Source organism: Miscanthus floridulus, chromosome 8 (genome assembly GCF_019320115.1).
Source record: "Miscanthus floridulus cultivar M001 chromosome 8, ASM1932011v1, whole genome shotgun sequence".
In the NCBI taxonomy this organism is placed as follows: domain Eukaryota; kingdom Viridiplantae; phylum Streptophyta; class Magnoliopsida; order Poales; family Poaceae; genus Miscanthus; species Miscanthus floridulus.
Window position 1 is genome coordinate 230,138,432 of NC_089587.1, and position 68,713 is coordinate 230,207,144.

Here is a 68,713-nt window from a genome sequence, read left to right on the forward strand (position 1 = left end):
CCGAGTTCAGGCGTCGGCGAGGCGGGCGACGACGAGGTACTTGGCCTGGAACTTGGTCTCCCAGTCGGCGAGGACGCCGAGTTCCTTGTCGGTGAGCCCAGAGAGGTCCCCGGAGACGTCGGCCTCGTCCTTGGACATCTTGCCGAGGGCGCGGCTGGCCTCGCGGCCCGCGAAGACGGCGTAGGCGCCGCCGGGGCCGTAGAAGCCGCGGCCAGAGGTGACGTCGTAGACCTTGCCCCGGACGGAGACGTAGATGGGCTTGGAAGGGTCGGTGCCGTCGTACGCCCGCAGCTGCGCCGCCGTCAGCTCCGTCGCCATCGCTGGGTGGGTGCCGTGGATTGTTGGAGGAGGGGATTCGGGTCGCCGGTGGCGCCGCGCTGGGTGGGTGCCGTGGATTGTTGGAGCGACTTGCGACTGAAGCCCACCGGCGGTGTGGTGTGTGACCGTGAGAGGAGTGGGGACGGTCGAGGAGCCGCTGCGTGAAGCGCACGCGACCGAGCGATGGGTGAGTGACGTCACCAGTGCCGTCCTCTTGGAACGGTGAAACGACAAGGGCCACACGGAAGAAGATGTGGTGGGTTTGGTTGGGCCGTCCCGTCCCCTGAACTTGAAGCCTGCAACGAGTGGCATGAGGCCCACAAAGGCCGCAGTGGGCCTCGGGATTGGGTCCACTCGTGAGCGTGGGTGAACGAAGGGCTTGATTGCTTTGTTGTCCTGGAGCTTTGTCTGTGGGCCTGCCACAGGGTAGATGTTGCTCCATCTTAAAAAAATAATCACTTTTTTGAGTAATAATCAAATAATTTAAAAGTTAAACAAATCTACACAAAAATGCTACCATCTGTAATACTAAATAAGTATCCTTATACTCCCTCCATCCAAGAAAACATGCAACTCTAGCACAGTGTCATGTTTTACTACATCAAGTTTGACCAATTATAGATAAAAAACTATAAATATTTATGATATCAAATAAATATCATTAGATTAATTACGAAATGTATTTTCGTAATAAATTAATTTGGAGTCATAACTATAAATACTATTCACTGGAAATTTGGTCAAACGTAAACTACTTTGTCTGGCATGCAACCCATAGCTGCATGTTTCCCTGGACAGAGGGAGTATTAATTATGACAGAGGGAGTGTTAATTATGAAATGCTTTTTTTATGGTAAGCCTAGCTGAGACATAAATGTCGATATTGTTTTCTATAAATTTATTCAAGTTCAAGGAAAGTTGACGTGTTCTAATTCTAAACCTTAATTGTATTGATTTTCGGACGGGGGTAGAAACGCATGCACCTTTGATACAGCCCTCGCCCCTCGGAGGCATCAGCATAGCCTGGCATTCAAACAATCCAGCGCTGCCATTAGCGTACTCCATCTCCGGTTCGCCACTGCCCAGTTCACATGCGGAGCGAGCGCGAGCGCATCCAGGTTCCAGGACCAGTTGCCATTGGCATTGTCATTTGCCAGAAACGCCCAGAGCCGCACCCTGCCCTGGCCGGCGGGCGTCGCGAATTGAAGGGCGTGTGGTACGTGCGGCTGCTTCAAGCCCCCAACGTCGTACGTACGCCCTCACCGACGGGGCGCCCAGCCGGTGCAGTAAAAAACCCTCGGTGCGCGCGGTGAGAAACGTGTGGCCGCAGGCAGGGCCTCGGCGGGATTAGGCATTGTGGCCTTGACGCCTTGTGCCGTTGAGTGGGGGAGTGGGGGCGGGGCAGCAGCAGCAGCAGCAGAAAGGGAGTGGGGCTCGCTCGACGGAGGCGTCGTCGCCCGCGCCCGAGATGGGATGGGATGGGGATGAGACGATGGACGGATGGAATGCTGTGGAGGCTGGGCATTGGCCGCGCGCGATTGGGAGAGGGTAGGCGCCTACGCGGCGGGATGAGGCCATGAGGGGGCTGCCTCTGGCCATTGGTTGCCGCCCCGCGTCGCGCCAACGCCCGTTGCTGTCGGCCCTCTCTCGGTCCCTCGCACACGCGCAAAAGCCCTACAAGTACAAGTCGCCTCTCCGCGCCAGCGCCGCTGCTTATCAGTTATCGTATCACCGGCTCCACGGCTTCACCACCCCGCTGCCTGCGCTCGCCCATTTCTGCGCTACCGGCCGCGGCCGGTTTATTTTATCCTGACGGTCCATGAAACTGACCACTGCCGGCGACAGGCCGCCAGTACACTACTTGTCTCCATTTGGGCCCCATTTGGAATGTAGGAAGTTTGTAGGAAAAATACAGGATTTTGATTCTTATAGGAATTGGCACTGTAGTGCTCTTTGGTTGGGAGGATTGAGCCATAGGAACTTCAGAGGAAAAATTCCTTTGGAAGACATTTCACTGGTGAAACATGAGAAAAAAGCATCCACTCCAATCTCATTTTTTCATTGCACCGTGCCTAGGATCGAGGTAGAGAGAGGATTTGGCTGAAGGAACACATTAATGATACTGATTGGATACAATAGTGTAGTACTAGATCATATGTAATTAGTTAGCTTACCTCAAGAAGCCAGTACGTGTACTGTTGTTTCCTACATTTTTCCTATACTCATCCAAACACTCATTTCAATAAAAATTCCTACGTTTTTCATTCCTCTGTTTTTCATATACATTCCTACCATATTCTTATGTTTTTCCTATTCCTGTATTTCTCAATTCTACGTTCCAAAGGGCCCTTGAAATTTGTCTGAAACTCGATGAACTTTAGCCGAATAACCTCCAGCTCCAGGATGGTTTGAGCATGTTAACTTGTCAAGGGTAGTAGGTAGGTACATGCATACATACAGGATTACACGTCACTGTGCAGTGCTCTCGGGGCTTGCAGAGCAGTTGAGCAAAACACTCTCTGAACAATTTCAGTGGTTTCCTCTGAGACCGGATTTGCATTCTGGACCAGCGGTTTGTGTGGCTCACAATATTCATGCACGTCTCGCGGATTAATGGAAAATCTTCGGAAAGAACGAAAATCTCACCCGCTCATCTTCTAGAGAGTAACCGGAGATTGTAAGAGAGAAAAAGTTCGGGTGGATACTCCTGCGCCAAGATAATTGCATCTCGCTTTTTCAAGAATTCAGAGACACTAATCGTTCGTGGACGGTCTACAAAAACTTAAAAGGAGCCTTCATCGGGAAAGAAACTTTAAAAGCCTATGCTTGTAGCCATAAATAAACAAAGCAAACTGCCCTCTATAAATTGTAAGTCGTTCTATCTTTAGGGACTGTTTGGTTTATAGCCAGAGCCTACCACACAAGCATCGCTGAAGCAAGGCGATGAAAATGGCGACCACAACTGTGACGAGAATCAACTCTGAAAAAGTTTGTGTCTGGCCAATCTATACACAAACCAAACACCAGCCAACTTTATGTGGTAGCCGCATGTGTTGTGTGGCAAACAACGGTGTGGAACCAAACAACCCCTTAGCTTTTATAGGTATATAGCTTTTGATACTCATCTAGAAATGCATTATGTCTAAAAGAACTAGAATGACTTATAATTTGAAAGATACAATACTCCATCCATTCTAAATTATAAGACATTTTTTTGCTTTTTAAGATATATTAATTTTACTATGTTTTTTAATACTCCATCCGTTCCTTAATATAAGTCATATAGTTTTTAGCACCAATATTAACGCACGGCTTGGGGAAGGATGTGAGACCGAGAAAAAAAAGGAAAATCAGGACATCTTCTCTCTCCCTTCCTAAATCTAAGAGATCGGTTGGGGCATGTGCTATGTACGGTGGGAATGTTTCCAAACTAATTGGCGTGGGAGCTGATATGTACCTATATTTTGGAATTTTCTTTAGAAATCTATATGACTTATATTAAGGAACGGAGGGAGTATAGTTTATATCTAAGTACATAGCAAAAGTTATGTATTTAGAAAAGCTAAAACTTTTTATAATTTATTCCTCATTTAAATTAATGAGACATTTTGACTTTTCTAAATATATTATTTTTACATGTATCTAGACATAGTGTATATATCTAGGTGCATAATAAAACTTATATATTTAGAAAAACCAAAACGTTTTATATGTAGGTAATTTTTTAGATGAAATATAGAAAAAAAAATAAGCTGATGACCAGCAGCCGCTGGAGTGTTCAGTCTGCTGCTGCTGTCCCCTCTTCTCATTCTGAACGAACCACTTCAGGTCCAGGAGGAGCAGGAGTACAGAGGGCTACCTGCTATCCTAGCTAGTAGCAGACTAGCAGCTGCCGCGACTACTATATATCCCCATAAAGTCATAAACACCTTATCCTCTCGTTGCCTCTCCACTGCATGCCTCGCTATCTCCTCCTCCTTTCCAAGCTATACAACTCTGCAATGCCCAGGGCACCTTAGCCGTGCTCCTTCCGAGTCCCGATTGCTGGCGATAAGGTTGTTGCAGTGCCCTGCAGACTGCAGTGCAGAGCTTGGTTAGCTTGGGGCGGCGGCAGCAGCCATGGCGCCCAAGGCAGGGAAGGCCAAGCCCAAGGCCAAGGGAGACAAGAAGAAGAAGGAGGAGAAAGGTGTAGCGCTGGTTCTTTCATGTGAAGGAATTGTACTCGGAGTTTCGAAATGGTTTTCTGAAGGGCCCTTTTCTGAAAGAGAGGCAAACACTGTTCCATGTGCTGACAATTGTGAATTGCTGATGGAGGAGACTGTCCAATTTGGAAATAACTTACTGTTTGCTGATTTCGTTGTTTTTTTTCTTTTTCTTTTGTGTGCGTGATATGTAGTTGTATGCTGGTTTAATTAATTTGATTAGTGTGGAAGTGGAACTAAACTAATGGAGGAACTCCCTTGCATGGTGCAGTGCTGCCCACCGTGCTGGACGTCACCGTTGAGACGCCGGACTACACGCATCTCACGCTCAAGGTGAGAACAGCTAGCGCCTTCTTCTTGCATGAATTTTACGGGAAGCGCCGGTCTGCATATATGCTCGTGTGTTCGCTGCTGCGGGCAAAAATACTTTTGCGTTTATGGACTACCACCTGTGATCGCAAACCTGCAATTGTTAAGCTAAGCGCGCATGCATGGAGTTCATGTGCATATATAATATGAACATTCTTCTCGGCAGAAGGAGCACGTGCACAAGGGCACTTGTCCAGTATGTGACTAATAAAAAGATATGTGCAGAGTGTTAGCTTTGTGGTTCAGTGCTTGTCTGAAGAATTGCAAAGTTTCAGTGTGACCGTAATAATGATAACTTAAGCCTATTTTAGAGGAACAAACTCTTGCAAACTTACTTGTTTGTTTGAAACTAACACACATGTTTTTGAAATTAATCTATCTATTACATGTTGATGAATTGAAAAAATATATATCCGATCCCATGCATTGCAAAAAGAAAAAGGCCAGCAAAGCGCAAGGTTAAGGCGTTCTTTGCTGGGTCCATTTTACTGCATTCGTACCGACTGATGAATGCATGCATTGCCGGGTTGCCGTGTGCAGGGCATATCGACGGACAGGATCCTCGACATCCGGAAGCTCCTGGCCGTCCACGTGGACACCTGCCACCTCACCAGCTACTCCCTGTCCCACGAGGTAATAAAAAGCCCCCGGGCCCATCCAGTAGAGCCTCAAAACTCTGCCTCGTGATCCGCACCACTGACAGCCCATCGCAACGCAATGCAGGTCCGTGGGGGCCAGCTCAAGGACACGGTGGAGATCGCCTCCCTCAAGCCCTGCCACCTCAGCATCGTCGAAGGTACGATCCCGGAAATACCCAACTCCCCGAGGACCCAGGTGCAAAATGCGAGCAGTCACTGACCCACCTCCTCGCCGTCGCGCGCAGAGGACTACACGGAGGAGCTCGCCGTCGCGCACGTGCGGCGGCTGCTCGACATCGTCGCCTGCACCACTGCGTTCGGGGCGAAGAAGCCCGAGCAGAAGCCCGCGTCGCCCGATGCGGCCGCGGCCGAGTCCGCCAAAACCGGGTCGCCCGGTAAGACGGCGCCCGGCTGCGGCGAGGAGCCCATGTACCCGCCGCCGAAGCTGGAGCAGTTTTACGATTTATTCACGTTCTCGCACTTCACACCGCCGCTGCATTGTGAGTGCTCGCGCTAGTCGCCACTCTTTTGACTTGATGCGATTTTTGCTTGTTTCGGAGCACGTTTGATTCAGAAATCAGAATTGAGTAGGTTTGATGAGTGGCACACAGGATATTCTCCCCTCCCGTTTCTCTGAAGGGAATGTGATTGGTTGCAGACATTAGGAGGTCGTCTCGGCCATTCGTTGATGACAAGAGAGAAGACGACTTCTTCCAGATCGATGTGCGTTTGCTACAAAGTTTATCAGTGAATTAATTTTTGTATGGTTTGGTGTCATCGGTACAGATGCCCACTTTACTATACTTGTCTGAAACTTAATGTTTATTAACAAAATTCAATGTGTTGGACGTATGTTGCTGTGAGGCCTGATGCGCATTGGTCATACTTAGACTGTTAGACAAGTTGCTTATTCTACCAGCATGTGTTTTGCTAGATCGCTTAGAATTTGGTTGATATGCAGGTGAGAGTTTGTAATGGGAAACCAGTGACGATTGTGGCATCCCAAGAAGGATTCTACCCCGCAGGGAAGCGTGCACTCATCAGCCGCTCCCTCGTTGGACTGTTGCAGCAAACAAGCCGTGCATTTGATGGAGTAAGCATTAGATATTGTATGACCTTGTTGTCTTTGGATGGCTGTTTATTGACAAGAAAATGCATTTGCAATCTGCAGGCCTACAAGGCTCTGATGAAGGCATTTGTCGAGCACAACAAGGTTAGGTTTACTTTTGAGTGCTGAATTTATGTGTAGTTATTGTTCTTATGTTAACAAATGTTTGCATGTATGGTCACTGCTATGATCTTAAACTGAAGTTCACCCTTTTATTGACTCTTCAAATCAGTTTGGAAATCTTCCTTATGGATTCCGATCAAACACATGGGTGGTTCCCCCTGTTGTTGCTGATTCACCATCAGTGTTCCCACCTCTCCCAACTGAAGATGAAGCCTGGGGTGGCAGTGGTGGTGGTCAAGGAAGAGATGGAAAGCACGACCATAGACCATGGGTGAAAGAATTTGCCATCCTTGCTGCAATGCCTTGCAAAACAGCTGAGGAGAGGCAAGTCAGAGACAGAAAGGCTTTCCTACTCCACAGTTTATTTGTGGATGTCGCAGTCCTGAAAGCTGTGGCATCTATTCTGCAACTGATTTCCAACCATACGAGTTTACATGAAACAACAAATGGCACCATTGGTTCTGTTTTGCACACCGAGCAAGTAGGTGATATGAAAATAATGATCACAAAGGACAAAACAGATGCAAGCTCCAAGCTAGATGTTAAATTGGATGGAAGTCAGGCTCCAGGGATGTCTTCTGAAGAGCTTGCTCAGAGAAACTTGTTGAAAGGCATCACTGCTGATGAGAGTGCAATAGTACATGTAAGATTCCCTCCATGCAACTTTTATATTAATACTTTCATTAGCATTTTATGAAGTATTGAAATTGTGCTATCCATTTATACAGGATACAGCCACTCTTGGTGTGGTTATTGTAAAGCATTGTGGGTATACAGCTGTTGTCCAAGTTCCAGTAGATACTGAACTGTCAACTGCTTCTGTAGCACAGCAGGAGATCCACATTGAAGACCAGCCTGAAGGAGGTAGCAATGCTCTTAATGTCAATAGGTTAGTAGTTGGGACTTTGATATAGTGTACAAATATATTCTTATGCTTTATTTCACAATTATTAACCATGATGTTTCTGTACATCTGATTGGTCTCAAGTAATGTTTACATAATTTATGTCTGTATGGTTGACTTTTTGCATACACAGCTGTCTACTCTTAACACATTTCATCTTGCCCTGTTATAAGACCAATGCGATAACCACCTTTCATTGTATCAGCTTAAGGATGCTGCTTCATAAATCATGTGCTCAAGTACCTGGAGTTCAACGGTTGCAGACCAGTGATCCTCAAGACAATGCGACTACTCAAACTTTTGTCCGGAAGATATTGACAGACAGCCTGCAGAAGCTTGAAAGTGAGGCTCTGATAGTAACAAGACCTATCAGATGGGAACTTGGTGCTTGTTGGGTGCAACATCTACAGAACCCAACTTCCGAGAAGACAGAGACTAAGAAAAGTGACGAGACTAAGGATGTCCCTACAGTAAAGGGTCTGGGTAAACAATTTGGTCAGTTAAAGGAGATAAAAAGGAAGACAGATGACAAGGGTGGAAAAAGTACATATGTAAAAGAAAACACTTCACCTAAAACAGATAATGGGCATACAGACAACACTGCCAGCATAAAGGATGATAAGGATGTTGTTCTTCAAAGACTGCTTCCGGAAGCAGCTTTCCAAAGGCTGAAGGAATCAGAAACTGGACTTCATGCTAAGGTTTTTCTCTTGTCATGTCGATTTTGGAGATTTCTTAACTTTTTTAGGGGTGATTAGCCAATTATGTGACACACTACTCCAAGCAATTCCACATCACCTAGACGTCCATATGAAATTCATGTTAGTCTACTTGTGGCCTTGCGGTTACTCATCCGTCACTGCATTTTCTCTATTCATCAATTTTACTGCTAATTCCCTCAGTATTAGTATAATTCATCAGTTCCATGCTGTTATAGCTTAACATGTTGGTAAATTCACCTATTGTAAAGAATTAGCCCATCTGGTGATTTTTGTGTTACTACAAAGACCAGACTTGTAGGGTACCGTAGGTTAGCAAGGTTTACGTCCATCTCCATCATGGTCCTCACATTCTTTATTGTTACATTATGCCTTTTGATTTTATGCTTCTGTGTGCAGTCACTGGATGAACTGATTGAGATGTCACACAAGTATTATGATGATACCGCGCTGCCCAAATTGGTAATATATCTATCTTGCAGCAATCAAAGACTTGTTTTGAGTTACACTGTAATTTATTGTCATCCTTCTGAATCATCAGGTCGCAGACTTTGGCTCACTTGAGCTTTCCCCTGTTGACGGAAGGACATTAACAGATTTTATGCACACTAGGGGCCTCCAGATGAGGTCACTGGGACGAGTGGTACATACTATGATTATGTTCAAGATTTGTTTTCTGAGTCACATAAAAACCCTGTCGATTCATTTGAACAACTAAGATAGTAAGAAACCTCTTATTAATGACACTGAGGTGCTATTATAATTGCCGTGTTTCAGGTTGAGCTTTCTGATAAGCTTCCACATATACAGTCCCTGTGTATACATGAGATGGTAGTTCGAGCATTTAAGCACATAGTTCGGGCTGTTATTGCAGCTGTTGATGATGTAAATGACATGGCAGACTCGGTTGCATCATGTTTAAATATTTTGCTGGGACCATTCCTGGAGGAAAATAATGACGGCGATTGTGGTGAGGATCATAATCTCAGGAAAAGGTGGCTGGAGGTCTTTTTGATAAAGAGATTTGGTTGGAAGTGGAAAGATGAATACTGTCTTGATCTAAGAAAATATGCCATTCTCCGTGGTCTCTGCCATAAGGTAATTTAGTGCTATAATTTTACATTTCATTGAGGTTTAACATTTTTATTGTATTTCTTCAATCTGGAACCATGATTCAGATAACAACTCCAATTTAGGTAGGACTTGAGTTAGTAACAAAAGATTATGACATGGATATGCCACATCCATTCAGAAAGTCGGATATTATCAGTGTTGTTCCTATCTACAAGGTAACCTTTTCATTTCTAAAAGAAATAACTGAATAAGAAATTCTTAGAGAATTCATGGACATCGACCATTGTTTTTTTTGCCTATTTGCAGCATGTTGCATGCTCATCAGCTGATGGCCGCACCCTGCTGGAGTCATCCAAGACTTTCCTGGATAAAGGGAAACTTGAGGATGCTGTTAACTATGGCACAAAGGTATAATTCGTTGTCTTACTATTACATCCATATGTGATGAATTCTTGAACTGGCGCTTCATTCGGTTTCCTTCATTCTAATCTGCACATGATTGTGCAGGCTCTTGCAAAACTTGTTGCTGTTTGTGGTCCTTATCATAGAATGACGGCAGGAGCATACAGCCTTCTTGCAGTAGTGCTTTATCATACTGGTGACTTCAACCAGGTATATTCTTCTTAGGACTTCACCATTAGCTCTCACTAGTAGCATTCACTATTACACAATTTTGTCAATTTTACCTGTTTGCAGATACAATTAGGTGGTCATGAAATTGCATCTATCCTAGACATGTTATTGTGTTTCAAATTGGAATCATATTTTGGTTGAGCTTGTAAGCTGCTTTAGCTTAGTCAATGCTATGATGTTACTTCTCTGAGTTACCTGTAGTACATATGCACTTGTCAGGTGTTTAATTATCTATGCACAAAAGCATTGTTCTATCCTATGCTGTGAAGGCTTCACTTTGTAAATGTTGCTGCTCTTTCAACCAGGCAACCATCTATCAACAGAAGGCTTTAGATATTAATGAGAGGGAACTTGGACTTGACCACCCAGATACAATGAAAAGCTATGGAGATCTTGCTGTTTTTTACTATCGTCTGCAACATACAGAACTGGCATTAAAGTAAGTTCACAGAATAATCTACTTAAGCTGACATGGTAAACTATGGATGACACTCTAGTTTTATGTCTTCCCACTTACCTGTGGAGCCTGTTTCATTTACCATTTTTATGTTTCAACTACTTTATTTATGTTCTGATTGTTATATTTCAGGTATGTCAATCGTGCCCTATATCTTTTGCACCTTACATGTGGCCCTTCTCATCCTAACACCGCTGCAACTTATATCAATGTTGCGATGATGGAAGAAGGGTTGGGCAATGTCCATGTTGCACTCCGTTATCTGCATGAAGCTCTAAAATGTAACCAACGGTTGCTTGGCGCTGATCACATACAGGTAGGCAACCCAACCTCCACCAGTGTTCCTTGTTAGCCCATAGGATCACCGGCTCAGGTGAGTCGACCACTCACCAGTCTTGTCGACCACGGCCGAGCACGACAGATGTTGTCCGACCACACACTATGGTCAGAGGTAGAAGAAGAGGGAGAACAGAGCGTACACATACAGTATAAGCACCAGTGTTGGCCGGAGCCCTGTATAGGAGATGACAAATCTGAACTCTCTTTGTTGAGTTGCAGTGGCAAACTATATATACAACTCTACCCATCTAGTTCTAGTACAGCTGCCCTGCTGCAACAGTGACTAGATAACACAGCAGGGCTGACTCTGGCGCCTGCCTCTGCATGTGGCTACAGTGCGGCAGATGAGCCGTTCGGCGCCTGCCTCTACAGCGGCTACAGTACCACAGCAGAAGGCATTTTCGGCGTCGCCTTCCCTTGCTGTGTGTTCACACAAGAAAATAGTAGATTATCTAACAATTCTTCTCCTAATCCTACTGCTATCCCTTGTACCCCCCATGCCGATCATCTCCTTCAGCTCCGTGAGTCGAAGACGTCCGAGCGGCTTGGTGAGGACGTCCGCGAGTTGCCGACCAGTTTCGACGAACTCGATGACGATCTGCCCTCCATCGACACAGTCCCTGAGGAAGTGAAACTTCACATCGATGTGTTTGCTCCGGTCGTGCAGAACCGGATTCTTCGCGAGGGCGATGGCGGGCTGGTTGTCCACCATCAGTGCTGGTGGGTGAGCTTCCACGCCGGTCAACTCGCCCAGCAGCTGGCGCAGCCACACAACTTGTCACGCCGCTGTGGCCGCCGCTACGTACTCTGCCTCGCACGTAGACAGCACCACCACCTTCTGTTTCAGCGACAACCATGAAATTGGAGCCGACCCGAGGAAGACGAGCACACCAGAGATGCTCCGTCGTCCATCGATGTCCCCCGCCATGTCTACATCGTTGAACACAGTGAGCTGCAGCCTACTCCCACCGGTCTTGGGAAAGATGATCCCCTGATCCACCGTCCCCTTGACGTAGCGCAGTAGCCGCTTCACCGCAGCCCAATGATCCTCTCTGGGATCCTCCATGAAGCGACTGACGTAGTCCATGGTGAACGCAATGTCCGGCCTCGTGTGGACTAGGTAGCGCAGACCGCCGACGTTACTCCGGTAGAGTGTTGCATCCACCTTCGCCGCGATGCTGGCCTTCGTCAGTTTCAGCCGCTCCTCCATCGGAGTCACGCATGGCTTGCACTTAGCCATGCCGCTCCGCTCCAACAGCTTCAAGGCATACGTGCTCTGGCCGAGCGTGAGTGCCTCATTCCCTTGTCTCACCTCGATACCGAGGTAGTAGGAGAGCACGCCGAGATCGCTCATTCGAAAACGAGTCGCCATCTCGCGTTTGAAACTGTCGATGTCCTCCGTACGTACGCCGATGACGATCAAGTCATCCACATACACGCCGACGACGAGCTCCTCCTTCCCCCGTCGTCGCGTGTAGAGCGCGTGCTCGGTTGCGCACCGCTGGAACCCAAGCTCGCCCAGCGTGGCGTCAAGCTTGGCATTCCATGCTCGTGGGGCCTGTCGCAGCCCGTAGAGCGTCTTGCTCAGTCGGAGCACCCTGTGCTCCGCTTCCTTGACCGCGAAACCCGGAGGTTGCTTGACGAAGACCGTCTCCGCCAGCTCGCCGTTGAGGAAGGCCGATTTAACGTCCAAGTGATGGACGCGCCAGTCCTTTGCTGCTGCCAAGGCTAGTAGCAAACGGACAGACTCCATACGCGCTACTGGCGCAAAGACTTTTTCGAAGTCGATGCCCTCGCGCTGAACAAAGCCTCGAGCGACGAGGCGCGCCTTTTGTTTGACAATGGCGCCGAGCTCGTCCCGCTTGACCTTGTACATCCACTTCAGACTGATCGGACGGCATCCTGGAGGTGGATCGACGAGCTCCCATGTCTCGTTTTCCTTTATCCCTTCATCTCCTCCAGCATCGCCCGTCGCCAGTTTCCATCGCGCTCCGTCAGCGCGAACGTGGGTGGTTCCTCTGCACTGACGAGCAGCAGCTCTTGGTTATTGAGCAGTCGACCAGCCTGTCCTGAGAGCCCTGTGCCGTCGACGATGTCATCTAGCCTACGGAACCGCACTTCCTCACCTTCGTAGAAGGCATCCACGAACTCAGTGATGTCACTGGAGGTGAGGCGAACTTGATCGGTATCGATGGAGTTCCCTGTTCCGCCGGAGTGCTCGGCACAGCACCTGGAGTGCTCGGCACAACACCTGGAGTGCTCGGCACCCTGGTTGCAGTGCTCGGCACTACTTCTGGACAGCTCGTCACTACTCCTGCAGTGCTCCGAGTGCTGAGCCTCAGTCTTGGAGTGGTCGGCATCACTACAAGACCTCTTGGCTCTGCTACGGGAGTGCTCGGCACCCGTCCTGGAGTGGTCGCCACCACTGCAGAACCTCCCGGCACCACTCCTAGTGTGCTCGGCATCCCTCCCGAAGTGCTCGGCACCCTCCCAAGAGTGCTCGGCTCTGTTGCTGGAGTGCTCGGCACCCCTCCCGGAGTGCTCGGCACCTCTTCCCCAGCGTCTCCACCACCGTGGATGACCAAGTGCTCGACGACGAAGGTGCTGGTGAAGCCGCCAGCTTCCCCCGTGCTCGGACTGTTCCAGTCCCAAGCCGTCTTCTCGTCGAACACGACGTCGCGCGAGACAAGTACCATGTCTCCGCTTGGGTTGTAGAGCCGGTACGCCTTGGTACCCTCCGCGTAGCCCAGGAACACCATCGATGTGCTCCTGTCCTCCAACTTGGTGAGGACCGGCTTCGTCTTCCTGACGTGGCCGATGCAGCCGAATGTCTGGAGGAAGGACAAGCTCGGCTTGCGTCCATTCCAAGCCTTGAACGGCGTCTTGCTGTTCAGGGCCTTGGTGGGAGCACAGTTGAGGATGAACACCGCCGTGGTCACCGCCTCCCCCCAGAACCTCGCCGGCATGCCTTTGGCCTTCATCATAGATCGGGCCATGCCGACCACCGTCTGGTTCGGTCGCTCTACCACGCCATTCTGTTGTGGCGAGTATGGCGCGGTGTGGTGTCGCACCACACCCTGATCCGCACAGTACGCAGCGAACTCCACCGAAGTGAATTCGCCGCCGCGATCAATCCTCAGCACGCGGAGCTTCTTGCCGCTCTCGGCCTCCGCGCGCATCTTGAACTTCTTGATCGCCACAATCACTTCGTCTTTGCTCGTCAGGAGTTGCAGCCACATGTAGCGACTGCAATCATCCACGAGCAGGAGGAAGTACCGCCGGCCACCGTTTGTGGCTGGCGTGATCGGCCCGTAGAGGTCGCCGTGGACGAGCTCGACAGCGTCCTCCGCGCGATACTTGACCGCCTTTGGGAACGGTAGCCTCCTCTGCTTCCCGGCCAGACAGCTGTCACATAGCTCGCCTCCGTGCTTGATATGGGGTAGCCCTCGGACCGTCTTCTCCAGCCGACCAAGCACGTCAAAGCTGAGATGTCCGAACCGGGCATGCCACAGCCACGGCTCGGTGTGCCTTGCCGCCAGACACACTGGCTGCTCTACCTTTAGGTCGAGTAGGTACAACCGGTTCTGGGACCTCTTCACCTTGGCGAAAAGTTGCTGCTCCCGGTCCCTGATCCTAAGGACTCCGTCCTTGATCAGTACCTCGCTACCGCGCTCATCCAGCTGACCAATGCTGATGATGCTTGAACGCAGCTGCGGGATGTAATATACATCCGTTAGCGCGCGGTGCTCCCCGTTCTGGCACCTGAAGATGATGGCGCCGCGCACTTGGATTGCCACCCTTGAGCTGTCATCAAACTTCACCGTACCGGTAACATCGTCGTCGAGCTCGGAGAAGGCTGCCTTGGAGCCCGTCATGTGGTTGCTGACACCAGAGTCCAAATATCACCGCTGCTCCTGGTCGGCGCCCACACGTCCGAGGTGGACATGGACGCGCGGTTCATCGAGGTTGACAGCCTTCAGGGCCTTCCCAGGTCCTTCCACTGTCGTCACATCTTCCTTCTCGGCCTCAACGTCGTGCAGTGCACAGAACGTCGTCATCAGGATAGTGGCCTCATCATCATCATCAGCTTGCGCCAGGTGAGCCTCAACCTTTTTCTCCTGCTTGCGATTTGGGCACTCCCGTGCCCAATGGCCCGTCTTCCCGCAGCGCCGGCAGGCGTTGGGGTCGACCTGCTTCTTCTTCATGGAGTCCGAAGCCTTGTCGCGGCGCTTGCCATCGTCACCGCGGCTGGAGGAGGCTACCTTCTCGGAGTTCCTCCGAACAGCCCACTCCTCTGTCAGCAGCAGTTTTGCCGCTGTTCTTCGTTGCTGTCGCCTGCTCCAGGCGCTTGTCCATCGCCCGCAGACGGCCTGTCACATCCTCAATGGTGAGGGTGGAGAAGTCCAGCATCGTCTCTATGGAGAGAGCGATCTGGATGTACTTTGTCGGCATGGAGTGGAGCTACTTGGAGACCGCCTCCTCTTCATCGATGGTGACGCCGTGGCTCTTCAGCTTGCTGATGAGCGTCTGCAGACGGAGGGAGAAGTCCTCCACCGTTTCACCATCCTTGAACTTGAGGTTGGCGTACTCCTGCTTTAGAAGCTGGGCCGTCACCTTCTTTGCGCGGTCGGAACCGACGCGCATCGCTGCAATAGCCTCCCACGCCTCCTTAGCAGAGCTCTTCGCCTCCAACGACTCCCTGTACTCCGTCGCCGGTACAGTAGCGAGGATAGCCTCCAACGCTGACATGTCATCTTCCTCATTGTCGGTGCCCTTGTCAACAGCATTCCAGAGTCGTCGGGCTCTGAGCTTGACTTTCATGGTTACAGACCACTCTCCATAGTTGGTGCGAGTCAGCGTCGGCCAACTGGTGCCGCTGACCTCTCGCACCGTGCGAACAACAACCTCCTGTCGTGGTTGGGCAGCCACTGCTGTCGCCCATCTCCGAACCGTTCGTCATCGCCAGCGGTTAGTCCGGCGACGGTGCTTGTACGGCTCTGATACCACTTGTTAGCCCACAGGATCACCGGCTCAGGTGAGTCGACCACTCACCAGTCTTGCCGACCACGGCCGAGCACGATAGACGTCCGACCACACACTATGGTTAGAGGTAGAAAAAGAGGGAGAACAGAGCGTACACACACAGTATAAGCACCAGTGTTGGCCAGAGCCCTGTATAGGAGATGGCAAATCTGAACTCTCTTTGTTGAGTTACAGTGTCAAACTATATATATAACTCTACCAATCTAGTTCTAGTACAGCTGCCCTGCTGCAACAGTGACTAGATAACACAGCAGGGCTGACTCTGGCGTCTGCCCCTGCATGTGGCTACAGTGCGGCAGGTGAGCCGTTCGACGTCTGCCTCTAGAGCGGCTACAGTACCACAGCAAGGGGCCTTTTCGACGTCGCCTTCCCTTGCTGTGTGTTCACACAAGGAAGCAGTAGATTATCTAACATTCTTGACATGATTGTATTATGGTCTCATGCATATACAGCGGCACACTCTACTGCCTGCTCAGTGCTCACATCAGTTGATCTGCACACTTCTAACATTTAGAGTACCTGTCTGTGATTTAAACAAAGGCTAACATCGAAAGGTCATCTTATGTTTTAATGACAGACCGCGGCAAGTTATCATGCTATTGCTATTGCTTTGTCTTTAATGGAAGCATACTCATTGAGTGTCCAACATGAAAAGACTACTCTACGGATACTTCAAGCAAAGCTTGGATCAGAGGATCTTCGGACCCAGGTAAGCAGAAAAGGCTGTCTTGATTATGTGTAATTCCACTTAGCCACCAATTTTCAGTTAAATGATTTACCTTTCTTGTTGCACCAAGGAAATCTAATAACCATATTTTCCACAGGATGCTTCTGCTTGGCTGGAATACTTTGAATCCAAGGCACTAGAGCAGCAGGAAGCAGCACGTAATGGTACTCCAAAGCCTGATGCTTCAATAGCAAGCAGAGGACATCTGAGGTAGATGTTGTAGTTGATTATGTTTGTGAAATATTTTCATTGAAGAAACTAAAAAGACAGGAAGAAGTTTTTATTTGATTTGCTAATGAATAGTTAATCTTCTAAGTGTCAGTATGGATTTTATAGGTGATAGCTTGCTCTAAACGGGTGATTGTTTCCTTTACCCTAATACTGTCAGAAGCAGTGCGTAAAAAAATAAAATATCAAATGGTGTTTTTAAGTAGATCATTTGCTGCTTAAGTGTTGATCTTCATTTTTCTTTCTCAGTGTATCAGATCTTTTGGATTATATCAACCCAGATGATGAGCTCAAGGCTAAGGAAATGCAAAGGAAACAAGCCCGTGCTAAGGTAGGGTCTTTCGTTGAGACTATATCACCTTTATATTTCACCAATAGTCATTCTCATACATGCACATTATGAATCATAGATCAAAGGTCGCATTGGGCAAAACCAATCTGAACTTGTTGATGATGAAGATCGAAGGAGCCCCCCACCTAAAAATGATAATTTATTAACCGAGAATGAAAACTCTGGCGTAAAAGAGAATGGAACCTTTGTTGAGCATGTGAAAATGAAAGATGAAATATCAAGTGACACTGCAATCCACATACCTCAAGATGATTTTACTGAAGAGTACACATCTGATGAGGGGTGGCAAGCTGCTGTTCCAAAGGGACGATCCACTGGGAGCCGCAGAACTGGTGCAGGCATGAGGAGGCCAAATCTGGCAAAAATTAATACTAATTCACTACACAGTGAGAATGGAAGATACAAAGGAAGAGGTACATCCAACTTCTCTTCCCCTCGAGTTTCACCTAGTGAGGCTGCAGTTTCTATTGGTTCTAGTCCTCTTGCAAAGAAATTAGCAAAGAGTTCAAGCTTCAATTCCAAAGCAGGTAGCCCTACTGTCTCATTGAACGGTGGTGAGAATTCTTCCAATCCCAACTCCAAGCCAGCAAGCCCTGCCATTGCTACAGCTGCTGTCAAAGTGATACCATTCACAGCACCAAGTGCCAGTCAAACAGTAAGGAAGTCACTTTCATACAAGGAGGTAGCAATAGCTGCACCAGGGACTCTTGTCAAAGCATCGAGTGATGTACACACAGAAGAAAAAGATACAGGTGTCCGAGGTGCAAGTCCTGAAAGTGCTAAGTCCCCAAAAGAAATCAATGGTCACCCTTCTGGAGAGAAAGATGGGGCAATAGAAGTGTCACCAAAGGCTGGTACTTCTCAAGTAACTAAATCACCTGATGGAGGTAAACCTGAGCAAACTGATGTTTCGATTGGTGTAGATCAACCAGAAACAGGACATAAAAAGACCCCAGATCTAGCAGAGACATCTGTAGCAAAGAACACAGATCTTCCTGCCCCGGTCACATCATCTGCAACACAAACTGAGGCTGGCACCCCAAATGACGAAGCACCAACTGTAACTGAGGCAAATGATTCTTCCTCCAATGACGATGAAAGAGATTCAGGAGAGGATACACCAGAACAGCTGTCTAGTGGAGGTGAAAATGAGAAATCTTCACTATCTGAGAGTGAAAAGAATGATACACCAAGAGAAGGTGCTAAAGAGACATCAAGTAAACTTTCTGCTGCGGCGGCTCCATTCAATCCATCCACCGTACCAGCTTTTTGTTCAATGGCTGTCCCAGGTTTCAGAGAACATGGAGGGCTATTGCCATCACCAGCCAATGTGCCCCCAATGCTGTCCATCCCTCTCCGTAAGCACCCTCACCAATCTGCAACTGCAAGGGTCCCTTATGGTCCACGTCTGGCTGGAGGCTACAATAGATCAGGGCACCGAGGACTTCGTAAGAAGCCTGTGTTGACAAGTGGTGAAGCCCCTACAGAAACAAACACGTCTGCCCCCAGGGTTATGAACCCTAACGCCCCAGAGTTTGTTCCAGGTCAATCTCGGAGTCCTAATGGCCATCCAGCATCTCCAAATGGTCCTTTAGCATCACCAGGTGGTATTCCATCTTCACCACAGGACCTTCTATCATCTCCAGATAGTACTGTAGAGTCACCAGTAACTGCATCCCCACAAGTTTCTGAATGTAGCCAGATTAGTCCTGAAGGAAATGATGCATCTAGTGGAATCAATGTTGAGGGTTGGGGTGTAAAGCAGAACGTGGATGACACGAACCACACAGAAAGTAAAGATGGTGAAGTGGAGCCTGATCAAACCAAAGCTCCTGAAGTTACAGAAGAAGGGGTAGCGGTAAAAGATGCTACTGAAGAGTCCATTGCAGCCGAGCAGCCCAAATCCTGGGCTGACTACAGCGATGGAGAGGCTGAGGTCGTTGAGGTTGCAAGCTAAGGAAAATACAACCTTATCAGATAGCCAACACAGTCTGAAATTTTCTTCTTCTCAATAGATGCTGCCTTTTTTTGGATAGACTTAATTGCCTTCCAGTGGCATTCCATGAACATGGAGTTTTGAAGATTTTCCGGTATGTCCACCATGGTGCCCATGTTTCATGCTGCTTTTTTTGCTGCGAAGAATCTTGAGGAATAAGAGCACCTCAAAGTATCAACAAGAGAGATGCGTCGTTAATGTTTCGTCATTTCCTCATCTTGCCCCGTGATTTTTGTTCCCTTTGTGAATGTACTGTCGACTTAACGTCTTCATAGTTATTTCTTTGTTATAAAATAGACTTTTTGAACCATGTATAAAATATAAGGAAAGTGGTCTTGTATTTCCACACTTGCGGTTAATCCGTCCGAGCTGTATAGCATCGAGATCGAACTAAAGAAAGCTTCCTATTGAATTTCGCTTTTAATACTAGCTAGTGTTGATTTGCTGGTGGCTGCTGGTTCATTTGAATGATTCCTATCATTCCTGTGTTTGTGAGAAAACTGTGAAGAAATTGCATGGGAATACGCTACAATCACTGGATATTCCGCAGGGGAAACTGGCGCAGTTGGAGTAACTGTCTCGCTGAGAGGTGGGCCCATGCATCGTGCGCTGGGAGCCTGGGACTGAGGCCCCGTTTAGATCCAAAAATTTTTGGATTTTGGCTACCGTAGCACTTTCGTTTTTATTTGGCAATTAGTGTCTAATTATGGACTAATTAGGTTCGAAAGGTTCGTCTCGTGATTTTTCACCCAATTGTATAATTAGTTTTTTTTTCGTCTACATTTAGTACTCCATACATGAGCCGCAAGATTCGATGTGATGGGTACTATGCAAAAATTTTTGGCTTTTGGGTGACATCTAAACGGGGCCTCATGAGTCTGAAACTGAAGAGGCTCCCTTCCGCTCACTAAATTCCAAAAAACAGAGCGGCACGAGCGGGAACCAGCCGTCCAGCAAAAATCGCATCCTGATCCCCCGCCACGAAAGCTAGGTCAGGATGGCGGCGGATCCGAGCAGGCGGCGGCCGCAGCACCATCCGGCGGTGCACGACGTCCTGTCGACGCTCACCGACGCCAGCGGCACCCTCGCCGACGTGCAGCGCCGCCTCGACCTTGAGTTCCGCGCCGCCTACCCTGACCATGTCAGTATTCTCGTCACCCTCCTTCGTAACCGCTCCTTTCCTCGCTGACGGGATCCGGCGGCGGCGGTTGCAGGCGAATCCGGCGAAGCTGGTGGCGCGAGTGAAGCGGGTGGTGGAAGAGGCGGCCGCGCTCAAGGAGATGAGCCGCGACCTCCTCACACAGAAGCAGGTAGCCTCTTTCCCCACCTCTAGGTTTTCACTTTTCACCAATCCGCGACTGATCTGCTGCCGATGCTGAGAACAATACTGTTTTTTTTTATAGAATGAATTTGATTGAGTTTGGCTCGACATTTCTGAAATTCTCGATGTTTCGTATTTATTGCCATGTCCGATAAATTTTTTGTGCTGGTATTGTGACCTTTCCGTCTACCCGCAGGAGCTGATCGACCAGATCCGCGTGAGCTTGATGGCGCAGCGCCGCATGACGCAGCGGCTGCTCGCCGCGTCCGGGCTGCCTCCCATGTCCGATGAAGACGAGACCGTCCACAACAGCCTCAACGAGGTGATCCAAGACTGGACTGCTCAAGTCAGTCCCATCACAAGTAGGCAATCCCCTCCCCTTTCGCGATTGGATAATTGATATGGGAATTGGGGATTCATGGTGGACTGGGCTGGGAACCGGTGCTGACTCAATTCGTCATGCTTGCAGGGGAGATCGAGGACCAGGACAAGAAGAAAGATGCCAACCAGATCTTCTTCTCAACGATCATGTAGAGAGAACAGCTTTCATGGGAATATGCCAACCAGACCCTCTTCTCAACGATCATTTTAGAGAGAGAGAGCTGTTTTCATGGGAATGTGGTCCGCGAAGAAGCTGTGCTTCTTGGTTTGCGATGTGTTCGGTGCTGGAAAATTTGTCTGTTAGAGAGAGCAGCTTGTTTGCTAGTCAAGTATGTGTAATGTTGCTAGTTTACTGTTTTATGCCTCTGTAAGGCTAGTATGGAACTGCAAAGTTCTCATTAGAAAATCAAGCATGATTGAGGGTGTCATCGGCCTAAGTAATAAGCTGGATGTGATGGAGTCAGAATGCGCAAAAAGATTGAGCCATTGGGGATCGATATATAATATCTCCTTTCAAAATTATAAGTCTTCATTCATTAAGATGTTACGGGCGTGTTTGGATGGTGCCCGCACTGTGCCACACCGTGCCGCACTTTGGGCAGCCGTTTGCTTCACTGCCGCAGTTGCGGCATGCCGCAGCGGCGCCGTGCTCCAGCAGTTCAATTTGCTGCCCAACCTTGTCAAAAGTGCGGCGGCCAATTTCAACGGATCAACGCCGCACTTTCGGCGCGGACAGGCGCAGCGTACTGAGGCTATCCGCACTCGTCGACCTATATTTCCACCTCTAAAAAGGAATATTCTATCCTAGTCATCGAGATTCTCTACTCTATATCCATTTCTCCCGCACCCGTGTTATCTCTATCCCATACTCTATATCCACTATTCCCTATTTTATTTCCCTCACTCCCCCTTTCTCTCTCTCCCTAACTCTCTTTCTTTCTCTTGCTACAGTGTTTAGCACTGTACGTACTGACCGCTACCTGCAGCGGTGCGCTGTGCGGCCGGAACGCGCGACAGCGTTTGCAGGGCTGCGGTGCGGCTGTCCAGGCGCGCGCGCGCGTTTGCAGACACGTTTACCGCTCTGCGGTGCGGACAGCCTGAGTCGGCGTCCAAACGCGCCCTACATCTTAGTTTGTGTCACAAACAATATACATCAAATGCAGTAATTGTTGTTCAAAGTCTTAACAGAAGAGCACTTGAGATTAAAAAACACGGTCACGTCATGAGTTCCAGTGATTCAAAGCAGAAATAAATATACTTCACAATTGCTCAGGCAAAGCTGGATTAACTTCCCGAGCAAGCAATGGAGGGGCATGCCCATTCTCACTAATCAAACACCACTTTAAGAGTGCTAAATAATTTTCCTTCCGATGAAAAGTCACTCACTTATCGCCATGTTTTTATCAGCTTTGGCATTGCCTTATTCTTGAGCAATCCGTAGCGCTGCCTTATTCTTGAGCAATTCCTGGTTTTGTCCAGTTGCTGAATTGCTGAATCCAACTAGTTAAATGTTTGCAAGTACCTTGTTTGCCGTGCTGAATATCGGGGCAATGTCAACAGGTACCTGGAAACGGAACATAAATAAGGGTGTAAACGCTGCTAACCTGGATGAAAATGAATATAGCAAAATATCTGCACAGCTGAAACTCGGTGCACCATGGGATTCAGGGCACAAATAAACATAAGAGAAGTTTCAGGGGCACCTACCTGCATGTGTTCTATCTTCTCCAATGCCACTCTCAATGGTTGTGTCAAGGTGGCACGGGACTGGAGAAGAGACTGGGCAGAAGGCTTATCACCCTTTGCCTGTATTGTCAGTATCTCCCTGCTCAGGCTTTCTACAGCTTCCTCAACCTTCCACAACACAAACTCTAGTGAGCAGTGGTAAGAGAAAATAAAAAGATAGTTGAATGTATAGAAAATTACCTTTGTAAAGTCAACTGAGAATTTTCCGTCAGAGTGCAAGACAAGAGCCCCTTTTTCATACAACCAGTTAAACTGCAGAGCTTGTCCTTTTCTAAATTCAGAAATAAATTCAGTCATTTGTCATCAGGTGTCCAGGCCAGTGAAAATGATACTTTTGTTTTTATCGTATTCAAGTTACATTTGCTAGTAGGGAAGATACAGCCTTACCCATGAGCTTCTTCCAGTCCAAAGCGGATTGACCGGAAGCAGCCAGCCAGGAAAGAGACATACATAGATTGTGACAGGCTCTTAGGAAGCAATCCCTAACAGAACAGAAGCAAATGATTGCATTAGCAAATACAGGCAAACAACTGACAGGTCATAGGTTTCTATGTTTATTATAGAAAAATGACTTGATTGCATGAGCAGGGTAACACAAGCGTCATATAACCCAAGAATTGATAAAATTACTACCTTCTTGATAAAGAAATTCAGTGCCCAGAGACCAACTATATAAGCTTGCCATATAACCCAAGAATTGATGAAATTACTACCTTCTTAATAAGGAAATTCAGTGCCCAAAGACCAACTATATCAGCTTTTGCCTCCTCCAACGCTGAATGGAATTCTTGAAGTTCCTATGCATTCATGACAAGAACAGGATGAAGCAGCTCAACTCAGTGTAAGAGATACCAAGAAAAAATGTAAACAATAAAAATGTAATTGAGTTTGAGACAGAAGTAAAAGCTTCACATATGTAGAAACTTTAAAGATATTGAATTGCATTACGGTGACTTTTCTGGTTGAAACCATCTAAGAATCAATGTGTCACTCCAAAGAATACACCCTGCAACTTTTTTGGTCATTTGTAGATATTTTGTTTTTACCAAAATTTCCATCTCTACAACTTACTCATTTTTAAATATATGTTACGAGACAAAATCTTGAAATCATGTGCATACAATTAAACATAGATGGCAAAATGGAACGGTTTTGAAGGGAAATGGAAAACTACTGCTGGCGCTGAATTAAAATCGATGATTTTTTGAGTCACTGTTTGAGTATGTACCATTCTAACTGTTGATTTTTTACCACTTGGAAGGGTGATAGAATGAGGTCCAATTCCATGGCAGCATTCATGACAGACTATATGTGTATAATATGGCTCGAAATCAACATATTCCTTCTGTTCCTCTCTGATGCAGGCATCAGCTATAGGCTTTAAGATATGCTTGAACCTGAAAATAACAGAGCCAGAATTGACAAAATTAGCATAAACCCCTTATTTTTCTTGCTGTTACGAATACAAGCTACCTAATTGGCAATTAAACTTAATAAATAAGAACAAAGAAGGGCATACTTGGCTTCTGAAATGTTTTTAAGCATAACCATGGAAGTTCCTCGTTCATTCACAATCCGTTCATCATTGGGCAAATTGAAAGCAATGGTTTGTGGACCTTTCACATCCTGCACCAGCAGTCCTGTTAGAGCATCATGAAGCTATTGACAAGGACATGACAAACATTTACACAGAAAAAAAAATTATCTGCACCACACGTACAAGTTCTTGAATCTCCTCAACCTACCAACTATCACCAGAAGCGCAAATTTTATTGATAACGAAACAGAGGGTAAATAGTAAACAGAAAAATTACAGGCTTCCTGTACATTTCAAGCAGTTGATGATAAATTCTGGGCATGATTCAAGTAATTTCAACATGACAGTAACAGTTAATCAACAATAAAGGGGATGGAACGTGCAAGCTATGAAAATGAAAGTCCATTCACGAAAGCAAAAAATAAAATGGCCAAGAAAACAATATGAATCCCTTTCATGAAATTCTGGTGTTTCATCACTTTTCTTGAATCTCACAATGCATAGAAGAAATGTATTGTCAACTTATCATAATCCAAACAGGAGGAAACGAAAAGGTCGATTTTCTTTGTCTACAAAAACCAAATTTTAGCTGTCAGTGTCAGAATTGTACCATACCCCAGAATTGTAGAGAAGATTGATCACACGAATTGGAGCAGCAGATATACTGTCTGATTTGAAAATATTGTCCATTGGAAGGTTTTTCTCCAAATCCTGAACTCAGATCAAATTTGATGTAAAGCAGAGCTTAATATTTTCTTAAAGAAATTAATGAGATTACCTGGAGTTGATCACCAAAGAGTTTAACTTGAGAAGTTGCTGTGTCATCACGTATTCCAACAAATGCTTCAAAAGTTGCCTGGTGGAATCGTATAAAATACCAGTGAAACCAATTAAAAATTGTATTAAACTCCATGTGTAGTATGCAGAACAAACCTAATTTCAGATCCTTAAAAATGTAGAATCTGACCATTATATATAGAATTATAGATAAAGTTCTAAAGCTGATATTTGCCTGGCAGGGAATAGCTGGTATTGAGCAGATATCAAATTTTAGAGTTAACCCACAGAAGATAAACATAAATTAATATCTCATGACCCAACAATATTTTTCAGACTTGTGGTATATCAAGAGAGAGACCAATCTTAAGTTGTTAAAATGATAAACCTAGCAGGGAACAAGGTTGCAAATAAGCAATGGCTGAAAGCTGAGTTCAGTGCAACAGTGAAATGAACTTAAAGGGTCCTCCAAAGAGGATAAAATTCAAAACTGCGTGTGGCAAGTGACTTAAGAGTCAGACTTGATAAATAAAATTGAGATGCCACAAACATGTGGGGGCAAAGATACTGTAAAAAATACCTTATAACTAAAAAGGCCATCTTCGTATGTTTCATATGGGCCAATTGTGAGATCTAAGTTGGAGTCCTGCATACAAGACAAGAATGCCAAACATAAAGGTAAGTAATGTGGATATTGACATGGGCAATTTTTCACTCTATCGTAGTATGTTTATATAATATAGAGAAACTATAACATTATGAAGTGCTTTTCAAGATAAATCTACTTATAGCATTTACAAATGTTCAATCTTTAAATGCAAGGAGATACTAGTGATCAAGATCTATATAGTTTGACTGTGTGCTAGGCCTGTTCAAACGTCAGGTCAGGCTCGGACTCGGACAAGGAAAAATGGTTGGCTCAAAATCTGACCCGAGCCCTACCCGACACACTGGCAGGTCGGGTCGGGCAATTTCTTGGTTTTTTGCACTTTGGGTAGGGTTTTTGTGGGTTGGGTTGGGATACGGGTCGGAAATCATGGCCCAAGCCTGGCCTGGCACACTGGCGGGTCGGGTCAGGTGGCCCATGAACAGGTCTACTGTGTGCAAACAAAACCGTCACTTATTTGTTAGCTTCAGTAATCTTTCTATAATCTGAGATGAAGCTTATATGGAAATAAGAGATTTTTTTCTCAAACACGCAAGAGAGCTGCTCATCATTATATTAAGAAGGAAAGAAGAATCTAAAAAGACTCAAACAAGTCTGTTAAGGCAATGTTCAAAAAACAACAGAAAAGATGCAAAAAAAAAAAAACACCCTCAACCAGCGACCTAACAACAAAATCATGGCAAAACACTTAAAATAATAAGAGAAATTTCGCAACGACTTTTCAGTATATTAAAGCAATGCATTTCTTTCAGTGTAAAGGCTACCTTTTGTATGGATGTAGTGTAGTGTGGTACTGTGGTTTGGTGTAGTGCTTGTACTTGGTTTTTCTGCTACATTTTTCTGTTCAGTGACTCCTTAAATTGTACCTAAAATGCACTTAACCAGTCTAGCCACACTCCCCTACTATAATGCAAAGGCAGAGCACCTGCCATTTATGCTAAAAAAAAGTCTAGCCACACTTGCTTTCATATATAGTACTCCTCAGGTAAAAGATACTTGACATATTTGATTCTGCATGATCTCCGACTGTGATCAATAATTTCTGAATATATTCTTAGAATCACTCAAATTTAAGACATGACATACATGTTTCTAAACTAAATGTAATAGCTATAGATGTTTGTAGTTTTTAAGGTTTGACCAAGTCTTGTCCAAAACAAAATGTTTTTTCTCTGAAGGGTGTAAGAGATCTTCCAGGGCTCATGAATCATTTAGTCATGCTTAGGCAATAATCACACCATCCAGAACCTGTTGCCTTGTGCGGTGTCCGAATTCCCTTGCAAATATTTAGGTTTACCCCTCTCCCTTAAGAAGCTCACTAAGGGGCAGATCCAGCCTATTATTGATAAGATTGCAGATCAGCTGCCAGGTTGGAAGGCGGACCTCATGACTAGGGCTGGAAGAAAAGTGCAGGTACAGTTTGTGCTCGCTGCTATGCTAGTGTACCTTGTCATGGCCATAGACTTCCCTCCCTGGGCCATCAAAGCTGTGGATAAACTTAGACGGGGTTTCCTATTGAGGGGAAGAAAGGAAGCAAAAGGGGGTCATTGTCTTGTGGCATGGGGCAAGGCGAGCCGTCCACCGGAGCTTGGTGGTTTGGGGATCTCGGACCTGAAATATCTTGGATGGGCACTGCGGATGCGCTGGGTTTGGCTTCAGAAAACGGAACCCCATAGGCCCTGGGCGAACTTTCCTATCCAGATGCCTGGACAGGTCCAAGCCTTCTTCAGATTAGCGGTTGTCTCTGAAGTTGGCAATGGGGCAAACACTCTTTTCTGGGCTGATAAATGGCTGAATGGACAATCAATTGCAGACCTAGCCCCTCATCTTCTTGCTGGAATACCAAAAAGGATAGTAAATAAACGCACAATTGAAGAAGCTCTTACTGATCGTGCTTGGGTTCTGGATATCTGAGGTATCATGACAGTGGAAGTAACGGTGGAGTTCCTCAATCTCTAGGATCTCCTTTATGATTTTCAGCTACAGACGGAGGTTGAAGACGCTCACATTTGGCGTCTTTCTTCTAGTGGTCAGTATTCGGCCAAGTCAGCATATGAGGGTTTTTTCATAGGATCCACTCTTTTTGGCCCATATGAGAGAATCTGGAAATCTGGGCTCCACCCAAGTGTCGTTTCTTCATGTGGCTGGTCGCACACGACAGGTGTTGGACGGCTGATCGGCTTGCAAGGCGTGGGCTGCCACATCCGGCACAGTGCCCCCTCTGTGGTCAAGAGGAGGAAACCGTTAACCATCTGCTGGTTTCTTGTGTCTTTGCTCGGCAATTTTGGTTCTATTTGCTCCAGCACTTTGGGATCCAACAATTCTGTCCACAGCCTTCAGATTTGTCTTTTGATGTGTGGTGGGAAAATTCAAGCAATGCTACTGTTGGGTTAACAAGGAAGGGGTTCAACTCTCTTGTGATCTTAGGAGCTTGGACCTTGTGGAACCACCGAAATAGGTGTGTTTTTGACGGAGCTACTCCCAGCTTGGGTGGTGTTTTGGGTTTTGCTCTAGAAGAGAGTCGGCTTTGGGCTATGGCGGGGGCTCGGGGGCTATCTTTCTTGGCTTCCCAGCCTCCCCCTCCCCCTGTAGCCCAGTAGTCTGGAGGACGTCTAGTCTTGGTCGCCTCTTTGTTTCCACAGGCGCGTTTGTACTTTTATTTTGGAGTGGTGTGGTGTGTGTTGTAACTGGGGTCTCTCCCCCTTTTTTTTTTCTTTTTAATATAATGAAGCGCAGTTCTCCTGCATTTTCGATTAATAATCACTACAGCTCACCATTCAAGATCATGATTGAAGTTATAGAAGGTAGGAGACAGAGTAACAACTAACAAATTTGCCATAGAGCAGAAGAATCAAGGTCAGCGGTGTGTTCTTATATCATATGAACAGAGCTGAGAAGTTATATGAACAGAGAAATGGACTAAAAAAATACAATACTAACCAACTCCATCCAAGCTATATCGGATTCATAGTAATCATTTGAAAGGAAAGCATTTGCTTTGGTTCTCAGCAAATTCTTGAGGCTGCAGCAAGATAAAACAAATGAATCTTCGCAAAAACGAACTATAAATTCAGAAACAAAACACCATAATAGCTTACCATGGAGAATCAGAGCACGCTGATGCCTTCTCAAGAAGCTCAGCTGATTTCTCAAGGGATGATCTATACTCCTTGGAGTATGGAGCAATAAAAAGATCATCTTTAGTCATGGTCTGGTCTGATCCATCTGATTGTGTTAACGACGAAGAGGACAGAGAGTCATGTCGTTTTATGACGCTGAAAAACCCAGTGGCATCTTTTTGTTCTTTATCAGTCAGTTTACTCTTCCAAAGTTCAAACTCCTACATCCATAGAAAAAGTATGCAAAAATGAATTCACTTCAGCTGGCACCGAATGAAGTATACACAAAAATTATATAGCTCTTATAAGCAGACAGCACACAGAAATCTGTGATCTGTGGTATGAACAGGAAGTTCTCTCTGTGTGTGTGAAAGGGGGGGCACAGCCTAATGTACCGCTTTGTCCATATCAGGAGGATAGAAGTTAGCACCAGGAGGCTTATTTAGAGGAAATGCTGCTCGATACTCAATCCCCTTCCATCCTGAAACTGGCTTGGTGGCATTTGTGAGTAATTTCACAGCAGAATCTGCAGTCGATAGAAAAGCCTTATTTTCGTCAAGGCAGGACCTGTTATAGAAAATATCAAAACGTTCATCTATAAGATGCTAAACAATATATAAAAGTTACATGTAAATCTAATGACAAAACAATTGGTATCAAATAAACAAGATAACTAGGAAAAAATTGCATTAAATCTGATCTCAGATGACCTTTTAATGACACTGTTGTGCATATTGAACAATCCAATAGTTTCAAAGTTGCAATGGATCATGTTGATCTTATACAAATACAATAGTCTATGCACTCAAGCGGCCTAAAGCACTACAATTTATGTAATATATTTTTTTTTAAAATGTCACATTCAAAGATCTGTGAAATACGATTACAAATTTAAGCATGCATATAATTTGATAAATTGTTGGACAAAGTCTATGAACTTCGACCCTTTCAAATTCTAATATGCCCTGTAAAAAGAAATGGAGTGAATACATTTTATAAAAGTAACACCACTGGTTTATAATGGCTAAGATGATAACAGCATGGAGTGAAAATATTTTTTATGCACAGAGGACTACAGATGAAAAGAAAATGCAGAAAGCATGCATTCCTCCAGACAACATGCCTCGTTTTGTCAGATCAGATGAAAAAGTGGACGTGCCAATTAGAAAACGAAATGTATCTCATTTAAATTACACTCTAAACCATATATATCAATATATGAAAGCACTAGACCATAATGCAATGAAAGAAAGTCACGAGTCTTAAGCAGATGGCATCCAATTCCAAGGATAAATGGAAATAGTTTAAGAAAAGGTAATTGCCATACATGAAGAAATTCTCATTGAATACTGTGTTAAGATATTCCAATCAATCAAGAAAATCTCATTAATCAAGAGAAAGGTATTACCAGGGACTCTTATTAATAGAATAATATGCCCACTTCAATTTATCGAATGACGAGGATTCAGAATGTCCTTTCAGCCAGTCTCTAAGCATTTTGTTACTATTCCATACCTAATTGAGAACCAAAGTAGTAAGAGGTTGCAGAACCAAACTATATACAATACAAAAAAATGGCTATTCAATGAATATATCTCTTACGACTAATTGACATGGGGCGTATCCAACCAAAAAAGCAATAGAAGAAACAAAATCTTAACGTTGCATGAAAGAAGTAACCTGTTCATAGAATATGTCATCAATAACTATTGCTGCTTTAAGAATGTATCCCAAGGCTTCCCTGTCTCCTTCAGAGAGACTAGTCAACTGCAAAAACAACATATAAAGAAGTGAAGCATACTACAAAAAAAACAAGGTGTGATATATTAAGGCAGAAAGTGAGATATCAAAATCCCCATGCCCTTCCTGCTATCGAAGTCTCAAACTGAATATTATGAACTTCTTGCATAATAATCTAGCTGTCATCTTTGTGTAAAGCAGGAAATTTTTCTGTACACTAGTAAAGGGCAGGGGAGGTATTAGAGATATGTATAGTCTAACACATGTATATCATATGACTTGTACTCCAAGTTGTACTTTGACTATATATATGAAAGTTTTTTCTTTCTCGAACACGCAGGAGAGCTGCGTATCATTATATTAAGAAGAAAAAAGGAGTGGGTTTAGAAACCCCATACAGCCACACACCTACACACACCCTTTTACATCTCAAATTGTACCTCTCTCTCAAATTCAAACTTGACCCAAGACCACTAGAGAGGAACTCACACATTGGCTGGCTCTAGAGCAAGGAGATTGGATATTCCCCGAGCTCCGGCCAAACTCCACAGGAGAAACTCATCTTTTACTGAAACCAGAACACTATTTAGGCTCGGTTGAATCCCATCAAACACACAGCGATTGCGATGATTCCAAATGGACCAAGCTCCCAGAATGATGATGGAATTGAGACCTTTTTTAGTCTGGTCATCAACTCCAGAATTAGTTCTTGCCCACCATGCATCAAAGGAGTTGTCATCAGGCTGGGGGGAGAGGTCCTGCAGGCCGACCTTATGTAGAATGTTGTACCATACTTGCCGGGAGAAGACACATGAGATCAATAGGTGTTCAATCGTTTCCTCAGCTTGATCACATAACGGGCAGCGTTCAGGATGGGGCAGACCTCTTTTAGCAAGATGATCTGCAGTCCAGCACCTATTGTGTGCCACTAACCACATGAAGAACTTGCATTTGCCTGGTGCTCAGCTCTTCCAGATTCTTTCCCAAGGCCCAAACTGTACAGCCCCAATAAAAAATCCCTCATGCAGATTTAGCAGCTATATATATGAAAGTCAGCCCCCACCCCCACCATATTGAGTGTGCGGTGTTCCCTAATTCTCTGCATGGTATCAAGAGTCCGGGTCCCCTTCCGTTTCCTTCCTCTGCCCCAGCTTCTCTCCCGCGCCGCCAACTCCGATCGAGACCCCTCTCCGTGCGATCCCATGCGTCGCCGGCCCCACGTGCAACCCCAGTCGCGGCCTCTCTCCCCCAAGCGCGCGTCTTCCTCTTCCCATGCACACGATCTCTTCCTCCCCACCCGCCCACATGTCTGTTCCCTAATTCTCTACACACTATAATGAATTTACTGCTCACTAACCTCAGGCAATGTATCTGCAATTGTTAATTCGTTATGTCATTATCTGAAGCACTTTTAAACGATTTCCTTCTGCCATATGCACACCTTCTTTTGTTTTATGGACAAAAAATCATTCAGAAACATAGATAGTTAAATACTTGCTAACTGCATGCCAATCTACAGGATGATTGAATAAAAACTTACATCTGGTTCCAAATGGATGGGAGCATAACGGTTCATTTGCTTTTGTAAAGTTAAACTGCGGGACTCTGTATTGTCTTTGTACCTACAAAGATGGCATGAAAGGTTGAAGCAGGATAATTTTGGTAAAACTGTATTTTTAAAGTTATGACCACAGGATTAGGATCCATTGAATTAGCTTAAATTGGCAACTGGTAAAAGAGGAATGACAATTCCTTCCAATCTAGAAATGTACTGACAGTTAGCAGGGAGTATCTGCTACTTAAAAGATACTACAATGCATGTGTGAGAGTGACCTAACAGATCAGCCCCATCATACTTCTTTGTAGCAGGGCTAAACTAAGAAAATTTGAAAATTTGAAGGGCTAGTTTGGTCACTGCCCTGGCAAAGTTGCCTGGTGGAGGGAGCTCCCCCAGGCGTCCGATTTTGGACGCGTGGGGTGGAGATCGATGCCTGGCCAGCTTCTTGCCTGGCAGTCATCGAACCAAACAAGAAGTGTTTGCCACATGCCCACATTACAGGCAACAAATCTGCAAAAGTGCTCTTGAAGTTGTCCTATGAGTTAAAGAAACAAGAAATCACTTCTTCTGTTTTTCAATTGAATGCTCCACTTGATGAAAAAAAATATAGGCCACAAAATTTTAAGGGGTATCCCAGAAATCCCAAGAGTATCAATCCATCACTCAGGCTTCTGGATGTTAAAACCTACACAAGGAGGGATCTTGAACTTGATTCGATTGTCCTCAGCAAGGGATTGATGATTCATCAATCACAATATAGTTGGTAATAGTTTTGTGCCACTCGCATAAAGTTCCATTTCAAATATCCGACTGTTTTGGCCCACATAGTGACAAAAGTGTAGACAAGGAACATGCTGCTTAGTGCTTACCTTTCTTCAATAATGCTAAATAGTTTACCATATTGCCCGTTCACATCATAAGGAACATATTCTCTACTTTCTTTTTCAAGGCAGCTCTTGTACTCATCACAACGCATATACCTAACTGCAGACACTTCACTTTCCTACAAGTTAAAAGTTTATAATACTTACAGCAGTGTCAAAAAATCATTCAAACAGAAGCAGAGCATAATAAATGGTAGAATACTGGACAATATGTAAAGCTCCTTTTTGTCAAAAAATCATTCAAACAGAAGCAGAGCATAATAAATGGTAGAATACTGGACAATATGTAAAGCTTCTTTTTGTCCATGTATTGTCATTTCCTTGCTGGAATATTTTTCCTTACGAGTAAATGGTGGTGGAACATAAGTAATTACTATCTTCTCATGCACAGCCAGTGATCTTGACTAAGATGAGCATACAGTTATAAGTCCAACGGCCACTGTGTAAAGTATTACAGCATTCTTACTTGGAGAGTGAAGGCCTCAAGTGGAATTGGAGTTAAAGTAGTCACAAGGTAAACATCATTGTACTCATTGTTTGTGTATGTCCCATTGTTGATAATGCTGCAACAAAGAGTCAAAGGTTCAGAGGATACCATATTTATCAATTATCATATCCAAGATGTAGATTGTAATGGTTGGAGATTCAAATGAAAAAAAAAGCGATGAAATAGGCAAATAGCTCTTAAGTCTTAACAAGTATCTTATAGAATAATAATGCTTATATAAACTGTACTAGGCCAAGTGGCCACCAATGTTTCAACAAAACATGTGGCTAAAGGTTGATCAAAGTTGTTATGTGAATGTGATATGACAAGTCCTGACAACGGTGTGTAATCAGTTGCAAAAGATAATGGACTGCAATATAAACATACTAACCATTCCTGAAGAAATACAAATATGAGCTCAAAAGCATCGACTGGAAGGTTGATGCCTAGTTCTTCCTCAAGCTCCCTCCTGATGATTCATGTTAGATGGTAGTGCCAATGATAAGTCATCATCCAAACAAAAAAGATTAACTAGATAGAGTCGTTCTATACAGTAAGCGATCAACAGAAGAAAACCTTATGGAATAACCAGCATAAATGATATTCACGAAATGAAAACAGCATAAAGTATAAGCACTTTGTCAAACTCTCTGTGAGGGATCAACAAGAGCAAAATTTGCAACAGTTACTTCGAGGACTTAAGCCTCCCGAGGGTATAAAAGGTAGCTTTGAGTACAGTTTCCACTTGCTGCTAAAATGTTTTAGGCATCGCTAGCTGCTTAGTGTGCACGAGCTACTCTACGCACTCCAGTAGTCCAGTGTGGTGTTCAGACGGTAGCTCTTCAGGCGCACAGTACTATCGTGAGGCTAGAGAGCTCACTGTGCCGAGAAGAGCGAGGAGTCGCCAGCGGAGATGTGACCAGCGCTCGAGATGTCCCACTGCCCAGGCCACGAGTCCTTGCAGTCAGCGCGGCGCTGCAGCAGCAGCTCCCCGGTGCTCTCGCTGTAGATCCACACGTGCACCGCCCGGTGGTAGTCGCCGTCCCTGTGCACCTCCGACCTGAGGAAACCGAAGCAAGCGAGCGGCGGAATCACACGATCAGATCGAAGGAATCCAACCGAGACGGGCGAGTTCGGCTCGGGACGGGGGGGTGCCTGGGCTTGGAGACGCCGGTCTTCTCCCCGGCGGCGTTGAGGACGTCGAGGCGCTCCTCCGGTGCGGCGGCCATCAACGCGGCGGCGCTGGCGGCCGATCGTGTGGGAGTGGAGCGAGAAAAAGCGAGCGTTGGGCAATCGGGGGTGAGAGTACAAAACAATTCATGTATAATCACGTTAGCGTGGAAGAAGGCGACGGCACAACACAAAAAGGTCTGCTTAACCCCACTTTTCATACATGGTCTACTTCATTCCTCAACTATAAAACCATCTATTTTACTTCCTGAATTTTTTTAAACCGTCTATTTTATCCCCGGACGTTTTTTGACACGGTTTACTACAGTAACAGTGCGCTTGCTACAGTCACATCGGGTTTGCTACGATATCGTTGGGTTTGAATTTTCTTTTTTTTGTTTTCGGTGAATTTTTAAAAAATCGCAGTAAATCATAGAAAAATCATAAAATAAAAAACCTAATTTTGTTGGACTCCACATGAGTAGATCTACATAGTGAATATATAATACGGTATGCTTTAGTACAAAACTTTTACTGTAGCCTTAGATTAATTGGAAAATCTAATTTTATCTGTAATTAATTAGAATAATTCATAGCTGCAGCTTCTATGGTCCAATTGTGGTGAAATTTTTATGGTACGCTAATTATTGTATGCTTGAACTATAGTAAAAATTTCGTACTCATTGGACTATGTATAACTTAGTTATAGATAAATTCTAATTAATTACAGACAAAATTGGATTTTCCAATTAATCTAAAGCTAAAAAAAATTGTATTAAAGCATACCGTATTATATATTCACTGTGTAGATCTACTCATGTGGAGTCCAATAAAATTAGATTTTTTATTTTATGATTTTTTAAAAATTCATCGAAAATAAATAAAAAAAAATTCAAAACCACCGGCACTGTAGCAAACCCACCGTTGCTGTAGCAAACCCGCTGTTAATGTAGCAAAACCGCCGCTGAAAACCGCCCAGGGGGTAAAATAGATGGTTTTAGAAAGTTCAGGGGTAAAATAGATGGTTTCATAGTTGGAGGTAAAGTAGACCAAGTATGAAAGGTGGGGTTAAGTATTTCAACACAAAAACGAGTCGCGAATAAAAAAAATATAAAACTGCTGAAGCCCATCAAGTAATATCCCGGGTTTCCCGTGGGCTCGGCCTCGGCCTCGGCCTCGGCCCATCATCGCAGCACCACCGCATATCCGAAGCGCTGTGGCCTTTCGTCAAGGACAAGGTTGAACACCCAACGCTCTCAAGTCTCACCTCTCACGGTCACGGTCGAGGAGGAAGAAACGGTGCCGCGGCGCGGTGAGGAAGAAGCCTCTCGACCCTCCGTCCATCCCCTCGCCGCCCTGATCCAGTTGGTGGCCTATGGCGGGCGAGGGCGAGGACGAGGCGGCGGCGATTGAGCGGCAGCTGGAGCAGCAGCTGCAGGAGCAGCGGTCCTCCCTCGCCGCCGTCGACGAGGCCCTCGCCGCCGACCCCTCCAACGCCGACCTCCTCGAGGTGCGTCGTGGTATCACCTCCTCATTGACCCGCCTCTCCTACCGCGGCCCCTGATTGCTAACTCCCTTGCAACTGAATCGACTCCGAGAGTGCGGGGATTCTAGGGTCCTGTGATTTCATAGCATTAGCAGAACGGTGAGGCTGACCTACCAGGTTGTTACTACGCCTGTAGTGGTCCTTGGATGGTTAGCTACTTACCTTGTGTGTCCATCTTATAGGTGATGGAAATGTAATTGGGCAGTATGTTTTGGATTTATATATCAATATGTGTGCTTTTTATCTGGGTTTGCTCCTGTTACCCTGGTTTAAATAAGGCATCAATCTGTGTGTTTTTATTTGTTTGTTGAAATCATACCAAGGCTGGGTTGGTCTGCACTGCAAAGTTGAGAAATTAGGATAATCTTGGCTATTAATTCACTGTATGTTTTTTAAACCCTTGCAGACATTCGTTTACATCATAACAAATGTTATGAACAATATCAGTGCTGAGTTCTGTAAATTTCAAGAGCGAGTGATATCTCTCACACTAACTCATTTCTTTGGGATACAATTCATTGATGAGAGTAGCATGGCACCAATTTGTGTATGAAAAATGTCTTCCTTTTGCATTTTCCGTTCCTGAGTTGTGGATGTCCCTGAATAATAATGTTTGATAAAACTCTGCATTTCTTTTCTCATGTTTTCACATTCAGTTTTATGCCCTTTTTTGGCAAATTGGGCATTTGTAGCTCTAGAAATCTGTGGTGCTGGTGCTATGAGTACCACCAGATTTGAAAAAAATAGAGTATCAAGGTTCTTGATTTTAGCATACAAACTCCAGATATGGGGTGAAGCTTGGAGCTGGAGCTGTGCCAGAGAAGGTCTTACTACTTTATTGTTAAATTTTAACGATAGTCTTTTTTCTTATTGTTGTTTGTTGTGTTGTTGTTGTTTAAAGGTTCATGAGGAGCTTCTTGCTGCGATTAAGGATGCAGAGGAGGGTCTTCTCCATCTGAAGCGCTCTAGGCTACTGAAACAAGTAGATGAGATCTTTCCAGATGAGGCATCAATATCCCAATCACCTGAAGTTGCTATCGAGCCATTACATCCAGATGATGTTGAGCCAGAACCACTGGAGTCACACGATTTTTCAGTTGGATCAAAGTGTAGATTCCGGCACAGCAATGGCCGCTGGTATAATGGGTGCATTATAGGCTTTCAAGGTTCAAGCGATGCAAGGATCTCATATCTGACTCCCACATCTGAAAACATGTCGGTGAGTTATCTAATCTGAGCATCATTATTAAATCATGATTGTCTTTAGTTATGCTAGCCATCATCTTCCTGTTAATAACCAAGCTTGACCTCTTAAATCCCTGCTGTATCATTTGCATTGGCATCTACAAAGGGATATGGTTTACACTGGTAGCTATATGCTTGTGGTACTGCAGCCTGTGGAAAACATTCTGCTCATGATTTTGCATATATTTACTTAACAAATGTGCCGGACCTGCGTTTTTACTTTTCTTGAATGGTGCTGGACTATTGCATGGGGAACAACTAAGATTTACATTGTCACAAATTTGCACCAAGGTATCTTATGCTCTAGAAATTATTTCGATGTTCAATTCAACAAAGGCTCCTCCTGCTGTGATGCAATTTTTTTTTCTGCAGTAGAGCTGTGTATCATATTAAGAAAAAGAAAGGGGAAGAGCCCTTACAACACAGACACGCCCACTTATACCATGGTGCAATTAGTTAGATTCATTTCAGTCTTCTCTTGTGTAAATGCATTATCAAAACAAGCCATTATTACTTTGATGGATACACATGGATGATATTTTGTTGTGAAATCACTATTGCTGCTACAGACTAGTTAGAAGTTAGACTAAACTGAAGTTTGTCAAAGTCTAGTCATAAGGCACCCTCTGCCCTGGTTCCATCCTATTCCTGGCCTAAACTTAATGAATAGAAGCATGAGAAGAACTCTAAGAGAAAGTCACAGGTGGGTAAAGTCTAGTCATAAGGTACCCTCTGCCCTGGTTCCATCCTATTCCAAGCCAAAACTTAATGAATAAGAGCAGGAAAAGAACTCAAGAGAGAGTCACAGGTGGGTACCTGCAACTGCAGCTACCTTTCAATCTGCCATAATTTTCTGCTTGTTAACATGAATATAATGGTTGGAGTGTATGGGCCATTATTATGAACAAACTAACTAACACAAATCTGCCCTTAGTGCAGATGTGCAAGTTCTTCCTACAGCAGCGATGTCGATTTGGTAGTAACTGCCGCATGTCCCATGGTATGTTAATGGTTATTTGGCTGTTGGAAGATCTAAGGGCACTAAAATGTGCTATGTTATGCTCTTGTTCCTTTGCATGTTACATAAAGCAATAGTGATAACATGCTGTGGTGTAAACTTCACAAGTAGGATTTTGATTGATTCATGTTCCATTTTTTTATAATTACTTACCATTAGCCACATATTTGTCTTGCTTCTTCTTTTTTTCCTATGTGCATCGTGTAGATACACATATTGCTTTTGACCCTTCAGGCATAGAGGCATGCCTGACTAATTCAGAACTTATCCTCAGGTGTTGTAATCCCTACTAAAGCCTTGAAGCGATTCACTCCAACTACGTGGGAGCAGTCCTTGGTAGGCTCCAGCATACTGGCATCTTCTGGGTATAACTCTGGCCTTTGGAGGAGAGCAGAGCTTGAGTCATGGGATGATAATCTGAAGCTTGGCCAAGTTGTTTTTCAAGATGATGGGAGTTCTGCAAGGCTGCCAAGTGATTCTCTTTCTGTCTCAGAATATGCTGACATGAGCGATGAAGATGAAGGAAGCTCAGGTGAGGAAGAATCTGAGTTCAGTGACGATGCCGATCAAGAGGATGGAAGTGTTCATCAGGGTCTTGGCCTTCTAGAATTCACAAATTTCAGTGGCATTCAGACAGATACCATGATCTTTGCAAAATGGGAGCACCACACAAGGGGTGTTGCCTCCAAAATGATGGCAAAAATGGGTTACCGAGAGGGGATGGGGCTTGGTGTGTCTGGCCAAGGCATGCTTGATCCAATTCCAGTTAAGGTACTACCCCCAAAGCAATCACTTGATCATGCACTTGCTGCAAGCGAGGCTGATGGAGGCATTGGCAGTGGGAAAAAGCGCAGTAGGGGTGGGAAAAGGAAGCGTGAGAAGAAGTTTGCAGAACAGGCCAGGGCTGCTAAAGCTGAAGAAGCCGAGAGATCTGTCTTCAACTTTATCAACAGCCATCTAGTGAACCAAGATGTCCCTGAAGTTTCGACCACCAAAGTTAGAAAAGGGTCATCAGTTGAGACCCATGGACATGCTAAGAAGGAGGACAGAAGATCCTTGGTCGCATACGATGAGGAAGTAAAGGAGCTGAGGATTCGAGTTGAGAAACTGGAAGAGATGAAGAACCGTAACCGCAAAGACAAGGCAGTCTTTGAAGCAGCTTCAAGGAAACTGGAAGAGACTCGAAAGGCACTCGCTGATGCTGAAGCTACTCATGCTTCAGCGACGAATGCTGTTACTAGAAAGGAGAAAGAGAAGAAATGGTTGAAATTCTGATATCAATTTCATGTGCCAGCGCTTCTGTCTGTTTATGTTCTGACAAGAATCTGGCGTGATGTATGCAACTTACAATTGTCCTCCCGTCAGCTCTTAGCATGCTACACTTGTATGTCTATTAGGTTTTTAGGACATCTGTGGTAGAAGTAGTGACACTAATAATTATTAGAAGGATGTGATATTTAGATGAGCTTTCGTCTCCTTAGACTTAGAGTCATCCCGTAATATTTCTGAACGGACGATCATTTGGTACAAGTAGACATTTCATTTACATTCCGGTATATCAGACGGATGAATACTTCGCCTATTCTGCTGGATGCAGCTAGCATTCCTGATTCGAACGCTGATAGTGTTTTTTACATCAAATACTGCATGAAATTGAATCTCTTGTCTATAATCGTGAAGAATCCATATGAAATTTATGTGTTTGAAATGTGCCTGCAATTTACAGTATTTTGACTTGTGGCCAGGCCAGTGGAGTCGCCTTTGCGTTTTTTTTTTTTTGGCGGTCGTATTTTTTTTCACTGGTCGATGCTGCCGTAGAATATTGCAAGCCGACTCGGTCTCCTTATCCGGTCCAACCCAACGGCCCAACCAACTCCACCGGCACGTCGGCCGCCGCGCCCCGTCCCGTCCGTGCGTCCGTCTCGTGCAAAAACAAATCCGCTGTGTAATCCACCTCCTCCTTTGCGGCTTTCCCCGAATCCCCGTCTTCTCCTTCTCCGTCCCCTCCCCAACACGCGTTCCCCAAATTCTCCCACCTGACCTACTAGAAATCCCCAAATCCGCGGCGGCGGCCTTCGAATTCGATCCCCCTCCCGAGTCGACTCGATCTGATCGTCGGAGCCGGGGCACCAGCCACCATGTGGGCAGCGTCGTGCCTGGCGTCGTGCTGCGCGGCGTGCGCTTGCGAGGCGTGCCGGACGGCGGTCGGCAGCATCGGCCGCCGCTCCGCCCGCATCGCCTACTGCGGCCTCTTCGCGCTCTCCCTCTTCGCATCCTGGGCGCTCCGCGAGGTCGCCGCGCCCCTCCTCCAGTCGATCCCATGTGCGTGGCCCTGACCCGAATCCCCATCCCCCTCCGTTCGCTCGGTTCGATTTGTCGATTCAATTCGTCGAAAAATTCATGGAGATTGCCCTCTGTTTCCGCAGGGATTAACCACTTCCACAAGACCCCCGACCGCGAGTGGTTCGAGACCGACGCGGTGCTCAGGGTCAGCCTCGGCAATTTCCTCTTCTTCACCATCCTCGCCGTCATCATGGCCGGGATAAAGGACCAGAAGGACCCCCGTGACAAGATCCACCACGGCGGATGGATGGCCAAGATCTTCTGCTGGGCCGTCATCGTCTTCCTCATGTTCTTCGTGCCCAATGGCGTCGTCAGCTTCTATGGTGAGCTAATGCCCTTCCCTTTTATTTGTCAGACCGTTTGATTCATATTGCGATCACAAATGAAAACCGTTTATCTGAACGCATAGTTGATGGAGACTTGACATATCACGATGACAATTGAGTGATGATGGCGTTAATCTTTTTGAGACAGACAATCCCTTCATGAAGACATTTTTTAGTTCTTTCATGAAGACATTTTTTAGTTCTGTGAGTTTCATAAGGAGATTGCTGAGTTTGTTTGAAAAAAAAAATAAGGAGATTGCTGAGTCAGAATTTATGCAATTCTTGACTTGTAGACTTACTGGACTTGTAAATTGTATAAACCCAATTGGTAGTCAGCTGTTTTTATTTGTCAGAATTACACAACTCTAGACTTGTAGGCGCAATTCTAGAATTGAGTCAGAATTATTGTGAGCACCCGTCCGAGTAGCTGTTTAGCTGTTTTTATTTGTCAGGCTGTTTAATTCATGTTACAATGTCTAATGGCAATTGTTTGTTAGATTGCATAGTCGATAAGTTGTGAGCATATCACGATGACAACTGATTGGTTAATAGCACTAATCTTTTTGAGGCACACGATCTCTTTGATCAAGATATTTTTGGAGAATCGGAAGGACATAGATTGCTGAGTCAGAACCATGGATGGTAGACCACTAGATCAGTATAGTTTTGTGCAAAACAAAATGTTGATTTCGGATTTATATCTATAAACCTTCTGGATGCACCCAAATTCTAGTGCATGTATATGTGGGTCTTTGTCCAAATTCTGGCTGGTGCTCTATCAGGAAAGATGAGGTTTTAATCCAAACAACCCATTGGTCTAGAAGTTTTGGAGCTGAATTCATTTCAGATGGAGATAGTTGAGTAAAAAACGAGATTATAGACTACCTAATATAGTGATGTGCAAAACAAAAGATTTGGTTCAGGGTCATGTACACACTATCTAGAGACATTACTAGTTTTACAAACCCAATTGCTAGTGCTCGTGACCTCTTTTGGTGGAAATGGAAGATGTTCTTTAAGATTTCAGAACAGAACAATGTTTGGTATTAGTTGGTATTTGTGTGTGTGTGTGTGTGTTTGGGGGGGGGGGGGGGGGGGGGGGGGGGGGGGGGGGGGTGTATAAAAGGATGCATTTGTTGAGTTTCCTGAACATTGAGTTACTACTCTGCTATTGTTGGTCATGCAGTTTGTTTGGTATCTATCATCTGTGTTAATTGTGTTTGGAATTCTTACTACAACTCTACTTTTGCAGAATCTATATCCAAGTTCGGATCTGGCCTGTTCCTTCTCGTTCAGGTTGTTCTGCTGTTGGATTTTGTGCACGGATGGAATGAGAACTGGGTGGCCAAGGATGAGCAGTTCTGGTTGGTCGCTTGCTGTTGTTGTTCCCATATTTGCTTGGGCGTCCATTGGCGTATTTTTCTATTATTTATAATCTTTTGTCGCTGCAGGTACATGGCTCTGTTGGTTGTCTCAGTTGTCTGTTACATTGCCACGTTCTCGTTCTCTGGTCTTCTATTTCACTGGTTCACTCCATCTGGACATGACTGCGGACTTAACCTGTTTTTCATTGTCTTCACATTGATTCTTGTTTTTGCGTTTGCTATTGTCGCCCTGCACCCAAAGGTACCATCCTGTAGCCTGTTTTTCTTCTTTTTACTGATTTTGCCTATGTTTATATTACTTGTTCAACTAGAAACTATCGCATGATAAGTTATACTGGATGTAATTGGGCCTTTGGGCAGTATTATATTTGCAACTGTAGATGATTCTTGGGTTGGTTTGATTGTTTTAGATTTCATCTTGGTCATCATATTCATATGACCATGCTTTCCAAAAACTACTGCTATACATTTCCATTAAATGTAACTATCTTTTTTATGCTAAATAATGCTGAATTTTGAACATTCTGCTTTTCAGATCAATGGAAGCCTGTTGCCTGCATCGGTTATTGGTCTGTACTGTACATATCTGTGCTACAGTGGACTCTCCAGTGAGCCAAGGGATTATGAATGCAATGGGCTTCACAATCACTCGAAAGCTGTGTCAACTGGTAGCCTTACATTGGGACTCCTTACCACGGTCCTCTCTGTGGTCTATTCTGCTGTCCGTGCTGGCTCATCTGCAACTGTGCTCTCGCCACCGGACTCACCTCGTGGTTAGATTGCCTTCTCTGGCTAATGAGCTAATTTTGCAAATATTGTGTTTGCATTGTTAATTATGATGATTCCTTTTTCTTTAACCTTCAGGGACCGATAAGCCATTGCTTCCCTTCAGCAAGGCAGATGAACAAGAAGATAAGAAGGATGTACCGAGGCCGGTGACGTACTCCTACTCTTTCTTTCACCTCATCTTCTCCCTTGCCAGCATGTACTCGGCAATGCTCTTGACTGGCTGGTCAACTTCCGTTGGTGAGAGTGGAAAGCTTGTTGATGTTGGGTGGCCATCTGTCTGGGTCAGGATTGCAACCCAGTGGGCGACGGCAGTTCTGTTCATATGGTCGCTTGTTGCACCCATCCTCTTTCCCGACAGGGAATTCTAGATCAACCACGGCAAGCCTGGAGCATCGGTCGTTTGTACTGTTGTAGATAATCTATCCTATCGAGTATATTGCCTTATGGATGGCAAGAAGTCGGCGTTCGTCCACTGTTATCAAGTTTGTCTACTTAATAACATGTGACTTTAGGCATTGCGCCACTATCTGAACCGTGAATGTGTGCTGCTTGTATTGTGTGTATATTGGAGTTGGGTTTATCCTGGCTCCTGGGTTGAATTTGAAGCGTGTTGCATATCAATTGGTTGGTCACAAACTCACGACTTGCTGATTTTGACCCTGCAAACTTGAAAATCCCGTGTGCACGGATGGTGATGTTGATTATCTCTTGTGATTAAGTTTGTGACGCAGGAGTAATCAGCTGCTGCAATCATGCAAAAATCCCGTATGCACGGAAGGTGATGTTGATTATCTCTTGTGATTGTGAGTTTGTGACGCAGGAGTAATCAGATGCTGCAATCATGCAAAACGTTACTACATACTCAAGGGTAAAGAGAACGCTTCCCGCCATTTTTTATCTATATAAATACTCTAAACATACACAAGCCATTATAAGGCACCTTAATTACAGTCTCCTGTGTGTCCTGATGAAGTTGGTGGTGATCAAAGAAACCAGCGCGTCACACGCATAGGACGCCGCGGCTAGCACGGCCGACGCCGCCAGCAAGACGGCCTTCCACTGCCTGGTCGCCGCCAGGACGGCAGCCGCCACGGCCGCCGCCGCGAGGACGGCGAACGCTTTTTTCAACGCGGTGTACTTCTTGACGGTTGCCCTGCAGCCCTTGCAGTGCACGACGTGGCGGAAGTACCTGTTGGTCGGGTTGGGCGCGTGCACCGTGCCGACGCCGCCCTTGGCCGGGAACGAGGCCGAGATCCCCGCGACGGCCCCCGCGGGCGCCTGCTCGACGACGGCGGGCACGGGCGGCGGCGACAGGGTGCTGTGGCCGAAGTAGTAGGGCATGCCGTGGCCCGCCCTGTCCATCCACTTCCTGTACTCGGCGACCCAGGTGTCGGAGGAGCGGAGGTTGAGGTAGAGCTCCCTGGTGGGCACCTTCTCCCGGAGCAGCACCTCGTTCTGCGACGACAGGAACCCCATGTCTTGCTCGAACACCTTGCACGCGTTCTGGTGGAAGTACCAGGTCGGGAGCACCTTGGCGAGCGGCGACCTGAGGGTGGATCCGAAGCGCACGAGGAGCATGGACTTCCCCTGCCCGGCGGGGCGGCAGAGGAAGTGCGCGGAGAAGCACTGCTCCGTGCCGTCCTTGTCGGTGTACTCGAGCGTGTTGGTGAGCACGCAGGGCGCCTCGAAGCGGAGCAGGTTGCGGAGGTGCGGCATGCTGGTGCGGCCCCAGTAGCCCGCAAACCCGCGGGGCGTGCGCTCGGTGACGTCGAAGAAGAGCGGCTGCGCGTCCTCGCGCTTGGCCGTCCAGTCGGTGCGGTCGTGGGAGATGGGCACGTGCGCCGGGTCCATGAGGTTCTCCAGCAGGATGGAGTGGTCGTAGGGGAGCTCGTGCACCGTCGACAGGTCCGTGAACCCCGCCCGCGCGTACGGCTCGAACCACGGCAGCTTCCCCTCGTCGGGAGGGTTGGCGTCCGACATCCACACCCACACCACGCCCTGCGAGTCGCGCACCTCGTAGTTGCGCGCGCACGCGCTCCGCGGGATCTTGGCGCCCTCGGGCAGCTGCAGTACAGTCCATCACATCATACATGAATCCATGATCCATGGAGTGCGTACGTACGTAGATGAGCTAGTGTTCGTTTGTTTCAGGATCGATCCATGGATTCGGAAAGGTGAGAGGGAGACCTGTGGTATGTTGACGCACTTGCCCTCGCCGTCGAACTGCCAACCATGGTAAAGGCACTCCAGCTTGCCGTCGACGATCTGCCCTTCCGACAGCTTGGCTAACCTGATCGATCCATAAGAAGCATTTTGGGAGTATTATTCATCTTCAGTTGCTGGTTTCAACCAACCAAACCCATCGTTACATCCGTCGGTCGCAGAATCAGATTGATTTGTTTGCAAACAATTGAGCTGATGAGCTCGCTCCATGCATGCAAGAGAGGATCGGCCGGAGGATCTCACCTGTGAGGGCACCGGTCCTCGTGGCAGCGGAGCACGCCGTTGCCATCGCGCCAGAGCACAAGCTGGCGGTCGAAGACGGTGAGCGGGAGCGCCGCGTCGTCGGGCACCTCGTTGGACAGGTGCAGCGGGTACCACTCCTCCCTCCAGTCGTAGCGCCCCGCCGCCGCCGCCTCCTCCCCCTCCTCGTCCCCCTCCTTGGGCAGCAGCACCCCGGCCTCCTCCACCACCGCCGCCCGGCACCTCCTCCTCCTGCTGCCCCCAGCTCCCGCCCACCGTGCCGTCGCGGGGCTCTTGCGACGTGGAGCCACGGCAACGGCGGCCGCGGAGACGCGGAGGAGAGATGCCAGGGGCCCTGTTGCGGTAGGGGGCGTCGTCATGTTTGGTCCCACTTGGCGCTTGGTTGGCGGAGACCGCTCGATCTCTGCGGCCTCTCTGGATAAAAACCTTCGCTAGTCGCGTGCAAGTGCAAGTGTGTAACGCACACGGCACACGGCACACGGCACACGGCTGACGACTCTGGCTGTAGCTGCCACCTACCTCTGCTAAGGCCGCGTTCGGTTTACTTAGAAGCCCGATTTATTTAGTTTTTTTTTCTCTCACAATAATTCAGCCCAGTATTTTTCAACAAAAACTAGCAAGTCGAACGGGCATAAGCGTCCCGGTTCCACACCTCCACGGGCTCCACTTCCCGTCATGCCTCGTGTAGTCGTGTGTCACTCTCGTCCAAGTGTGACCAAGTGGCCAGTTCACGCACAATCTGGACTGGAATTCCAATTTTAGGTATATATCGCGAGATTTTTTGCACGAATTGACAAAGACTGGTAAACTTTCATAAGATCTCGTTTGGATCTATCAAGGCTCTATTCGGCTAATACATAAGTCGGCTGATAAGCCGACTGAAGCTGTTTTTACTGTGAGAGAAAAATATTGTAGGTTCAAGCAGAAAAGTCGACTGATAAGTTCAAGCGAACAGGGTCTACCATAGCTGTTCACTCCGCCCTAAAATAGAAGTGGTTCTCGCTCCTTGGGAAGTTGTTTTTTTTAAAACTTTGACTAACTATATATATAAAAATATTAATATTTATAATACATAATTAATATCATTAGATTAGATGGATCGTTGAATATATTTTTATAATAAACTTATTTGGATATATAAATGTTGCACGTATTTTCTACAAACCTAATCAAAGTTAAGAAAATTTGACCTACACGCATCCCATAACGACTTCTATTGTGGGACGGTGGGGGTATCTCCTTAAAATTAGCTAAGGTGGCCACCTAATAGACTATTAGGCCCCGTTTGCCACAAGTCCACTCCACCGGTGAAGCTCTTATTTTTTACTTTAGCTCCATTAACAGCTCCGTTGGTGGAGCTGAAGCCGTTTTATTAAACTATTTGTCAAAACAACTACACATATAGAGCTTCTTAAAAAATGCTCTCACATAACCTAATTCAAGGCTCATCAGGACGAAAAAAAATTCGGTGCAAATTGTATCCAACGTGCCTCCCTGCATACCTACCATGGATGGTTGCCACGTGTCCAGTCAACACGATCCAACCGCGCATGGTGGAGGCGGAAAAACAGCGGGCGCGGGAGGCAACCGAAGCCGCATGCGGACATGCGACAAAATCTTCTAGCGCGTGCGGTTGGATCGTGTTGACTGGACACGTGGCAACTATCCATGGCTTGTATGCAGGGAGGCACGGTAGATACAGTTTGCACCGAATTTTTTTCCATCGGGACGTGGTGAAGCCGGGTGAAACCACTATTTTTGGCTCCACCCTCCACATATTCTTAGTGAAAGCACGATTTAAGGGGCTCTTTGGATAAAGCTATTTTGTTTTACCCCATTTGGCACAAAACGGCACCAAACAGCTTCAGGAGTCAATGGAGAAGCCGCATCCAACAGGGTCTAAGCGTCAATTTGTTTTCAGGATCATGTGGGATGGGTTAGACCTGACCTAGTTTTTTGGATTAGGTTGACCTCGTCTTGTGTTTGGTTGACAGGGATAGATCCAATCCGGTTCCATATGTTTGGTTTAAATGCAATTGGACATGGGATGGAAGACTGATACATGCAGCCCGTTTGGCAGCCTATCGTCCTCTTCTTTCCTCCTACTGCTCATCCAGCCCCATGACCCTCGTCCTTGACACCACGCCTTGCCCTCGCTCGCTCGTCCTCGACACCGCCGAACCACGCAAGCGGCTCGCTGAAAGCTCTAGTTTGGTTTTGGTAAATTGATGAAACCCTAAGTGCTAACCTAGTTCATCAAGTGATCATGAGATAGGTAGCACACTTCAAGTAGAGAAGCAAATGAAGATCATAACATGACAATGGTGATAGCATGGAGATGATCAAGGGCTTAAACTTGAAGAGAAGAAAGAGAAAAATAAAAAGCTCAAGACAAAGGTATAACTTGTAGGAGCTATTTTGTTTTGGCGATCAAGACACTTAGAGAGTGTGATCACATTTAGGTTTGATAGCCGTACTATTAAGAGGGGTGAAACTCGTATCGGAATGCGGTTATCAAAGTGCCACTAGATGCTCTAACTCATTGCATATGCATTTAAGATCTAGTGGAGTGCTAACACCCTTGATAATATTTGTGAAAATATGCTAACACATGTGCACAAGGTGTGTGCAGGGTTGAGATGGGTTTGGGTCCCTCCGGGATTCGGCGCTTTCGGGAAAATGAAATGTCTATTTTCTATTGCGCCGGATGCAAAATTCTTGGTGATTGGCACACTTGAGCAAGGGTGAAGAAGTAAGAGTTGAAATGGAGTTGATCGAAATGATGCTGGCGTCGGTCTACTGACCGGACGCTGGGTCACTCAGCGATCGGACGCTGAAAGGCTGCGTCCGGTCGAGCTGTCAGACGACACAGTGGCTAGGGTTGAGCACCGGACGCTGGCTGCGTCCGGTCAAGGTGGACCGGACGCGTCCGGTCGAAAAAACATGCCTCGGGGAGCTTACTGGAAACGACCGGACGCTGGGGCTTCAGCGTCTGGTCAGTTTTATCGGACGTGTCCGGTCATGCTCGGGAGCATACTGTAAACGACCGGACGCAGGGGCTTCAGCGTCCGGTCAGTTCGAAGGAGCAGCGTCCGGTCGAGGCTGATGACCGTTGAGTCTGGACACGTGGCTGACATCGAGCGACCGGACGCTGAGAGCCAGCGTCCGGTCAGTCTTACCGGAGCGTCCGGTCAGAACGCGTTTTGCCCAGTGAAGGGGTATAACGGCTCTATTTGATTGGGGCTCTATATATACCCCCATGGCCGGCTCAAGCTTAGACTCTTGGCCATTTCTATTGACATAGCATACTTGTGAGCTTAGCCAAAGCCCTCCCACTCATCTACATCATTGATTCATCATCATAGTGAGATTGGGAGTGAATCCAAGTGCATTGCTTGAGTGATTGCATCTAGAGGCACTTGGTGATTGTGTTTCGCTGCGGATTTCTCTTGTTACTCTTGGTGGTTGCCGCCACCTAGACGGCTTGGAGCAGCAAGGATCGTTGAGTGGAGGAGGTGATTATCTCCGACTCCGATCGTGGTGATTGTGAGGGGTTCTTGACCTTTTCCCCGGCGGAGCGCCAAAAGGTACTCTAGTAAATTGCTTGTGGCTTGTGTGATCCTCATCTTGTGTTGGTTGTGCGGCACCCTATTGAGGGTTTGGCGAGTGATGCCAATCAGCGCGTGAACCTCCAAGTGAGTGAATCGCCACAACGAGGACTAGCTTGCCGGCAAGCAAGTGAACCTCGGTAAAAATCATTGTGTTCATCATTTGATTCCGAGGTGATTGGTCATCATTGTTATTCATCTTCGTGATTGATTGGTTCATTCATCTACACGGCGGTATAACCCTCTTGATCACTCTCTTTACTTTACCGCAAACTAGTTGACAAGCTCTTTAGTGTAGCTAGTTGTGAGAGCTTGCATGCTTGGTTGGTGTGGCTCTTTAGTTAGCCTTTGAGAGCACACTAACATAGGGTAGTGTCATTGCTCTTGTGTGAATTGACACTATCTAAACTAGAATTGTGGTAGGTGGCTTGCATTATTGAGTAGGCTAGCGCAACACTCGCTTCGCCTCATAATTGTCTAACCATTTGGTTAAGTGTTGTTGTAGAAATTTTTATTAGGCTATTCACCCCCCCTCTAGCCATTAGGACCTTTCAAGTGGTATCAGAGCTGAGGTCACCGTTATTTGAGGCTTAACAACCTTCGGTGTTAAAATGGCTCAAATCAACAACACCAAGAAGCCACCCCAATTTGATGGATCAAATTATTCTTATTGGAAGTCAAAGATGGCCACACATATCAAGTCAATCAATAGAAAGGTGTGGAAGGTGGTAGAAACCAAAATTGAGATTAGTGATCCGGAAAATCCCACCATCGCCGAAGAAGTGCTTCTCCAAAACAATGACATTGCTCTAAGTGCCATTCATGATGCAATTGATGTGAGAACATTTGAGCAAATCAAAAATATTGAGATGGCTCATGAAGCTTGGAAGAAATTGGAAGAATCTTTTGAGGGTACTCAAGCCGTGAAGGGTGCAAAGGCTTACATCCTCAAAGAAAAGTTTGCAAGCTTCAAGATGAAGGAGGATGAGAGTGTGCCGGACATGTTCCACCGGATGGAAGTGATTGTTAATGATCTCAAGGCACTCGGTGAGAACATAGAGGACAAGGACTTCTCAAATAAGTTCTTGAGATGTTTGCCCGCAAGATTCAAAATATTGGTCACCTTGCTAGTAAGAAGTGGTTTGAACACAATGACACCAAATCAAGTCTTGGGAGATATCATGACCGATGATGCCTATAGAGATGATGATGAGAAGGAAGAAAAGAAAGAAAAGAAAGATGAGAAGAAGGATGACAAGAAGAAGAGCGTGGCTTTCAAGGCCACATCATCCAAGGGCAAAGCCAAGCAAGAAACATCAAGTGAGGATGATGATTCATGGGATGATGATGATGATGAAAGAATGGCTCTTTTTGTCAAGAGGTTTGGCAAGTTCATGGTAAAGAAGGGCTATCGGGCTAGAAGAAAGAAGTATTCATCCAAGAGCAAGGAAGAGGCAAGGAGATGCTTCAATTGTGGAAGCAAAGATCATCTCATTAGCAAATGTCCATACAATAGTGAGAAAGATGATGACAACAAGAACAAGAAGAAGGAGTGGAAAGAAAAGAAAGATAAGAAGGACAAGATGTCCTTCAAAAAGAAGAAGGGTGGTTCATATGTAGTCACTTGGGATAGTGATGCTTCCACAAGTGATGATGATGATAGTGATGACAACAAGACCACCAAGAAGAAGGCACTTGCAAGCATAGCAATCAATGAGAAGCCTTCTCTCTTCGACTCTCCATCATGCTTCATGGCTAAGGCTACCAAGGTACAATCTTATGATGATGGAAGTGATAATGAACATGATAGTGATAGTGATAATGATGATGATGAACCCACTAAAGATGAATTAATTGACATGCTAGAAGAAGCTAGAGAACACTTTAACATGTCAAGAAGGGAATGCAAAAGCTTGCGTAAGGAAATAAAAGCCCTTAAGCAAGCATTTGATGAGCTAAATGCATCTCATGAGAGGCAAGAGGATGCCCATGAAAAGCTTGGCAAGGCTCACAAGAAGCTTGAAAAAGCTCATTCCTCTTTGCTTAATGAGCAAACTAAGAAGAAGAATGTTAAAACTTGCAATGTAGGTTTAACTTGTGATTTAATTGATGAATCATTATCTACACCTATCGTTGTTCCTATCACTAACCCTTCTTGTAGCACTTCCACTTCTACCTCATCTAGTAGTGATGGTCTCACTTGTGATACCTCACTAGTGGTTGAGAATGAGAACCTCAAGAAGGAGGTAACTAAGCTCACTCACACCTTAGCCAAGGCTTATGGTGGTGAGGACCGCTTGCTTATGGCCTTGGGTAGCCAAAGAGCTTCTCTCTACAAAGAGGGATTGGGCTATACCCCCAAGAAAGGCAAGGCGGCCTTTGCTCCTCACAAGACAAGTTTTGTAAAGAACAATAGTCGGTTTTGCACTAGTTGCAAGCAAGTTGGTCATAGAGAGCATGAATGCACCAACAAAAGCAAAAATGCTAATGTATCCTCTATTAAGCTTAATTCTTCCTATATGCTTGTTAAGGGTACAAATGGTGTGAAGGCTAAGTTCATTGGCAAACCATGGATGGGCTCAAAGAAGAAAGCCATTTGGGTGCCAAAGAGCTTAGTGACTAACCTTCAAGGACCCAAGCAAGTTTGGGTACCTAAAAAGAATTGATCTTCTTTTGTAGGTCAATTACAAAGCCGGAGGAAGGCATTGGGTTCTTGATAGTGGGTGCACTCAACACATGACCGGTGATGCTAGAATGTTCAACTCAATCAACACCAATGGCAATGATGGCTATGATAGTATCACATTTGGTGACAATGGCAAAGGCAAGGTCAAAGGGCTTGGTAAGATTGCAATATCCAATGACTTGAGCATATCCAATGTGTTGCTAGTAGAGAGCTTGAACTTCAACTTGCTATCCGTAGCTCAATTATGTGATCTTGGATTCAAATACATATTTGGAATAGATGATGTAGAGATCATAAGCATAGATGGCTCTAACTTGATCTTCAAAGGCTTTAGATATGAGAATCTATACTTGGTTGATTTCAATGCTAGTGAAGCTAGATTATCTACATGCTTGTTCACTAAGTCTAGCATGGGTTGGTTATGGCATAGAAGGCTTGGTCATGTTGGAATGAAACAATTGAATAGATTGGTTAAGCATGACTTAGTTAAAGGATTGAAAGATGTTGTGTTTGAAAAAGATAAGCTTTGTAGCTCTTGTCAAGCCGGCAAACAAGTTGGAAACACCCATCCTAAGAAAAGCATAATGAGCACTAGTAAAGCATTTGAGTTATTGCACATGGATTTGTTTGGGCCAACACAATACACTAGTATCGGTGGAAATAAATATGGATTTGTGATAGTAGATGACTACACTAGATACACATGGGTATTCTTTCTAGTGGACAAAAGTGATGTATTTGCAACATTCAAATCATTTGTCAAAGGCATTCACAATGAATTTGAAACAACCATCAAGAGAGTTAGAAGTGACAATGGTAGTGAGTTTAAGAACACTAGAATTGATGAGTTATGTGATGAATTTGGAATTAGACATCAATTCTCGGCCAAGTACACACCTCAATCAAATGGCCTTGTTGAGAGAAAGAATAGAACACTCATTGATATGGCAAGGTCTATGCTTAGTGAGTACAATGTGAGTCAATCTTTTTGGGCCGAAGCTATCAACACGGCTTGCTATTGTAGCAACCACCTCTATTGTCACCGATTGAAAGAGAAGACACCATATGAGCTCTTGAATGGTAGAAAGCCCAACATTGCATATTTTCGGGTCTTTGGTTGCAAATGCTATATCTTTAAGAAAGGCACAAGATTGGGCAAGTTTGATAAGAAATGTGATGAAGAATTCCTACTTGGTTATTCCACCACAAGCAAAGCATATAGAGTTTGGAATTTGGATAGTGGTACTCTTGAGGAAGTTCATGATGTTGAATTTGATGAAACCAAGGGTTCACAAGTAGAGAATGAGAACTTGGAAGATGTTAGAGGCATTCAACTTTTAAATGCCATGAAGAACATGGATATTGGTAAATTGAGGCCTAGGCAAGTGATTGATGATGAAGATGATCAAGTGCAAGTGCTCTCCAACTCTAATGTGCAAGATGATACAAATCAAGCTAGTGCAAGTGACTCTCATGATATTGATCAAGATCAAATGGCTAGTACATCATCTCAACCAAATGATCAAGCAAGTGCAACCAATCAAGTTCCAATCCTTCAAGCAACAAGTATTGCAAGAGATCATCCTTTGGATACAATCATTGGAGATATTTCAAGAGGTGTACAAACAAGATCAAGATTGGCATCATTTTGTGAACACTTCTCTTTTGTGTCATCCATTGAACTAAAGAAGATAGATGAAGCTTTGAAGGATGTTGATTGGGTGAATGCTATGCATGAAGAATTGAACAACTTCACAAGGAATCAAGTATGGGAATTGGTAGAAAGACCAAAGGGACACAATGTGATTGGAACCAAATGGGTCTTTAGAAACAAGCAAGATCAAGATGGGATAGTTGTAAGGAACAAAGCAAGATTGGTAGCACAAGGCTATACACAAGTTGAAGGTCTTGACTTTGGAGAAACATATGCCCCGGTTGCTAGATTGGAAGCAATTAGAATCTTGTTAGCCTATGCTTGTGCCCACAACATCAAGCTCTATCAAATGGATGTTAAGAGTGCATTTCTCAATGGTTATATCAATGAAGAAGTATATGTTGAGCAACCTCCCGGTTTTGAAGATGATGAGAAGCCCAACCATGTGTACAAGTTGAAGAAAGCATTGTATGGCTTGAAGCAAGCACCTAGAGCATGGTATGAGAGATTGAGGGACTTCCTACTCTCTAAAGGGTTCACAATGGGCAAGGTTGACACCACTCTTTTCATCAAGAAGATTGGAAAAGATCTATTTGTATTACAAATCTATGTAGATGACATCATATTTGGATCAACCAATCAAGAATTTTGTGATGAGTTTGGAAAGATGATGGCTAATGAGTTTGAGATGTCCATGATTGGAGAGTTGAGTTACTTCCTTGGTCTTCAAATCAAGCAATTGAAAAATGGTACATTTGTGAGTCAAGGCAAGTACATCAAGGACATGATCAAGAAGTTTGGAATGATTGATAGCAAAGTCATTAGCACACCAATGGGAACCAATGGCAACTTGGATAGTGATGCAAGTGGAAACATGGTGGATCAAAAGTTGTATCGGTCTATGATTGGAAGCCTACTCTATGTGACCGCATCAAGGCCGGATGTCATGTTTAGTGTATGTATGTGTGCAAGATTTCAAGCCTCACCAAGAGAAAGTCATTTGAAGGCTACAAAGAGGATATTGAGGTACTTGAAGCATACACCAAATGTTGGTTTGTGGTATCCCAAAGGAGCAAAGTTTGAGCTAGTTGGTTACTCCGACTCGGATTATGCGGGATGCAAGGTTGAAAGAAAGAGCACATCGGGCACATGTCAATTGTTGGGAAGATCACTTGTTTCATGGTCATCAAAGAAGCAAAATAGTGTTGCATTATCAACCGCCGAAGCCGAATACATATCCGCCGGTAGTTGTTGTGCACAAATACTTTGGATGAAGGCCACTTTGAGTGATTTTGGAATCAAGTTCAAGAAAGTGCCATTGCTATGTGACAATGAGAGTGCAATCAAGCTAACCAACAATCCGGTGCAACATGCAAGAACAAAGCACATTGATGTCCGCCACCATTTCATAAGAGATCACCAACAAAAAGGGGACATTTGTATTGAGAGTGTAGGCACCGAAGATCAACTTGCCAACATATTCACCAAGCCATTGGATGAGAAAAGGTTTTGCAAGCTAAGAAATGAGTTGAACATATTGGATTTCTCAAATATGTGTTGATGCAACCCCCACTCATATGACATGCCTCTCCTTCGAGCAATCTAAGGTAAAAGTTGATTGGCATGACATACATTCTTGCTAAGGACATGTTTAGTGCATCTAGTCATATTTTCAATCTCATTAGGAGCTTATAAGTGGTTCTATCTTGTTAGGCTCATTCATGAAAATCAAATGAAGATCTAGTGATGGCATATGACATGTTTATGGGCTTGTAAACCTAGTGTTTAATCTAGAAAATGAACTATAAGTGTTTAACTCAACATGGTACAAGATAACCCTTATTTAGAGGTGTGAAGAAGCTTGTCCTTGGATCAAACCGAGTTAAATATCTTTGGGAAATAATCTAGAATTGAACCAAATTTGGGAAAATGACCCTCACCCCATTGATTGACATTGATAATCTCGACCCTACAAGTAATTCTATTTAGAACCTTTGTGGTCATTGATGACAAAGGGGGAGAGAAACAAAGATAAAGGGGATAAGGGGGAGAGATATAACAAAGGAAAGGGATCAACTAAAATTTCGAGCACACAAGTAGGGGGAGCAAGCTCATGAACTTGTATGGTGCATTTGAACGTGCATTTCATATGTTTTCTTGCATAGCATAAGTTCCATATTTATAATATCCATGCTTGTGTGATGTATGCTAGTTGTAGATTTGAATGATAAAATACAAACTAGCATGCATAGGATATCTAGTGATTTCACTTCCAAATATTTCTAAGTGGTATTGAGCTAACCATGGTGCTAAGGATGGTATATTGGTGCACTCCGATTGGTATCACGCTTCAAAGGTCAATCTTTTATACCTTAGCATCATATGGTAGACATTGACTCCTATATTTCCTATCTAAGCATATGTGCAAGCTTCAATCCAAACTCTTAGCACATATGTAGGGGGAGCAATTGCTATCACTTAGGGTTCATGAAACTTGTCCATATTCTTTTACACATGGTAAATATGCTTGGGCAAGCAACATGGATTCAATTGAATTTCAATTCCTATCTTTGTATAAGGGTTGTCATCAATTACCAAAAAGGGGGAGATTGAAAGCTCTAGTTTGGTTTTAGTAAATTGATGAAACCCTAAGTGCTAACCTAGTTCATCAAGTGATCATGAGATAGGTAGCACACTTCAAGTAGAGAAGCAAATGAAGATCATAACATGACAATGGTGATAGCATGGAGATGATCAAGGGCTTAAACTTGAAGAGAAGAAAGAGAAAAACAAAAAGCTCAAGGCAAAGGTATAACTTGTAGGAGCTATTTTGTTTTGGTGATCAAGACACTTAGAGAGTGTGATCACATTTAGGTTTGATAGCCGTACTATTAAGAGGGGCGAAACTCGTATCGGAATGCGGTTATCAAAGTGCCACTAGATGCTCTAACTCATTGCATATGCATTTAAGATCTAGTGGAGTGCTAACACCCTTGATAATATTTGTGAAAATATGCTAACACATGTGCACAAGGTGTGTGCAGGGTTGAGATGGGTTTGGGTCCCTCCGGGATTCGGCGCTTTCGGGAAAATGAAATGTCTATTTTCTATTGCGCCGGATGCAAAATTCTTGGTGATTGGCACACTTGAGCAAGGGTGAAGAAGTAAGAGTTGAAATGGAGTTGATCGAAATGATGCTAGCGTCGGTCTACTGACCGGACGCTGGGTCACTCAGCGACCGGACGCTGAAAGGCTGCGTCCGGTCGAGCTGTCAGACGGCACAGTGGCTAGGGTTGAGCACCGGACGCTGGCTGCGTCCGGTCAAGGTGGACCGGACGCGTCCGGTCGAAAAAACATGCCTCGGGGAGCTTACTGGAAACGACCGAACGCTGGGGCTTCAGCGTCCGGTCAGTTTTATCGGACGTGTCCGGTCATGCTCGGGAGCTTACTGTAAACGACCGGACGCAGGGGCTTCAGCGTTCGGTCAGTTCGAAGGAGCAGCGTCCGATCGAGGCTGATGACCGTTGAGTCTGGACACGTGGCTGACATCGAGCGACCGGACGCTGAGAGCCAGCGTCCGGTCAGTCTTACCGGAGCGTCCGGTCAGAACGCGTTTTGCCCAATGAAGGGGTATAACGGCTCTATTTGATTGGGGCTCTATATATACCCCCATGGCCAGCTCAAGCTTAGACTCTTGGCCATTTCTATTGACATAGCATACTTGTGAGCTTAGCCAAAGCCCTCCCACTCATCTACATCATTGATTCATCATCATAGTGAGATTGGGAGTGAATCCAAGTGCATTGCTTGAGTGATTGCATCTAGAGGCACTTGGTGATTGTGTTTCGCTGCGGATTTCTCTTGTTACTCTTGGTGGTTGCCGCCACCTAGACGGCTTGGAGCAGCAAGGATCGTTGAGTGGAGGAGGTGATTGTCTCCGACTCCGATCGTGGTGATTGTGAGGGGTTCTTGACCTTTCCCCGGCGGAGCGCCAAAAGGTACTCTAGTAAATTGCTTGTGGCTTGTGTGATCCTCATCTTGTGTTGGTTGTGCGGCACCCTATTGAGGGTTTGGCGAGTGATGCCAATCAGCGCGTGAACCTCCAAGTGAGTGAATTGCCACAACGAGGACTAGCTTGCCGGCAAGCAAGTGAACCTCGGTAAAAATCATTGTGTTCATCATTTGATTCCGAGGTGATTGGTCATCATTGTTATTCATCTTTGTGATTGATTGGTTCATTCATCTACACGGCGGTATAACCCTCTTGATCACTCTCTTTACTTTACCGCAAACTAGTTGACAAGCTCTTTAGTGTAGCTAGTTGTGAGAGCTTGCATGCTTGGTTGGTGTGGCTCTTTAGTTAGCCTTTGAGAGCACACTAACATAGGGTAGTGTCATTGCTCTTGTGTGAATTGACACTATCTAAACTAGAATTGTGGTAGGTGGCTTGCATTATTGAGTAGGCTAGCGCAACACTCGCTTCGCCTCATAATTGTCTAACCATTTGGTTAAGTGTTGTTGTAGAAATTTTTATTAGGCTATTCACCCCCCCTCTAGCCATTAGGACCTTTCACTCGCCAAGCCCCGTGCCACCACGACGCCATGCTCCAGCTCGTCGCGCTGCCTCTGCCTTCAGCGCGTGCAAGATGTGGGTCGGATCTATCTGCTTGTTTTGGCCGGACGGGGCTAACCCGCATATAAGTGGAATATTCCACTCTGGGTTCAACCCATTCCACCCAATCCTATATCCAAACACTAGCAAAAGTGGATTTGCTCCAACCCAACCCATTTGGACCCTGAACCAAACACACGCTAAATGTTTGTCGTGCACCCAACTAACAACTAGTATCTCACTAGCTAGCTCAACTCCACTAATTGTCGGGGACCAATACTAGGGTACCCGAAGAGGAGGGGCTAATAACCATCAACATTGATTCATCCGAGCAGTCAAGAGCGCGACTACAGCTCCAACCGACCCCCACGTGCGCTGGCTCTGCCTTGCCCCGCTTCTAGGGGAGGACTCCGCCTCGCCCCGACCCTGAGGCCGCGGGCTCCGCCTCGCCCGACCTTTGGGTCTACACTTCACCTCGCCTGGTCACTGGGGGGAAGACTTCGCCTCGCCTGACCCCGAGGCCTCGGGCTCCGTCTCGCCCGACCCTTGGGTCTGCACTCCGCCTCGCCCGACCCTTTGGTCTGTGCTCCACCTCGCACAACCTCTGGGGGAAGACTCCGTCTCGCCCGACGCCAAGGCCGCGGACTCCGCCTCGCTCGACCCCGAGGCCTCGGGCTCCGCCGAGCCCGACCCTCGGGTCTGCGCTCCGCCTTGCCCGACCTCTCGGGGAGGACTCCGCCTCGCTTGACCCTGAGGCCGCGGGCTCCGCCTCGGCTGACCCTTGGGTTTACGCTCCGCCTCGCCTGACCCTTGGGTCTGCGCTCTGCCTTGCCCAGCCTCTGGGGGAGGACTCCGTCTCGCCCGACCATGAGGCCGTAGGCTCCACCTTGCCCGACCCTTGGGTCTACGCTCTGCCTCACCCGACCCTTGGGTCTATGCTCTGCCTCGCCCGACCCTTAGGTCTGCGCTCCACCTCACTCGGCCTCTGGAGAAGACTCCATCTCGCCCAACCCCGAGGCCGGGGGCTCCGCCTCGCCCGACCCTTGGGTCTACACTTCGTCTCGCTCGGCCTCTGGAGGAGGACTCCACCTCGCCTGACCCCGAGGCCGCCGGCTCCACCTCGCCCGACAGAGACCCATACCGTCGTCAACCACTCCAGGTCCTAGCGAATGGGCCTGGGTCAAAGCTCTGACACCAGGGAGGTGACCGGCATGCCTCGATGTAATCCGTGGTCTTGACGGGCCATACCTGGGGATTCACATCAGGAACAGCATCAGGCGTACTGGTGTTGTTCTGCCTAACCCTCGTATGGGCACTGAAAGGCGTGTCAGTTCATCACGACGTCCATCAGGACGGAGTAGGGCGCCATGACTGGGAGACGATGCCTGCGCATGGCGCCAGTGACGGACAGGGCCACGACGTGGAGCTGTCCCTGTTGACGTCTACAGGGTCGGCGGGACCCGCGTGAAGGAAAAGAAGGACCCGACGATCCTAGAGAACATCTTCTCCTTCTCATTTTCCTCTTTTTCCTTGACTGTAACCCCTGCTTCTCCTTGGCCTATAAAAGGGAAAGTAGGGCGTCCCATGAAAGGGGATCGACTCCGATCGACTCGACTCTCGACTAGACTCGAATCGAACGCATCGCAACACATCGCACCGGTTCAGGCTCGAACCCCCGAACCAATCAGAACACACGAGCACACAGCCGAGAAGCGACCGAGTTCTCGGCACCCGCTCGCTCCTCTCACCAGAGACTTGGAACCTATCCCTCTCTCGACCGTTTGTAACCCCTACTATGAACTTTTCAGTGCTGGTAACACGAGCAGTAGCAGCGAACTGGACGTAGGGACATTTTGCCCGAACCAGTATAAATCTCGTGTCCTCTTAGCACACCATCTGCGTCAGACGCGTAATATTAGAAATTTACTTTTATTCTTCCGCATATCTCATTCCATATCTCCTACCATTAGCAAGTAGAAAAGAGATGGTATTATAGACAAAACCACCAATGCCACATTTTAGCTAGTTGATCCAAATATTAGCTATGAACTATTAGTCAGCTAGCTATTACTCCCTCAGTCCTGAATAACCACATATGAGTCAAAGTTTTTTAAGTTTGACCAAATATATAAAAAGTACAAATATTTATCATGTGTAATAAGTATCATTAGGTTACTAGTGAATATTTTTATAATAAACATATTAGGAGTTACAAAAGTTGATAATATTTCCTGTAAATTTAATCAAACTTAAAAAACTTTGATTCCGTGAAAAGTAAGATGTAAAGTTATGTTGAGACAAAGGAAGTAGCTGATAGTGGATATTGTCGACATACATGTCCACGTCAGGTGGAAACGAAATTTTGTGGATATTGTACTGCTGCAGCACAATTTAACGAGTAAGCTTTTACGGTTTGAATGACATGACAAATATCATTAGACGCATGATGGATCCGTCGAACAAAATCATGCTACTCCCGGCCCACAGCCCCGGCCCATCACTCCAGGCCATGATTAAACCCCGGCCCAGCCTCTCATCAAGTCATCATTGCTCTCCCTGGCAAAGTTTTTTTTTTTAAATAAAATAAAAACAAAGCGATTCCGCTTTAGCAGCGGATTGCTGCAATCATGACGCCATCGTGGCTGCGCTAATCGCACTGCCGGTGATGGGTTTGGAATTTGGCTGACCCCCCATGATTTGCCCGAGGTGACAGAAAACGAACTCGCCAATCATCACCACCACCACCGGCACCGGGCGGGTCACCGGTGCCTTTGCTGATTGCTCCTATCGCCTACGGCAACGGGCGGGCCTACAGGTCGCCGTCCGTCCGTCCGCCCATCACGCTCGGGCTCGGCGGCGCTGCATCGGTTTTTTCTTCTCGTGACGTCCCCCGGTCCGGGCACGCGTCTCGAGCAAGCAGGGCTCGGAGGTTAGCAGTCTGTTCGACATGCATGAATTGGCTGGCTGGAGCCGGTGCTGAACCAGCCAGTCAAGCAGCTGCATCCAGCATCTGACTAGCCTCACCTATTTTACCATTTCAAATTCAAACACAAAAAAAGACGCCAACAACCGTGACCATTCATAAGCAGTCCACTTCTAGTTCATACCTAACCGTTCATCAACCTTCACTGGTCCTTACATACAACCAACAAATGACAGTTCATTTGTCCAATCCATACAATAAAAGAATACAACATACACTAGGGTTAACAGATTAAACATATATGCAACATATACAAAAATTCTGGACTTCACGAAGCCACTGACCAAACTGCATAGGGTGTAGGTTGGACGAGGACGGGGGTTTCGTTTCGGCCATTTCTGGCGTGCAAGCGTTGGCTTCCTTGACAGCCAGGCGCCCACTCGCCGCGCAGCCGCGGTTAGTTGGCGCAACTGGGCGGCGGTGGGGCGACAGGTTCGTAGGCACGTCGTTTGAGCAGTGAGCAGTGAGCAGTGATGTGTCTCCAGCTCCTGCTTGTATAAACTGAGGTCGCAAAGAAACCTGGCGTGTTTCGAGCTTTCGACGAATTTTGCATGTTACCAAGTACCGTCTACTTTAGCACTTTCATGGTTATTTGGTAATTAGTGTTCAATCATAGTCTAGTTAGGTTTAAAAGATTCATCTTGTGAATTTCGTCTAAACTATATAATTAGTTTTATTTTTTATTTATATTTAATGCTTCATGCATATGTCAAAGATTCGATGTGATAGAAAATCTTGAAAAATTTAACATTTTAGAGTGGAACTAAAGAGGGCCTAACTTTTGACAGCCCCGGTTGGATCATGGCAGTCGCAGCAACGCAGCGTGCGCCGTGCGGTGCAGACGGAACGTGTTGCTTCGTCAAGTACGGTATGGGTCAGGGCAAATAGTGCATGCGTCAAGTCGGGCGGTCAATCGCGAAATGATGGCGCAGATTATCTGTGGCCATTCAACAGGCCGTGCAGGCTTTGTCTACAAGGGCTTTATTCCTATTAGTACCTTAGAGAGCGTTTAAATTCAGGTAGTGTTTAGTTCCAAAAATCTTTCGAGATTTTCCGTCACATCGAATTTTTAGATATATGCATGAAGTATTAAATATAAATAAAAAATAAAACTAATTACACAGTTTAGATGAAATTTATGAGACGAATCTTTTAAGCCTAATTAGACTATGATTGAACATTAATTGTCAAATAACAATGAAAGTGTTACAGTACCATTTCGCCAAAAATTTCACTAACTAAACAAGCCCAGAAAGCGATTAAATTCAGAAGCTAAAGTTGAGTACGTCACATCAGATGTTATATCATGGTACGAAATATTTGGATCATAATAATAAAACAAATTATAGAAGTCATTAGTAATTCGTGAGACGAATTTATTAAGACTAATTAATACATTATTAGCACATGTTTACTGTAGCACCACGTTGTCAAATCATGAATTAATTAGGCTTAAAAATTTCGTGTCGCAAATTAGTCGCAATCTGTATAATTAGTTATTTTTTAGTTTCTATTTAATTCTTCATACATGTGTTAAATATCCAATGTGATAGGAAGTAAATCTTATAGGAAGGAATTAAACAACGCCTTAGTTACAGCTAGCTTTCGCACCTAGCCGCGCGGAGGGCCACGATTTGGTTTTATTCGCTTTACAAGGGGCACACATCAATAATCCATAGTATTAAAGTTAATGGGGGTGTTTAGGACTGCTCCACAAACTCTGTTCCACAAACTCCACCATGGAGCAGCTCTATAAAAAATCTCGAGTTTGTGAAGCACCTTTTTAGGTGCTCTCACAACTCCACTATTTTTTTAGAATGCGTGGAGCTAAAACTGTTTGGCTAAAAAATTAGAGCGGAGCTGAAAAACATAGAGCAGAGCAGTCCCAAACATCCTTTAAAGATAGACTGGCGTGTGTAGTGTAGGAGCATTTTATTGCTTGTCGAACACAAGTAAAAGGGAGCCATGATTCCGCTTGCTGCTTAGGAGTATGTAACTGATCCAGCAGATTGTTAGCAGATTGTTAAGATTGATAGAGCTAACGGCCACGACTAAAAGAGTACGGACATCAAACACTGTTTTTTTTTGTTAGTCATAGCCGTTGAATCATGATAAATTGAATACATTCATATTTTACCAACTACTATTATGATGTCTCACCTTCTAGAGCACTAGTACTTACAGATACAGGAGCCGAAGCCATGCATTTTCCATCGGTTGTTCAGCATGTTTGATTCATAGCCACATATTGTCAGGATATTACTTAGGCACGCCCTAACATGGTGTTTGGTTCATGGCGACTTGTCAAACTTGTTTAGCCATCTATCCATTCGTCATAAATTCATTTTTTTTATCAAACTTCACTAGAAATATGATGATCAATTTGCTCCCTACCCCTTTGGTGGCCGCCATACTTTATCTAAAGTTAGCTTAGGATCACTTCAACCTTCAGTCGTCTGGATTCTTGTTTGCTATGCTCTCTTTCTTGGCCGCTGCTTCTTCATCTTTTTCTTCCTTTGGCCCGCCGGCCTGTCGCAGAAGGCGCTTGAGGTGCTCGCAGTGCTTCTAGAGGTGTTTGACGGGGTAAGCGTGGTTGGTGCACGGGCTCTCCATGAGCTCGTGGAAGTGGCCCGGAAGGTCCTGCTGGGGCTGTTTGCCCGTGTGATCAGCCGTGGCGACCAACGCAGAGTTAGCCGGTCGGCGACGATCTTTTCTGTTCTTTTTCCCCCTCTGCGTGGAGGGGCCCTCGTCCTGATCTTGGCGCTTGGCCTTGCCTTTGCCTCGGCCTCCGTTGGAGCGCTGCGGGAGCGGCACTCGCTGGATGCGCTGGTCAAAGGCCCTTGGTCCCGGGCCATCCGAGCTAGGACTCCAGTCGCTGTTGCGAGTGTCTCGGTTTGGCCCGCGCCGCTCGTGTACAGGCGGTCGGTGCGGAGGGGTCATCAAGTCAAGACAAGGCGCAGATGCGGCCTCTTGTGCCACGCTTGGCGGTTGTAGCGGTGAGCGGGTGGAGCGACTCGTCTGCTACATCCCCATTCCCCTGGTGGGGAGAGAGGCCATGAGTCGGTGTCATGATATGGAGCTCTCCGCATGTTGAACAGCGGCGGTCTCCACTAGTGCCCAGAGGTTTTGGTGGATCGTCTGTTCCTAAGGGTCATTCGGCTCGGGAAGGCCGCGTAGAAGCATTGCCGCAGTGGTGATGTTCTGATTGGCCCGAGCGAACTGTGGGGGATCGTTATCCCTATCCATGGTGTTGCACTGGACCCGACGGGCGCGACCCCGGCCGCCGCTCGCCGGTTTATGCGCACAGGGGCGCAGTGTGGTGCGCCGAGTGCGCTGGTACAGTCGGTGGCTGGTGCAGCCACTGTTGTTGTAGTTCCTCGCTATGCTTCTATGTGAGCTCGGGGGTCTCCGCACAAGGGTCCGAAGGAGTGTGAGTCTACAGGGACTCTGTTACCATCGGTGGCTGTCTCGGAGTGTCCGCCATAGCGTACTCCCAGGATGAATGGTGGCTAGGCACCACGTCGCCGATGCTGGAGCCATCACTCTCAACATCGTCATCCAAGAGGTTGAGGAAACAGGTGGGAGCATAGCTCGGCATCCCCACAAATTTGGACGTAAGAGGGGGTGGCGCCGGCCTCCTTCAGAGCCCCCGGGCGTATGCATCCACGAGAGACATGAGGCCATAGGGGAATCGGTCGTATGGCGGTCACGACGGGGACAACAGAGACCCTTTGGATAATGGGTGATAGATAGAGAATAGCAAGTAAATAACAGTATATACATTATTCACAACGGGGTTTGAGTAGAGAGTTTGCTCGGAATGAAGCACAGATGCCTCGTCATTGAAGTCGTCGTGCGTCCTAGAGCCGATGGAGGGCGCCCCTCTGATGGGTGCTGGAATGAGAGCCTCCCTGTGGAGGTGTAGTACGCCGAGCCGATCGACGACGAAGTCTAGGCTTCCAAAGAAGAAGGCCTGGGACGGCTTGAACACGGGTGGAACCCACATCCCAATAGGTGGGAGTGCAGGAAACTCCAGTGAGCCGAAGCGAGTCGTATCGCCTGAGCCCGCCGTGGCGAAGGTGGTGGAAAAGTGGGTCATTCGATGACCAAAAAAGTGTTGAACGTACAGCGTCTTCCCCACGGACGGCGCCAACTGTCGGTGCAAAAAGTTACAAAACAAGTAAATATTTGTAGTTTTGCCGTACGTTATGATCGGAGGTGGCCTAGCACTCAATGACATAGGGTTTATACTGGTTCAGGCAACGTGCCCTACATCTAGTTTGAGTCGGTCGGTGACTTTATTCCTGAGCCTAAGTGCTTGAAGTTTCCAGTGGGGTTATAAACGAGAAGGAGAAAGATGGGGGGTACTAGAGGTCTGGTCAGAAGGACCGAGAGCGACGGGAGCTCCGCTATGAGCTAAGTGTTCGAGCATGTGCTCGTGGTTCGAACCTGGTGGTTCTGTTTTTGTGTGCTAGTGAACTTGATCGATCTAATGAATTTGAAATGACTTGAATGAACCTCTATGTTGGGAGAGAGCGCATCCCCTTTTATAGATGAAGGGGATGGCCTTATAAGTGAGAGGGAGAGAGTATGTATGCATCTAAGCCTTGTTGCCCATGCCGGTGGGTACCGGATGATGCTAGGCACCCATAATACCGTTGGATGTTAGATGCACATGGGAGGTTGCGTCGTCTTGTTCGGTTATGGCAGATGTCAGTTCCTGCTATATTGTTGATGCCCAGAGGCATATGAGGAGTTTTACCATGTTCACTCGGTATGGTAAATGCCGGTGCCCATAACACTGTCGATGCCCAGAGGCATGTGGGGGGAGCATTACCGTATGGGAGTTAACGGCGCCTACAACACTGTTGGGGCTCTGTTGTGCTAGGGAGGTTGCAGAGTACTGTTTCTGCAGGTGTACAGGGTATGATCTCTGGCATCGTGGTTTAACTTGTGCGCCCTACCTTGCTTTCTCCGTTCGCCCCCTGGTCCTTTTCGAGCGGGCGTCCCCGATCGGTTAGTCCTAGTCGGTTCTAATCGTGCCAGTCGGAGAAGAGCCATGAGCAGGGGTTTGGCACATCCCCGATCGGAGTCACAGGTCAGAGTCAAAAGTAGTTCTTTGGCTAGGCCTTCCGGTTAGAGAGGCTGTCCGGAGGCGGGTTGGAGACCGAAGCAAGTGCTCCAGTCGGAGAGGTGGACCGAAATCAGAAAGCGGGCACTATTCCTCCTCGGCCAGGCCTCCAGGTCGGAGATTTGATTGCCCCTTTGGGCTGTCATTTAGGTACTTGGGCCAACCCATGAGTTGTGCGTTTGTCTGCTTTGGCCGAACCTTTGTTGGGAGGCCGATCCATGAGGAACCCCGGGTTTTTGAACTCGACACGCCCATACCTCCCTACACTATCCGCTTCCAACCTAGTAGTAGTGGCACCGTCCTAGCTAGTCAGCATCCGTCTCCCACCCATTTAGGAACAAGTGGCTTGCACGTAGGGTCCTATGATTTGATTCTCTCGACATACCAGTCCTTAGGGGACCGGACATGATATCTTCTCAAGGGGATAACCAACACCCCATGCCTCGATGGCACCTCCATCCTAGGGCTTCCTCCCACAAACACAAAGACACTCCACCCTAGGACCTCCTCATCTCATATGCACTCGCCACAGGTACCTCTCGTAGGGGATGCCCAGGTTGCATCCCCTCGGCAAGACTTGTCCAACGACTCATCGTAAGATCCTACCTAGTCGACTCAACCCTCACCACACACCCAAGATGCACGCCAAGATCTCCCTGGTTGTTACCACATTAATGGCACCACGTGCCTTATCCACTCATAAACAACCCTCTACCAATCATCACATCACAGATATAATGCATAGTAGAAGTAGTAGTAAGTAAGTTGAAAGGTCCTAATATGGCTAGAGGGGGGGTGAATAGCCTATTTAAAAATCTACAAATCAACTAGAGCAATTTGATTAGTATAATTCTAGTTGCAATGATTACTTGGGCACATAAACTTGCTATGTAACTACTCACTAAGAGCTCTCAACCTTGCTACTCTAAAGAGCTTAACTAGATAAAAGTAAATAGTAAAGCAAGCTCTCGATTCTAATTACACTAAAGAGCTTGTATCAACTAGTTTGCAAGAATGTAAATGAGTGAGTAGGGTAATTATACCGCCGTGTAGGGGATGAACCAATCACAAGATGAATATATAGCCAATCACCGGGAGAACGCCAAAGACAAGAGACAATCGATTTTCTCCCGAGGTTCATGTGCTTGCCAACATGCTACATCCCCGTTGTGTCGACCAACACTTGGTGGTTCGGCGGCTAAGAGGTTTTTCACAAACCTCATCCACATGATTGGACACCGCAAGAACTGACCCACAAGTGAGGTAACTCAATGACACGAGCAATTTACTAGAGTTACCTTTTGGTGCTCCATCGGGGAAGGTACAACTCTCCTCACAATCACCGAAGGCGGCCATGAACAATCACCAACTCGTGCCGATCCTCCACCGCTGCACCGAGCCGTCTAGGTGGTGGCAACCACCAAGAGTAACAAGCGAAATCCACAGCACAACACGAATACCAAGTGCCTCTAGATGCAATCACTCAAGCAATGCACTTGGATTCTCTCCCAATCTCACAAAGATGATGAATCAATGATGGAGATGAGTGGGAGGGCTTTGGCTAAGCTCACAAGGTTGCTATGTCAATGAAAGTGTGCTAAAATTTTGAGCTTTAGCCGGCCATGGGGCTTAAATAGGAGCCCTCATGGAATAGAGCAGTTATACCCCTTCACTGGGCAAAACACACTCTGACCGGACGCTCCGGTCATACTGACCAGACCCTAGACTCAGCGTCCGGTCCACTAATTTATGCCATGTGTCACTAGCTTCAAACTCTGTTTATCAGATTTCAATAGCTACGAAGCTGACCGGATGCTCCGGCAAAACTGACCGGACGCTGAAGCCCCAGCGTCCGGTCATTTCCAGTAAGCTCCCCGAAGCGTATTTCTTCGACCGGACGCGTCTGGTCCACCTTGACCAGACATAGACCAGTGTCCGATGCAATACCCTAGGTACTGTGCAGACCCGTCAGTTTGACCAGATGTAGCCTAACAGCGTCCGGTCGCTGAGTGACCCAGCGTCCGGTCAGTAGACCGACACCAGCATCATTTCGACCAACTCCATTTCAACTCTAACTTCTTCACCCTTGCTCAAATGTGCCAACCACCCAGTGTATCACCTTGTGCACATGTGTTAGCATATTTTACAAACATTTTCAAGGGTGTTAGCACTCCACTAGATCCTAAATGCATATGCAATGAATTAGAGCATCTAGTGGCACTTTGATAACCGCATTTCGATACGAGTTTCACTCCTCTTAATAGTACGGCTATCTATCCTAAGTGTG

General features: G+C 46.1%; 7 protein-coding genes across 8 annotated transcripts in view; 4 read left to right on the forward strand and 3 right to left on the reverse strand.

Annotated features, from left to right (window-relative positions):
• The window catches only part of LOC136475311 (uncharacterized), a 1,577-nt gene extending 180 nt beyond the window's left edge, over positions 1–1,397 (reverse strand). Inside the window, exons 1-2 of the mRNA XM_066472853.1 lie at positions 1,301–1,397; positions 1–734 (exon numbers count right to left, since the gene is read on the reverse strand). The exon at positions 1–734 is cut by the window's left edge and continues 180 nt beyond it. Coding sequence (XP_066328950.1) covers positions 7–734; positions 1,301–1,382 — 810 coding nt within the window. The 5' untranslated portion in view covers positions 1,383–1,397 and the 3' untranslated portion in view covers positions 1–6. The remainder of the gene's footprint in view (positions 735–1,300) is intronic.
• Positions 1,398–4,244: 2,847 nt separating this feature from the next.
• On the forward strand, positions 4,245–19,653 carry LOC136478496 (protein REDUCED CHLOROPLAST COVERAGE 2-like). Of its 2 annotated transcripts, XM_066476974.1 has the most exons (24): positions 4,245–4,503; positions 4,791–4,852; positions 5,429–5,521; positions 5,612–5,684; positions 5,772–6,026; positions 6,185–6,249; positions 6,488–6,619; positions 6,698–6,739; positions 6,867–7,400; positions 7,486–7,646; positions 7,867–8,362; positions 8,780–8,842; positions 8,922–9,023; positions 9,158–9,478; positions 9,577–9,669; positions 9,761–9,862; positions 9,962–10,066; positions 10,393–10,526; positions 10,677–10,860; positions 16,504–16,635; positions 16,751–16,863; positions 17,131–17,212; positions 17,292–17,646; positions 17,761–19,653. In XM_066476974.1, the coding sequence occupies exons 1-24, from the start codon at positions 4,437–4,439 to the stop codon at positions 19,188–19,190; spliced, it is 5,196 nt and encodes a 1,731-aa protein (XP_066333071.1). In that variant the 5' UTR covers positions 4,245–4,436; the 3' UTR covers positions 19,191–19,653. The 2 variants fall into 2 exon arrangements, with proteins under 2 accessions (XP_066333071.1, XP_066333070.1); XM_066476973.1 differs by having other exon boundaries at positions 17,292–19,653.
• A 444-nt stretch (positions 19,654–20,097) lies between these two features.
• On the forward strand, positions 20,098–21,462 carry LOC136475312 (uncharacterized). Its single transcript, XM_066472854.1, has 4 exons — positions 20,098–20,370; positions 20,444–20,539; positions 20,747–20,912; positions 21,020–21,462. Exons 1-4 carry the CDS (start codon positions 20,227–20,229, stop codon positions 21,082–21,084), a joined length of 471 nt encoding a protein of 156 aa, XP_066328951.1. The 5' UTR covers positions 20,098–20,226; the 3' UTR covers positions 21,085–21,462.
• Positions 21,463–22,112: 650 nt separating this feature from the next.
• On the reverse strand, positions 22,113–34,777 carry LOC136478497 (nudix hydrolase 3-like). Its single transcript, XM_066476975.1, has 21 exons — positions 34,602–34,777; positions 34,327–34,506; positions 33,838–33,915; positions 33,426–33,522; positions 32,945–33,078; positions 32,058–32,139; positions 30,458–30,544; positions 30,186–30,292; positions 29,173–29,344; positions 28,757–28,998; positions 28,599–28,680; positions 25,572–25,637; positions 24,993–25,070; positions 24,830–24,925; positions 24,197–24,303; positions 23,906–24,074; positions 23,391–23,474; positions 23,065–23,159; positions 22,858–22,948; positions 22,639–22,785; positions 22,113–22,495 (listed from the first exon to the last, which is right to left on the reverse strand). Exons 1-21 carry the CDS (start codon positions 34,673–34,675, stop codon positions 22,436–22,438), a joined length of 2,328 nt encoding a protein of 775 aa, XP_066333072.1. The 5' UTR covers positions 34,676–34,777; the 3' UTR covers positions 22,113–22,435.
• Positions 34,778–35,827: 1,050 nt separating this feature from the next.
• Positions 35,828–40,094, forward strand: LOC136475313 (zinc finger CCCH domain-containing protein 18-like). The gene is made up of 4 exons (XM_066472855.1): positions 35,828–36,126; positions 37,064–37,381; positions 38,347–38,407; positions 38,700–40,094. Exons 1-4 carry the CDS (start codon positions 35,992–35,994, stop codon positions 39,698–39,700), a joined length of 1,515 nt encoding a protein of 504 aa, XP_066328952.1. The 5' UTR covers positions 35,828–35,991; the 3' UTR covers positions 39,701–40,094.
• A 279-nt stretch (positions 40,095–40,373) lies between these two features.
• On the forward strand, positions 40,374–43,906 carry LOC136478499 (uncharacterized). The gene is made up of 6 exons (XM_066476977.1): positions 40,374–40,747; positions 40,852–41,091; positions 42,347–42,458; positions 42,546–42,720; positions 43,015–43,252; positions 43,344–43,906. The coding sequence occupies exons 1-6, from the start codon at positions 40,564–40,566 to the stop codon at positions 43,634–43,636; spliced, it is 1,242 nt and encodes a 413-aa protein (XP_066333074.1). The 5' UTR covers positions 40,374–40,563; the 3' UTR covers positions 43,637–43,906.
• Positions 43,907–44,143: 237 nt separating this feature from the next.
• Positions 44,144–46,246, reverse strand: LOC136478498 (protein TIC 55, chloroplastic-like). The gene is made up of 3 exons (XM_066476976.1): positions 45,735–46,246; positions 45,456–45,558; positions 44,144–45,332 (listed from the first exon to the last, which is right to left on the reverse strand). Exons 1-3 carry the CDS (start codon positions 46,109–46,111, stop codon positions 44,214–44,216), a joined length of 1,599 nt encoding a protein of 532 aa, XP_066333073.1. The 5' UTR covers positions 46,112–46,246; the 3' UTR covers positions 44,144–44,213.
• Between the last annotated feature and the right edge of the window lie 22,467 nt (positions 46,247–68,713).

Bases quoted from the DNA above. Each gene is read 5' to 3' on its own strand.
- LOC136478496 (XM_066476973.1), top strand. From the start codon at position 4,437: ATGGCGCCCAAGGCAGGGAAGGCCAAGCCCAAGGCCAAGGGAGACAAG. The intron at 6,027-6,184 runs GTGAGTGCTCGC...GATTGGTTGCAG, and splicing joins CTTCACACCGCCGCTGCATT to ACATTAGGAGGTCGTCTCGG. The intron at 16,864-17,130 runs GTAGATGTTGTA...TTTCTTTCTCAG, and splicing joins GCAAGCAGAGGACATCTGAG to TGTATCAGATCTTTTGGATT.
- LOC136475312 (XM_066472854.1), top strand. From the start codon at position 20,227: ATGGCGGCGGATCCGAGCAGGCGGCGGCCGCAGCACCATCCGGCGGTG. The intron at 20,540-20,746 runs GTAGCCTCTTTC...GTCTACCCGCAG, and splicing joins ACCTCCTCACACAGAAGCAG to GAGCTGATCGACCAGATCCG. The intron at 20,913-21,019 runs GTAGGCAATCCC...TCATGCTTGCAG, and splicing joins TCAAGTCAGTCCCATCACAA to GGGAGATCGAGGACCAGGAC.
- LOC136478497 (XM_066476975.1), bottom strand. From the start codon at position 34,675: ATGGCCGCCGCACCGGAGGAGCGCCTCGACGTCCTCAACGCCGCCGGG. The intron at 22,786-22,857 runs GTAATTTTCTAT...GTGTTGTGGAAG, and splicing joins TCTCAGTTGACTTTACAAAG to GTTGAGGAAGCTGTAGAAAG. The intron at 22,496-22,638 runs GTAGGTGCCCCT...TTCCGTTTCCAG, and splicing joins AGAAGATAGAACACATGCAG to GTACCTGTTGACATTGCCCC.
- LOC136475313 (XM_066472855.1), top strand. From the start codon at position 35,992: ATGGCGGGCGAGGGCGAGGACGAGGCGGCGGCGATTGAGCGGCAGCTG. The intron at 37,382-38,346 runs GTGAGTTATCTA...CCCTTAGTGCAG, and splicing joins CCACATCTGAAAACATGTCG to ATGTGCAAGTTCTTCCTACA. The intron at 38,408-38,699 runs GTATGTTAATGG...ACTTATCCTCAG, and splicing joins TAACTGCCGCATGTCCCATG to GTGTTGTAATCCCTACTAAA.
- LOC136478499 (XM_066476977.1), top strand. From the start codon at position 40,564: ATGTGGGCAGCGTCGTGCCTGGCGTCGTGCTGCGCGGCGTGCGCTTGC. The intron at 42,459-42,545 runs GTTGGTCGCTTG...TTGTCGCTGCAG, and splicing joins GCCAAGGATGAGCAGTTCTG to GTACATGGCTCTGTTGGTTG. The intron at 43,253-43,343 runs GTTAGATTGCCT...TTTAACCTTCAG, and splicing joins GCCACCGGACTCACCTCGTG to GGACCGATAAGCCATTGCTT.
- LOC136478498 (XM_066476976.1), bottom strand. From the start codon at position 46,111: ATGACGACGCCCCCTACCGCAACAGGGCCCCTGGCATCTCTCCTCCGC. The intron at 45,559-45,734 runs GTGAGATCCTCC...TGGATCGATCAG, and splicing joins GAGGACCGGTGCCCTCACAG to GTTAGCCAAGCTGTCGGAAG. The intron at 45,333-45,455 runs GTCTCCCTCTCA...ACTGTACTGCAG, and splicing joins AGTGCGTCAACATACCACAG to CTGCCCGAGGGCGCCAAGAT.